Genomic DNA, 71911 nt, shown 5'->3' with positions numbered 1-71911 from the left:
CGAGGAGGGCTGTGCAACACAGAGAAGACAAGTAGTGATTCTACAGCATCTTACTATGTTGAAGGACAGTGACTGTGAACTTGGTGACAAGTAGTGATTTTACAGCATCTTACTATGTTGATGGACAGTGACTGTGAACGGGGATGTGGGGGGTCTTGGTGAAGGGGGGAGCCTAGTAAACATAATGTCCTTCATGTAATTGTAGATTAATGATACCAAAATTTTAAAAAAATGAACTTTTGGTAATCCATGAAAGAAAAATAAATAGCCAAATCATTTTAAATGTTCAGTTTTGCTAATAATTTTTAAATGTAAATTTTATAAGGATGTTATCTCTTAGGTGATGACCAAATGATATTAAATAAGTACCTATCGCAGTTATCTGCCATATAATTCTCAGTAACTGCTATTTTTGTTTCTTCTTTATAACAAGGAGATTTGTTTTATAGGTATTAACTCCCCTCCCTGCACTGAACTGTGAACAACTAAGGAAGAAACTGTGTTTCAGTCTCTGTAGGACTCATAATACCTACTACATGCCTACTACATGCCTAGCATATGCACTGGCCCAAACTAGGTACTAAGTAAATATGTGTGGAATGGGTCTTATTTACTTAACAAACATTTCCATGACACTCAACTATGACACTGGCACTATTCAATGTGCTTTACAAATGTAAATCTATCCAATCCTGGATTAACCCATGAGGCCCTGTCTTAAGATGAGAAGACAGGACAAGTAAGGTGAGTATCGTGTCAAGGATACAATGATAGTAAGTGGCAAAGCTGAGATTTGAACTTGGGCACACACTTGATAATTGCCCTGCTGTCTGTCACTCAGTCATGAATGTTGCCCTCATCCCAACCACCAACTCCTCCTGCAGGAGCCCCAGGTGGGCCACCTTGTGAATGACAGCAGTGATTCAGCTAAATGGAGTGGAGCCTTCAGGAAGAAACTTCTCTCCAAGATATTTGAAATGTCAAGTGCCAAAACAGCAGCCAGGTAGGAGACACCAGAGGCCCAAGTGCTGGGGAGAGGACATCACATATAACAAACCTGAAGGAACCAGATGGGAAAACTGAAGGCAGGGTGCAGAACAGGAGTTCAAACCAGGGACAAGGAAGAGAGAAGAAAGTAAATGTTGAAGTAAAGAAATCCACAGGGAAAAGAAGAGAGAAGAAGAAAAGGAAGGAAGAAAGAAAGGGAAGAAGGAATGAAAAGAAGATAAATCAGCAAGGGAGCAGCAATCTGGCTGTACAGCACAGGAAACTGGCTCCTGTGAAACATGAGGGCCATTGCACACACGTCTCCCCAGATCCACCTTCAGTGGCATCACGATGGTGTTGCAGTTAGCCACAGTAGGTGTATTTACACCAGGGAAAAAGGAAAACACTACAAATCAGAGCTTATTTTTTCAACAAGCTGAGTGTCAAGCGTTTCTCAGCACATCGCTGATGTGATCGCTGATCTTAAAAACCAAAATTTGTGAGTTGTCTTTTTTGGTAGGCAGGTTTATTGGTACATGGGTAGAACAGTCTTGCTCAAACAGCTGTGAGGAGAGAGAGATGAATGAAAGCGTGCATGAATGAATTTTCCTGAAGGGATTCCTAATAAGAACACCTAAAGGAGAGGCATTATAAGCAATTTTGGTAATTGCAGCTTTCAGGTGGCAAATGAGAGAGGCATCCCCTACAGACTACAGTCAAGAACTCGAGCATCATTATTCAATCACAGACATCTCTTCATGAAGCACAGTAAACAGACAGTTCCAGGAGATCTGGCAACAAGCCAGTTTTTGCAACATCTTCCCCTTTCAGCGGGAGAGTGGCAAAGTTCAGGATGCAAGTTTCTCTGCTGAAAGAAATTCATGAACAAGCATAGATTGAACTCCCCCAACAGTCAGAGGCTCTTCTGTTGCTCCAGAATCAAATATACAAGCAATAAACTGACATATCTCAGAATTTAGCAATCTCCCCATGCTAGGTCTCACCACCAAAACCATTTCAGCTGGCTTGATTACAGAATGTGCAGCTAATCTTTGACATCTGAACTGGAGGTGATAGTTTGGGATACAGCTAACTTAAGCCAAGGTTGCAAATTAGCTGTGAGGCCTAACAACATACTTTTTGCCTCTTTACCTGATGCATCACCATGTCATCAGTCCAGACACACTGAAAAACCGTAAACTGAACAAGTTCTGGTATATGCTTTAAAAAAAATCAAAGCAACCTGTTCAACTTATTCTGAGTTTTCCAGACTCATGACTGGAGAAATCAATGTATAACCTAGCTAAATATTTTTAATACATAGAGAGACTGAGAAATGAGACTGTGTCCTTTAAGACTATCTCTTGTCTAATATGGGTGAATGTAGTAACCACAATGTTACTCATGTGAAACCTTCATAAGATTGTATATCAGTGATACTTTAATAAAAAAAAAAACTTTGAAAATTCTACTCAATGTACTCTTCTTATTCTTGGAAGAATGATAGACCTGTTACAGGGACTCCCACATCAGTATTCCATGCTGTTCTCTACAATAAATCTCCTATGTGCAGTTTTTTTTCTCTACTGAAGAATATAATTAAATAAACTGTATGCAAACTTAAAAAAAAAAGAATATCTATCATCAGAGGAGCAAGGTAATAAAGCAACTGCAGCTAGTGCCTGATTAAGTTGCAATTACTGGCACCAAATAGGTGCTCAATAAGTACTTGGCAGTGAGCAGATGTGGTGAAGTTATAAGAAAGGCATGGAGCTCACAGGAACGTGCCTCTAACCCTTTTCCAGCTTATGCCAAGCTGCTCAAGGAAACTTGATTAGTGAGGAATCAGATGTTCTCCTTAACAAGTCTCAGAGAAGGCAAAGTGAGCAGAATGCTATAGGCACTAATACTAATTAGGAAATTAGGAAGCAAAATAATCCCTTCTCACCAATAAATGAAAGCAGGTCATTAGAAGCTTCTTGTTATATATGAAGACAGTCTCCTGTAAGAACTACTGACTTTAGAAATGCTCTGAAGTTCAAACCACAGGAGTGAAGCCCCATTTGGGGATGATTTTAGATTTTGAAACATACCCTCCTCCTGAGTCCTGGCAGTACAATTAGGATTAAAATTAATTTGATCATGAACAGTTGAGCGGTATAAAGAAAAATGTTCAAATATATTTAGGCATTCGTGTTTCTTAAAATTCTGCTCTAATTTTTTGATATTTTTGTGTTTATATTCATAATCAGTTAATTATGGTCTGTTTTATTTAGAGATGTTTTTTTAAGTACATGGACTGGTTAGGGTTTGAGGCAGAGACCAAAGGGGATGTCTGTGAGCCCCTGACCCATCACCTTCTCTGAGAACTGCCTTCCCTGCTCTGGGCCTCCATCAGAGTGATTGACTTACATGGCCCTGCTTCACAGTATGGCTGACTGGGTCAGCGTAGACACAGGCTCAGGCTGAAACCAATCTCTCTCTCCTCAGGGGAATCTGGAGTTGGAATGCTATGGATAGATGCTTGGGAGTGTGGGAAACTATGAATTCTGGACATGTAACTTGCAAGTTCAGGGTAAGCCGAAGATTGTAAAAGCAGACAGAACAAGTCTCTTGAAAAAGTATGAAGCATATATGCTGACCAAACAATAGAGACAGAAATACGTGACCTGAGAACAAGAGAAGAAACAGCTTTCTGGGTTCCCCTGACATGACAGATTCTACATCCAGCCTTCCCAAGACTGGCCACGAGGGTGGGACAAAAGGGACAGAGTGGTGAGTGTCAAAAGTCATCACCTTTAGGACACAGAGAACTGCTTGACAATAGCAAATAACTCAGAGGGGCTGTGATGTCTTAAATGGCTCCTTGGTTTCCATCCTGAATAACCACGTCAATAACTACACCATCAAGTTAGGGGAAATGGGTGGCAGTTTGGGGAGGGAAGAACAAGTTCCAATTTGCCATATTGAGCTTTGCATGCCAATAAGGTGCCCATAAGTAACTAGACAAAAGATCTGATGTTCTGTGAAGATCTGGGTTGGGCCACTGAGTCTTGTCACATAAATGGTAGTTGTAGAGGACCCAGCTGAACTTGCAGGCCCTGGGATTCTAATGAAAGCCTTGCTGTGGCATTCTGCAGTCAGGAAGGAGAGATGGCACAGAGTAGTGCCCCTGAAAGGAATAGAGATGGACAACAGATTTACTCTGTCTCCAGGTACCCAATATAATCCCACATGGTAACTGATCCTGTAGAACAGTTAAGGATAACACTATTGTTCACCTACACTGTGTGGGAATTTGGTCTTGCAGGCTAGCCTAGGAACTTAACCCCCTTCTGCAAAATGTATATTCCATTCACAAGCTGAGGACTGCTGATATTATAAGAGAAACCTCCCTATCAGCTGACATTTTGCAGAATCCCAGTTTTACATTGTGAATTCTTCCACCCAAAAGACAACTGTGAAAAAGTCTATTTCAGAAATATATCAGAAAATGTGATAAAGTATATTTCTGACTCCCACATGGGTTGCTGATCCTGAGGAAACTGGGACATCTATATAGTATCATAGTTCAAGCTCTGAGATGGAAAGAATCTTGGGGGAAAGATTGTAGAGAAAAGAGAAGTGAGACCCCAAGACATCATAACAGAACTTCAGGGAAATAAATACCTGAGAATGCACTTAAAACACAGTAAATACTCTACACACAGAATCCAGAGAATTCAGAGTGCAGGATCTGGGTGAAACAACCAGCTGTACTAGTCAGGACTCTTTGGGTTACAGTTAACAGAAACTCAAACTGATTTAGGTAAAATAATAATAATAATTTAGCTAATTAATTAACTTTTAAAAACTTCAAGGGAGGGGAGTGCTTTTGGCTCAGTTAAGTATGACATCAGGGCGTAGATACCACATCTTCAGCACAACTGGATTTAGGGGCTCAAACGATGACTACTGGATTCAGTTTTGTCTTCTCCGATCTCTTGACTCTGCTTTCCTGTATGTTGGATGCATCGCAGGGACAAGAAGGCAGCCATCAGTTTTCAGGTTTGTGTTTTATCCTCCACAACCTTAACACAAAGAGAATGCTCTTTCCCAGTCACTCCAACAAAAGGAGTGATCACAACTGACTGGATGCGGTTGTGCCATGTGCCGTCCTTACACTAACACTACAGCCAGAGGGAATGGAATCCCTGTCACCCACACCTGGCTCACGTACTACCTAAAGTAGCATCAAATGTAAAGCAGGAGAAAGGAGCCATTCCCCAAGGAAAATAAGGATTCTGTTACCAAAAAGAGGCATAGATGCTGGCACTGAGAATAGCAGATGTCTCAGGAGAACCTGGCTGGGAAAGACCTTCCTCAGGGACTTCTCTTCCTCAGACGGGTTCGTCCCTCAGTAAACCTTCCTGAAGGCTGACCCAAGTATGTTTATGGCCCTAGTGAGCTGGGAGAGTCAAAAAAAGATTGTGTGTGAAGTGTAGAGCTGCTGAGTGTCGGCCGCAGACCCATTTCCCATCTACAAATGCGTTGGGCTCAGACCTCCTGTTCCATCTGCCCTCCTCGGCTACAGCACCCAGCAAGCTGGCACTAACACCCCGCCTTCCCCAGTGTCCAGTGCCCTGTCGATCTCTGCAGGAATTTGGCAGAACAACTGAGAAGGAGAAAAAGGGAACTGAGCTCCGCCATCCTCGAGCCTGAGGCGAGCATGGAGACAGAGGGCACCTCTGAAGCTTGGGTTGTGCTTCTGAAGCTTGGGTTGTGCTTCTGCATCAAGTCTCCACCCGCACCCCTCCCCATAGAGCTTCACAATGGGCATAGCCTTAGCCTGTGACCCTTAGGTGTGTCAGAGAAAGTGGGGAGGGGTTGGGGAAAAGGACCGAGGTGGACCCACCTCAGGCCCCAGTCAAGGAATCAGTGTCAGCAGCGGGTTTAGTAAAGCAGGAGCTGGAGCAGCAGTTCACACTCAAGGCTGCACAGGTCACAGGATGAGAGAAGTGAAGCACTAACCAATGCCTAGGGTACCAAGGGAAGGTGACCAGGAGCGTGAATCTGCTGCATGAAGCATCATGGGCTCCAGGGTCCAAACCCACTTGTTTTAACACTAGTGCTAAACCTAGGTGAGGAAAGCATGGGAGTCAGTAACAAGAGGCAATTCAAGCTCAAAGACAGCAGGAATTAATAAGGAGAGAATGCACAGTGAAAGCCAGTTTGGTACATGGTTGGTCCGAATGGATTCATTTAGATTATATATGGGTCTCTGGAGTAGGTCGAAGGTCATGACACTTGGCTGTTGCTGCTCTATAAGTCTCAAAGAAATAGGCTTCTAAGTTCATCATCTGGTTATCAGCCAGTATGTTCAAAAACCTGCTTAAGTCCCACTCTTCTGGGGCCAACTTTATAGCCTGGTGTTGAAGTAAAGTTTTGAACACATTCTTTATTAAACTTATTTTTGATGTATGACCTGTAGACAAAGTGGGCTGCTGACTCCTAAAATGTGGATGCAGTTTTTTTTAAGGCCCATACTTTGGTTGGGCACTCCTTTAGGAAAGGCATCTCTTCTGATGGATATTTTTCTGCTGAAATAGATCAGCAATTCTCTCAGGCTGTGTTCTTGTCATGCCTGAAGCATTTATGCCTTACTTAAACTTTTCATTATAATCAGCTGCCCTTAGCTTGCTATTCCCTGCAAAGGGCTTTGCTTCAATCATATATGCATTAGAACAATTGCCCTTTTAGCTGTGGATCAAGTTATCTTTGGGGTGCCCTATGTAAATGAGAACACTTCAAAAATGCTAATTTATAATGAGCCAGAAGTTGACTGACAGAGTAATAATACAACTTCTCTAAGTGGCCGGTTGAGAAGGCCACATGAATGGACCAAGGAAGAATGTGGCTCTGGGGAGAGAAAGCGAGCTGACCAAAAGCACGGACAGAAAAGGAAGAAAGAGCCACACAGGAAAACAGTGACGGCCGGTGGTGGGGGTGGTATTGAGGCTGCAAATGAAAGGGAGAAAGACGAATTTTTTTGTTACCATCATGACAGTTGTGTAACAGAAAACAATACAAGACTTAGAAGTCTCCAGGGGAAAAAGTGTATCTGATAGAGTCACTGGTAAGTGAAGCACTTGAGGAGAAAACCATATGTACAAGAAAGACAAGTACAGTATATATATAAAGAAAGAAAAAAAGAGGGGAAATGAAATTTTTCAAGAAAAAAATATAATTATAGTATACATTTTGGTTCTTTGATGAACAATATTTGCTAGTGATATGATTACAAACCATGATACCATAATAGAAGGAATGAGAGATGGAGAGTTTAAGAGCTAAATCCTCAACTATTATTTCAGGATGTGAATAGATAATGTCTAAAACTGATACATCAAGAAAAAGGTAAAGGAGCTTATTATTTAGAAAACAGCTCAAATAATTAAAAATGGTTGCAGTTTCCTTTCCTCCAGAGAACAGGAAAGGAGGGTGGAGCAAGAGGCTGTTGCTTTTCATTACAAGCCCTTCAGTGCTATTCAGTTATTTTTAGTTAGCATGAGACTTAGTGTCAGAAACAGTTTTAATGAGTATTTGCCCTGTGCTAAGGTAATTTACATACATCTAAACCTCACAGCAACAAAAACAAGTATTTGTCTGGTACACACTGTGTGCCAGGACTAAACACTTTTCATTTAATTCGTATTCAGTCTTTGCAACAACTTTATGAAGGGGTTAATCCGATTCTGCCCATGTAACAGAAAAGGAAACTTAGTCACAGAGAATGAGAGACTTGCTTAACCAAAGTCACGCAGCTGGGAGTGGTGGTACTGGAATCTGACCCCAGGTAACATAGCTCATAACCTCTGCACTCTGTCTGCTCTCCAACAAAGCCAAGACATACATTATTATCTCAACTTTGGAGATGAGGAAACATGCTGAGAGAAAACACCACTTTTCTAAGATCACATACATAGTACGTTATGGGATCCAATTTGAACATGGGTTAGATTGATTTTAACACCCACGCTCAATCTCTCCATGGCCTCATGCAAACCTATGTTTATAAAGATGAGCTAGTCAAGAGCAAAACAAGGACAGCCATTCTCACTACTGCTATTAACATAGTGCTGGAAGTTCTAGCCAGTAAAAGAATATAAGAAAAGAAAAGGCATACTGATCAAAAAAGGAAGAAATAAAATGGTCCATATTTGCAGATGACATGATGTTCTACAGAGAAAATCCCAAGGAGTTCCACAATAAACAAACAGAATGAATAAATGAGTTCGGCAAGATCACAGGATACAAGATAAACACACAAAAATCAATTGTATTTCTACATACTAACAATGAACACATAGAAACCAAAATTTTAAATACACAATTACTCAAAAAAATGAAATGATTATCTATAAATCTAACAAATACATACAGGAATTATATGCTGAAAACTATGAAATCAAAGATCTAAATAAACAAAGAGACATACCATGTTCATGAATTAGAAGACTCAGTATAGTAAAGATGACAATTCTCCCCAGAGTGATATACAAATTTAACATAATTCCTGTTTGGCCTTTTGTGTTCCTGGTTTTGCTAAATGCAACACACCACAATAAATAATCCAGGAAAGAGAATGGTGGTGACTTTGGCCAAAGCAAGTACAGAAGGTACAGATAAGTTCTGGAAGTAATGTAGAGTCAGCAGGACCTACTGATGGATTAAAAAAAGAGGACAAGGGAAAGGAATGAATCAAAGACAACTCCCAGGCCACTGGCTTGACCAGTTGGAAGAGTACCAATGCTATTTGTTAAAATGACAATATCACGGGAGAAATGGATAAGACAGAAGACTGGAGTTAGGAAATCAAGCTTTCGGTGTTGGACATATTAAGACTGAAATTCATAATGGACAACCAAGTGAAAATGCCAAGCAAGCTCTCTGCCCAAAGGAGAGGACAGGCACAGGGGTTATCAAGGGTATCTTCAGTATGTAGAGCAGTGGCTCTTGACTCTGGCTGCCCAATAATTTATCTAAAGGGCTTTTTAAACTTGCTGCAGCTCAGACCCTACCACCAAATCAATTAAATCAGAATCTCTAGACATGAAACCCAGGCAAGGACCTTCTAAGAAATGATTTGTTTAGATATTGGGGAAAGGGGAGTCCAACAGAAGACAGGAGTGGCCAGTGTCGTAGGGAGAAAACAGAGATGTGGCTCGTGAAACTGAGAGTGGACTGTTTCAAAAAGGAGGTACAGCACTACTACACAGGGATATCATGAGAAGTCAACAAATACATAGATGCAAAAGCACTATATAAACTGTTAGTTAATGAACAAATACTAGATGAGGTATTAGCATCATCTGAGGGAAAAAAATCATTCTCTTCCTGGTACAGCATTCCTACCTGTGCCCACAGACATTCCCAACAAACCCAAGCCTTAGAGAAATGCTGGGGTAGGAGGTCCACCCCCAGCACTTCTTATGCTTACTAGAGTCAGGCAAAATCCTTACATTTATGAGGACTAAATAAATTAATGCCCATTATGCTTAGCTCAATACTAGCATATCATCATCAACATAGTAATAATAATAATAATAATATCTATCACTTACATTGTGCTTTCTATGTGCTAGGCAAAGTTCTAAGTGATTTGCATATATTTCTTCAGATAGTATTCAAAAAGGTTAGCTATTCCTTATTTGTTATTATTAATTCCAAATAATTTGGATTTCCTAGCAGGCATCAGGGGAAGGTGTAGAAACCAGGTTGGCATTCCAGAACCACAGTTCTGAAGTAGAGGTTAATCATGGCCCCAGGAGGCTTCTCTGGAAGTGGCAAAGATGGGGACCATTCCCAGAGCAGCCAATGGGCCTCCAGAGCCACATGTCAGCTCTACAACCACCTGGCAGACAGCAGGACTGTCCTATTGGAGGTCTGTGTCCCAAGGCAATATTCTATTTCCTCCATGAAATCCATGAATTCCTCCATGCCACAGGCGGGTTCTGAGCTACATTTGAAGGCATCTGGGCATAGAGACAACTTCATCCAGGTTCTTAGACTCAACTAACTATTGATCACTCATAGATATTAGTGTATTTAAGCCTCACGTTGCCTTTGTGAAGCAGTAATGGTTATCTCCCCTCTACAAGTAAGGAAAGCAAGGCTCAGAGAGGTTAACAAAACTTGGCCAGAGTCACACAGCCAATTAGCATCAGAGCCAGGACTCAAGCTGAATACCCTAAATCCAAGTACAGACTTTTCCTTCTGCCATGATAGTCCTTATTATTTTTTTTTTCACCAAATTTTGAGGAGGTAGGACTATAGCCAAATTTTAAAAACCAGAAACAAGACCTAGAAAGACTTCAGCTCTGATTCACCAAGGGAAAAATGAGCAAAGGATATATGAATAGGTAATTTGCAGAAGAGGCACACAAAAATGCAAGAAAAAAAAGATGCAAATAAAATACAAATTAAAATTGTATACGTATCGTACATATAGTTTTACACCCATCAAATTCATTTTTAAAATGTAAAAATCAGAAAATATTAAGTACTTGAAAAACCTGTGGGGGACACAACCCTCAGACATTGCCAGTGGGTGGTGTAAATTGGCACAATGGATCTGGACAGCAAGGCAACAATATCTAGAAATCTTTAAAATACCCATGTGCCATGATGCAAGAATATCACTTCTAGGTACAGTCCATAGAAAAGGACTCTTCAGCTGTGTACAAGGAGACAGATACTAGGATATTTCCTGTTGCTCACAGGAACAAAGGGGACTACTTAAATGTCTATTATCAAGGAATGGATAAACAAAATGTGGTATATTCATACTATAGAATACTGGCTAGCAGCTAATATGAATAAACTAGATCAATGCATACCATCACGAATAGATTTCATATATACAACATCTGATTGAAAAAGGCAAATCAAAAATGATATATAAAGTATAATATCATTGACCAAAAGAAGTGATTTTGAGAAGTATAGGGGGACTAGTGCAGAATGAAGAGTGGTTGTATTTGGGGCCACAGCGGTCTTCAGTCTTTGGTTCAAACCCCTCAACAGATCTGTCTCCAAACTCTCCCCATTTATTTCTGACACTGTTCTCAGCACTGTCCTCCTCCTCTCCTTTCCAATTTATCTGTCTCTGTCTCTTTCCCTCTCCTAGAATCCCCCTAATCTAGGTTCCATGAGTGGGTTTCAGAGAAACTATAAATCCCCTGATATTAAAAGTAAAATTTTGTATTCATGAGTATTTTTTTCTGGAGAGTGGGTCTATAGCTTTTGTCAAATTCTCAGAGAGGTTAGTGTCCCATAAAAAGATTAAAATTCTAGGGAAAAATTTTGTCAAAAATTACATGTAGCTCTGATACAGTTTCCTTGGTCTATCATGCTCTGGGAGTAGGAGTTGTTTCTCATCAGAATTAAAAAATAAAAGAGAAAAAATATAAAGTCATTTGTTCTGCCCCAATTTCCACTAGCCCTGCGCCCCTGGAGAAAGGGCCTTGCTTTTGGAAATATAGACATCTCCATCCTTCCCAGTGCGCCAGGCCTCCCATGCGTCATTTCAGGCAGGCTCTGGACAGCGGCATCCAGCTTCCTTTTCTGCCATTCATGACCCTTTCCATCAGATGTCGGAGGCTGGCTCTGGTCAGCTTGAAGATTTTTCCGACCCAGCCAAGCAACCTCTGCAACATCCAAGTTCTCTAGAGCCAGGAAACTACAAGAAGCCAGGGGGATAGCCAGTTCTGTAGAGAATGTAAAGCACCCCAAACTATAGGCTCAGGCACAGCTAAGGGAGCTCCCCAGGGCCTGGAGACCCTGGGATATAAGTGGGCTCTTCTGTAACCTAGGGTATAAGAGCCATAGTTTTCCGCTCTAAACTCAGTCACCTGGAGTCAGCTGAGGGTCAGCCAGGTGGCTCTGCTGATCTTGGCTGGGCCTTCTCGCATGGCTGGGTGTTGGCTGGCTGTCACCTGATCTGGACTGGCCTCTCCCAGGTCAATGGGTTGATTCAGCTCTGCTCCAAGTGCTTCATTACGCAGCACACCAGCCTGAGCATGTTCTAATGATGATGGGAAAGGTACAAGAGACAGTGGACACCAAGCCTATTTGGAACCTCTGCTTGCATCACACCTTCTAATACCCCACTGGCCAAAGCAAAGCATGAGGCCAAACCCAGAGTCAAGGACAGGACTTGTCACCCTGTCCACAGTGATCAGTCATTGCAAGCCAGGTGAGAGCCTGCATTTTGATCTCAGGCTCTGCATCTGACCAGGAATGTCTTTTAAATTCTCTGAGAAAATAAGACACTACTTTTCACCTGCCTAGTTAGTGAACTTTATTTTTAATGTGGTAATACACAGTCCAAATGGACTGAAGAAACAGGCACCTTAACATGTTATTGGTGGAATCTCATTATCTTTTTAAAGGGCAACTGAATTATATTTATTGTGGTAGATTGCAAAAATGACCCAAAATTCTCCTCTTCCCTGTGTGCATGCCCCTTTCCAATGGGACTTTTCATTTTCTCCACCATGAATATGGGTTAGTCATGTAACTTGCTTAAGCCAAAGGAATGTTAGCAAACATGACACACACAGAAGTTTTAACCATACTTTGTACAATGGTTACTGCCTCTCTTGCTGTGCTTAGAAGCCTGAGATCACTGCGAGCCCAAGCCAGCCTGCCATAGGATGAGAGGCCAAGTGGAGGAAAATTAGGTGCCTCAGTGGACCCAAGTGGACAGGCACAAGCCCAGTGGAGGTCAGCCACACCTGGCCAAGACCAGAAAAGCCACCCAGCTGAGCCAAACTGCCAAATCTCAAAATCCCAAAATAAGCTAATAGACGATGCCAATTCGTTCCATCACATTCTCGTTAGGGTCAGTGTCTTTCAGAAGTAGAGCTATGATTAAGCCCCTACTTTTACAAGATAGGGTTGTTCCAGGCACTGATGATGTTGCAATGAAAAAAATTCGATGACAAATGTTCCTGCCCTCATGAATCTTGCATTCTAAGAGACAGAGACAAAATTTTTTTAATTACTAAGTATAACACATTGTCTGAGCAAGAGTGGTTAAGTGCTCTGGAGAAAAACAATAATGATGTAGAACATTATGTTCCAGACCCCATTTAAATGCAGGTAGGGAGTGATGAGAAAGGATTTAGTACTAAATGAGAAAGCCAGACAAGACCTCTGTGAGAAGGTGATAGTTGAGTAGAGCTCTGAAGGTGAGGGAATATACCTCATTGATATCTGTTCTTCTTGGGAACAGCAAGGGCAGAGGTAGCTTTCCAAGGGAGGGCTGGAGCCAGGGGACAGCATAGGAGTCGAGGTCAGAGAGGTGAAAGGGGGCCAGGCTCTGTAGGGCCTAGGAGTCTTTTGTAAACTCATACGGAAGAGAATTGTGGTTCTAATTTTTTTCTTAACCAGGTGTGTATGTTTCTTCTAAAACAATAATTTTAAAGAAATATATAAAGCAAAAACAAATAGCAATCATTACCTGCACTCCCAGATTCCAGTATGAGTGGACTCTGCATGCATTTTATTATAATCCCTGGCCACTGCATTCTCAGATCTTCCGGGAGCGTGCAGGATAGAATTGTCATTGTTGAGCACAGGCTGCCCTCTGCTGTTAAGTCTTGGATTAGCACCCACGAGTATGGCCTGAAGAAGTAAGGGGGCTGTGCCAGCAGGAAGCAGATAACCAGTTACCAGAACACAGCTCTTCATTGCCAGTAAGCTTGGCTTTCACAGGAAGACCTTGAAGGACAGAGTAAGAGAAGACATCTCCTTAATGTTCATACATTCATCTTCCATCCACATACTACACTTTTTAAAGGACTCAAAGATTTACCCACTTGCCATCTGACCCTCTGCTAACTGCTGTAGGGCAAGGCGTGTGGGTGTTATTTGCCCATTTTGCAGGTAGGAGAACTGAGACTGAGAGGAGATGAAACCTGTACTCAGTCTCATTAGCCAGTGCCTGGTTAAACCAGGAGAAGGGTCAGGATCTCCCAAGCCCACCCTAGGAAAGCTGAAGGTGACAAAGAGTAGCTGACTTGCTCAGTGTCACAACTGCCAAGTGGCAAATAAAGGACAAAAAGCTGTGACATGGCATCATTTTCCCTCCTGCCCTGGTCTGAGTCTCCATCACAGGCCCTTAGATGCTTCTCTGGTTTGGGACAGGAAGGTGGACTGGAGAGGCAGGGGGAAAGCCAGGCTCCTAGGCCATGGGCCCACACTGTGTCCCTGTTGGCTGGTATTTCCTAATTCTGATCTATGATTCTTTCCTCAGTATCTCCTGCTCCTATCTGTCTTCCCCATTTGGGGAGCAGTGAAAGCTTCCTATACCCATGCCTCAGGGTGTAGTTTTTATAGCAGGGATGCAAAGAGAAAGAAGAGCTTGCATGCTCTGCTTTTCATTTTTAAAACCAGCTTTGGAAATTGACAGCAGAGGCAATCATCTGAGAGAGGTTTCTGAGTCTCCAAAGGCATTGGATCCTGTTGGGCTATCCACAGCCCAGGCCCTGAAGAACTTGGTGCATGGAATCTAAGCATAGACCACAGGGTTGGAGAGTGAGGGGTCGTGTTCTCCCGCCCCTGAGGAGATAAAACTCTTCTTAACTGAGAAGAGGGTGCAGAGTCTGAGGGAAAGCACAAAACAGTGGCTAAGTCTTGTCTGGAGGAAGGCGCCTACTACTGCCCCACCTGCCCCAGGCTGAGTGTTGAGAAGGAGATGGAAGACTGAGCCCCAAGATCAAGTGGGGAACCCAAAAGTAAGTAGAAGGGAACTATGTCCCTGCTTCCTGGGTGATGTCCAGGATGGCAGCATGCCCCCTCAGCAGCCACAGCCTCAGTCCCACCACCAGCACTGACCTCAGGCAGCCGCAGCTGAATAAAAATGGCAGGTGGTCAACCTGGACTGAAGAAGCCAGAGACTTTCAACCCCCAGCATGTTCAGGAGACCATCTGAAGTTTCCCACTCTCCCTGCCTCTACCTCCACCCAGGAAGGATCCATGGGAGCTGGTGGACCCAAGGAGCCCTCGCAGGTCAGCCAAGGATGACACAGAGGAAACAAGGGAACCGATAAGCGTGAGTCCTCTTGGTGTGCACTGGAGAGGACAGATGAGTGTCGGGACCACCAGCTCTGTGGAACTGTGTGTGAGACCCCTGGAACACAGACACAACGGGGAAAGAAAACAAGGAATTGCCAGAGACTAATATGAACTGACTGAGAAAACTTAAATTGAAAGGGCTCAGCAACAACTGATGAAGATTACATTCCCACCTTCTGTATGCTGGGACCCAAAATAGAAATTAAGCTGGGGTATAAAAATCAAAGGACTTGACATTTTTGCACATGGGAGTGTTGTCACTGAAAATGTGTGCCCACTAAAGAGAAGAGCAGCACTGAAGTTGAATGCAAAAGACCTGTGTTCTAGTCCTGCCTCTTTCCCACTGAGATGGAGGTGGTTTAAGACAAATGCTGTACCTTTGCAGTTTGGGTTTCTTTCAGGTTCATGATACCTTGAGGGGTTTTGCTGAGGATCCACAATCCAGGGAATGTTACTTTGCTTGAAAACACTGTACACTGTGACAAGCTATCAAAGGGACAAAGGTGACCCCTCTCAAAAAACAAAAAACCTTGTGAGTCACCCAACCCCCACTCTGAAGAAGATGGTAACTGAAGGACATTTTTGTTTGCTAAGAGTAAACAATTTTTATCCTTCTATACTGGCCTCTGGCAAACATGAAGGCAGTATTGATAAATGATGGTGGTTTGTAAGCTTGGATATAAAAGCCAGGAGAGATCTGATTTGTCTGATCACAGACAGGGAGAGGACAATCTTCAGGGCAGGTGAGGGAGGTGGGTGGCTGGAGCCTGACACCCTGGAAGCTTAAACCAAGGAGAACCAGGTCAGGAGACACCTGGAAGAAAGCTTTTTTTGAAGTTGTGTTCTGTATGGAGTGCCATGAAAAACTGCCGCTCCCTTGCACAATCTTCAGGAAGATCTGCATTGCTTACCAAGGCTTAGGGAAGTGCGATTTCGTTTTTCAGGAGATGTGAAGAAATACCAGGTCCTACTTTAAGTGTATCCCAAGGTGACGTGATCCATAGGGAGAAACCAATACACAGATTGCCATAATATTCTTGGCCTCAGTACGTTCAAACAGAGAATGAAACATCTTTATTAAGGAAATCATTAAAATATAACCTAGTACATATGCTAAAAGCCATTCTAGAAACATAAAGTATTGTATGTACACACTGGTGGGAGTCACTAGCTCTCCCTGAGAAACTGAGGAACACTTCACAGAGAGAAATGACGCTTTGACAGATGGAGAAGTACAGAGGAAATCGTTCTGTTAGAGCTAACAGAAAGTGTCTAGAAATAGTCACGTCTGCCTTGGCTGCTGCAGATAACAAAGTAAAAGGGCAGAATCTCAGGAAAACTTACTGACTGAAATTAGTGAATAGGCAATGAATTAAAGCACTAATTAAAAAAATACATATCAAAAAAGAAAGCATGAACTGCATTACAACTATGAGATCTGGTTAATTAAAAGAAGTATTAAACTAAACAGAGGTTTATGTTGATGATAAAGGTATGCCCCTCATGAAGGTCTGACCATCACAAATGTTTATATACCAAACAACATACCCTCAAAATGCTTACAGCAAAAACAGCAGAAGCTGTGGGAGAATTAGACAAAAATGCAATGGCAGTAAACATCCATTCCATTTTCTTAGCCCATGACGGATCAAGTAGATAAAATATAAGTAAGGGCACAGAGTTTACAAAATGATACAGTTAATAAAGTTGAGCTTATAAACATAAGCATCAACTTGAACAATCAGCCAACTATTTACTGAGCACCTGCTATGTGCCCAACATTATTTCAAGTACTCAAGGTACAGGAGTGAATAAAACAGAAACAAATCCCATGCTTGGGGGCTTACAGTAGTGAAGAAAGACACATGATCATAAGGCTAAGGTGATATCTGCCAGCTTTCTACACTGCAAAGTTACTATTTTTCCTTGTATAAATAATAAATTTCTTTGGGGGGTTACTCTGAGATCATGTGAATATCCTGTTTCTCTCTCTCTCTCTCTCTCTCTCTCTCTCTCTCTCTCTCTCATCTACTCACCTGTTTTAGCATCCATTGGTGATCCTTGTCTGAAACAATTGTTACTGTGGTGATTACCCAGTGGTGATTTACTTACTCCCTCATTGCTTCTGCATGTACTAGTTGGAATTCTATTGTAAACAAAAGGTTTCCCTCCTCCCCATTTATTCATTTATTCATATATTTACTTAAATCTATATGGACATATGGATTCTAATTTTATTCTATAGCTCATCAACCATTCCAATCATTATTAATTTTGTTGTTCAGACCAGGCCCCTTAAAACTGACTCCTGAGTCTTTTCAATATGGCCCCTTCATTTTAGTACTTCTTTGCTTTCTGGCACGAAAGATATTCTGGGTTCATATTGTGCTTTCTCTTCCCTTAACCTGGAATCAGCCATTTCTCTAAGAAGCCTTGATTCCTTTTATTGGAGAATGGTATTTAAATGCCACATATTGTTACCAGAGTATCATTGCTCCTAGGCCACCTGAGAGATAGATGGATAGGTAGACAGATAGATAGATAGATAGATAGATAGATAGATAGATAGATAGATAGACAGACAGGCATATACACACCTACATCTATTTCTGTATTCATCCACATATATCAAAACCATGAATGCACACTGATAAGTCCAGTTCCAATCTAACACCACCCTTATTCTAGCCCTTCCTTTTTCCATGTTTTCCCCTTTTCTGGCAGTGAGAAGCTTGTCTCATGATCCACAACATATTTCTTTATTAGCATACACATAAAGTTTCAGAATTGTTCATTTTTTAAAAGCCAGACATTTCGAGTTCTCTTCCTGACATACAAGATGAGAAAGAGAAAGAAAAAGGAGAGAAAAGAGCCCAAAATATGCACTGAAGAAAGGTGTCACAGATATAAAAACAGTTCTTTCCAACAAACTAGCAAGAACCCCCAAATTCACAGCTGAGAACTCTCCTTCCTGCTGAAGCAAGAGTACCTCTCATTGGAATGCTGGTTTGCTAAACATAAAATTCTAAGTTCAAAATTACTTGGCCACACACATTTGAAAATACTGATAAATTATCTTCCAGGGGCCTTTTGGATTTATCCTCCATATTTCCTAACTTTCCTCATGTTTCTTTTCTTCCCTTTTTGTTGTCTTTTTATGATGCATGCTGGGAAAAACTATTACAGATTTTATTTTCAATCGTGTCTTCTGAATGATTTAATATATCTTGAGTCTTTTATATCAGTGTGCTCATTTTAAGATCTTTAATGGTTCCTTTTCATACCAGCCTGCACAATGTTTTATGAAAGTTCTTATCTAATAACTATCAAAATATGAGTTCTGCTTATTTTTAAAGTCTTTCTTTTCCATATTTCCTATTTTCCTGTTTCCTTGGGTGTTGCTTTTTAAATTTACTCAAATTGTCACCTACATTGTAATAATGCTCTTTGCCAAATATTTGGTGATTCCTGAAAGTGCACATAGTTTCAACTGACAAAAAAAATAACCTAGAAACTCCAAGATATAAAAAGTGTAAAACAAGTTATCCACAGAGGAAAAAGGAATCATAATATCATCTTAACAACACTGAATAGCAGAGGACAGATAAGCAATGCCTGTAAAGTTCTGCGGAAAAGTTATGTGGAATCTAGACTTCTGGCTCCAGTCCGACCTAGCAGGGACCCCAGTGCCAAGAAAGAAAAGCATCAAGTTCATGAAAGAGAAAAATAACCCCTAAAAGCTTATAGTTACCTGAGGAAGCAAAAGAAAGCGTTAAAACTGTAGGATTAATAGCTTCAGAAATATTCAGTGAGAAACCACATACATTAAAAAATCACGTTAAAAAGATAAATACTGTAATTACTTGGCAGTTTTAAAGACCATGTTCAGTATCATTGAAGGCGGCTGAATGCAGGGACAGCACAGCAGCACGGAGCTGAAGTCGGAATGTAGGATCTAAAAGGTCAAGCTAAGAGACTCCCAGAATGAATCACAAAAGGACAGAAAGACTGAAAAGTCTGAGGTAAACAAAGTTCAGGGAAAGAGAGAATGAATACGGAGGTCCTACTATTTGTCTGTCAGTAGCTCCAAAAGAAAGGAGCAGAGGATGGAGGAGACAAAATAAGAAAAGAAATAATGTGGGAAAGCTTTCACCAAGGGGAAGAAATATAAATCTATAAAGAGGCAAACTATAATGTAACAAAGTTATTTTTTCAGACAGTCAAGGAATCAGCAAATTGATCTCTCATGACCTCATTCTAAAAAATATGTATATATATCAGAAAAGAGGAAAACAAGGGATCTGAGATACTATGAACTACCTGAGGTACACACAAAAAGAGACCTTGGACACTCGTGCTGCAAGTCCAAAAAGCACACAGTTTATATCCAAGCTGGAAGCCACACGGCGCTGGGTCAGATGTCCTTAAATATACACAAGAGAGTGGAATTAGAAATCTCAGAAGTATGATTAATCTTAAGGAAATCATGAAGAAATGCTTCTTGGGTTATAGGCAGGGCTGGGGGTCGGGGGAGAGGGGGGATGCAATTAGAAATTCCAGGACTGAAAAAGAAAAACAGCTCTATCAGAAGGTGACCGTCCAACTACGAAGCCAATTGAAGTGTGAACTGATTTTAAGCAACTGATGGATTCTACAAAAAGTTAATCTATTTCATTTTGATACCTGAGAATACTTACCTTCAAGCATATGGATTAAGCAATATACAGTCATGTTTTCCTTTCTACAAGTCCTATCATACAGCTTGGCTCTGCCATGAAAAATATATTATCGTGATATTGTGAGTGCTATTTATTCATTTTCAATTTCTATACTAAATTTATTAGCTAAATGTCAAATTATCAACCTTGCAATGCACAGAAATGGGGAGGCAGAGGGAAGTAAAAATTGTAGGAATACTAGTTTCCACATTTTCAATAGTATCAAAAGATATCATCTAGAGATAACAGAATAAGAAATTAAAGTTTAAAGATCTACTTTGCAGGATAATTGCTACAAGAACTACATATAAAAAAGTAGCTGGTCCATGGACATACAATGGGGAAATGACAGCCTCTTTAACAGCTGGTGTTTGTTGTCAAAACTGGTCAGCTACATGCAAGAGAATGAAACTGGATTATTGTCTAACCCCATACACAAAAGTAAACTTGAAATGGATTAAAGACTTGAATGTAAGGCATGAAACCATGAAACTCTTAGAGGACAACATAGGCAAACATCTCCTGAATATAAGTATGAGCAACTTCTTCCTGAACCCATCTCCTTGAGAAAGGGAAACAAAAGCAAAAATGAACTCATGGGACTACATCAAACTAAAAAGGTTTTGTATGGCAAAGGACATCATCAACAAAATAAAAAGGCATCCTACAGTATGGGAGAATATATTTGTAAATGACATATCCGACAAGGGGTTAACATCCAAAATATATAAAGAACTTACACACCTCAACACCCAAAAAGCAAATAACCCAATTAACAAATGGGCAGAGGATATGAAGAGACAGTTCTCCAAAGAAGAAATTCATATGGCCAACAGACGCATGAAAAGATGCTCCACATCACTAATCATCAGGGAAATGCAAATTAAAACCATAATGAGATATCACCTCACAACAGTAAGGATAGCCAGCATCGAAAAGATTAAGAACAACAAATGTTGGTGAGGATGCGGAGAAAGCTAGTTCAACCATTGTGGAAAGCAATATGGAGGTTCCTCAAAAAACGAAAAATAGAAATACCATTTGACCCCAGAATCCCACTTCTTGGAATTTACCCAAAGAATACAACTTCTCAGATTCAAAAAGATATATGCACCCCTATGTTCATTGCAGCACTTTTTACAATAGCCAATATATGGAAGCAACCTAAGTGTCCATCTGTAGATGAATGGATAAAGAAGATGTGGTACATATATACAATGGAATACTATTCAGCCATAAGAAAGAAACAAATCCTGCTGTTTGCAACAACATGGATGAAGCTGGAGGACATTATGCTCAGTGAAATAAGCCAGGCAGAGAAAGACAAATGCCAAATGACTTCCTTCATTTGTGGAGTATTAGAATGAAGCAAAACTGAAGGAACAAAATGGCAGCAGACTCAGAGATTCCAAGAATGAACTTGTGGAAAGCAGTATGGAAATGAACTAGTGGAAACTAGTGGAAAGCAGCAATTCCTCAAAATGCTCAAAATAGACATACCATTTGACCCAGAATTCCACTTCTTCTAGGAATTTACCCTAAGAATGCAGCAGCCCAGTTTCAAAAAGACAGATGCACCCCTATGTTTATCGCAGCACTATTTACAATAGCCAAGAAATGGAAGGAACCTAAGTGTCCATTAGTAGATGAATGGATAAAGAAGACGTGGTACATATACACAATGGAATATTATTCAGCCATAAGAAGAAAACAAATCCTACCATTTGCAACAACATGGACAGAGCTAGAGGGTATTATGCTCAATGAAATAAGCCAAGTGGAGAAAGACAAATACCAAATGATTTCACTCATATGTGGAGTATAAGAACAAAGAAAAACTGAAGGAACAAAACAGCAGCAGAATCACAGAACCCAAGAATGGACTAACAGTTACCAAAGGGAAAGGGACTGGGGAGAATGGGAGGGAAGGGAGGGATAAGGGTGGGGAAGAAGAAAGGGGGTATTACGATTAGCATGGTGGGGAGGAATGGGGAGGGCTGTGCAACACAGAGAAGACAAGTAGTGATTCTACAACATCTTACTACGCTGATGGACAGTGACTGTAATGGGGTTTGTGGGGGGTACTTGGTGAAGGGGGACCCTAGTAAACATAATGTTCTTCATGCAATTGTAGATTAATGATAACAAAACAAAAAAATTAAAAAAAGAATGAACTAGTGGTTACCAAAGGGGAGGAGTGTGGGAGGGCGTGTGGGGAGGGAGGGAGAAGGGGACTGAGGGGTACTATGTTTAGTACACATGGTGTGGGGGATCACGGGGAGAACAGTGTAGCACAGAGAAGGCACATAGTGGATCTCTGGCATCTTGCTGCACTGATGGACAGTGACTGCATTGGGGTATGGGTGGGCACTTGATAATATGGGTAAATGTAGTAACCACATTGTTTTTTCATGTGAAACCTTCATAAGAGTGTAAAGCAATCATACCTTAATAAAATTAAAAAGTAGCTGGTTAAATCTGTAGGTGGGATTTTAAATAAGACTATTCCTTAACGTTCAAAATAGAGCATCCATAAATACTGCCTACATATGATAAATTAAAAAGTAAAAGTATATCATTTAAGTTAAGGAAGCAACAGCCAGAATAACTGAAAAGAAAAATGGTTAAAAAGTAGATGATTCTGGGGAGTGGAATGAGAGGTGGGAAGTCTGCAATTGAAAGACTTTTGCTTTTCATGCTATGCCTTCCTGTATTGCTCAGCTTTTTTTTTTATATTCACACTCTAATTTAATAATGATTTTTTAATGTGTTAAAATATTAGGGCAACCACTGAAGAAATGAATAGGATCTATAACTTCCAAAACCCAATATGGAAAAAATGAACCAAAGAAACTCAGTCAATGTGACAAGATGCAGGAGAATGTGGGAGGAGGGCAAAGAACAGGAACAGTAAACAGAAAATATAATGGAGAACAACAGATACAAAACTCTTAAAAGGCAAATTGATCAGAAGATAAATCCATTGTACTAAAGGAGAGAAACATACTAATTTAAGAAATAAATTTACAAAGGGCTTAGATAAATTATGTATGTCATGTTAATAGCAATAAATTAAGTTGTACATTCAGGGAGGACCTTTGGAGAAAAAGATCTGAAGAAGAGAGAACAGAAGGTTGCATATTCTTGGGGCCACAGGAGTACGAAGAGCCAAAACCACAGCTGAGCCGGGCCAGGAGCAGCAGGGAGTCCAGCTGTGGTTTAAGGAGGCCAAGGCTGTGTCTGACCATCCATAAGACAGTGTTAGGGGCTGAATTTTAGTGGACATCCCTCCAAATTCCATACACTCAAATTCTCCAAATGTAACTGTACTTGGAGATAATGTCTTTAAAGGGGTGATTAAGTTAAAATGAGGTCATTTGGGTGGCCCTAATCCAATCTGACTGCTGTCCTAAGAAATGGGAAGACCGTGTGAAGCCACAGGGAGAAGACAGCCATTTGCAAATCAAGGCAGAAAAAACCAACCCTGACACCCTGATCTTGGACGTCCAGTCTCCAAAGGTGTGAAAAAATCCATGTCTGTTATTTAAGACCGTGGGTATGTGGCCGTTTGTGATGGCAACCCGAGCAGACAAACAGAGAGGGTTCTCCTCTTCTTGATAATGATATTATAATTAGTAAAGTCAAAATGCAAATGAAGGGGACAGATTAAACAGTAATTACAGGCAGAATAGCATATGGTCTAGCCAGCTCCACTTTGGCAGAAGGTCTGGGGAGTAGTTTGGGAGGTTTTTGAGCAGTTAGAAAAGGATAAAAATGAGATGGGCTTGAGATATAAATTCAAGGAAGTGGGCTGAAGCCGGGGGCTCAGGAAATTCTTAGCTACTGCAGCCCTATTTTATCTTTCACTGACATGGCCATAACTTATGTAGAAAATGTTGGTAAATCCATGTTGCTTATTTCTTTTACCTGACGACCATTGATCAGTGGAAGGAAACACCAGTACAAATAAAAACAGAGCTTGTTCTCCTTGTTTATAAATCTGCTTCCTAGCAGTTGGTCAGCTCTCTGCCTTCTTTGCTTTTCTTATCCCTTGCTATTACCAAGAAAGATTAGGCCTGATCAAAGAAATTAGGATATATAGAGGGGATACACTGGTATCTCTAGGATTATATATAGAAGGATTACATCAGTAATCTCTAATTCAAAGACACAGACTCAAATTAAGCATAAACAAACAGATAAATGGAGAAAAGAGTCCAGGAAGACTTATACTTATTAAACCCACTTATTTTCAACAGAAGTGCCAAGTCAATGAAATGAAGAAAGGGGAGTATGTTTAGCAAACGATTCTGGAATATCAAATATTCATATAGGAAAAAATAAATAAAAGAACCTCCACCCATGCCTCACTCCATGCACAAATATGAATTTGAAAGGAACCATAGACTGAAATGCAAATGGCACAAAGCTTCATTTCTTTTAAAGGAATAAACCCTTGAACAGGACCTTCATATGCCAATAAGCACATGAAAAGGTGCTCACCATCAGTCATCAAGGAAATGCAAGACAGAGAGACTGGTTGTTTTTAAGTTCTGCTAGCCAGCAATGGGCTGTGCATACTTAAAACAAAGATACCTCCCTTAAAAAAGTGTGGGAAATGAATAGAAAATAAGCACTCACACATCATCAAGAATGCTAACTGGCACAGCTTTTTTTGGAAAGCAAACAGGCAGAATTTAACATCATGTCCCACACAATGACCTGTGCACAAAGATGCATGTACAAAAACATTCACTGTCGACTTGTTGGGAAAAGTGAAGATTTGCAAACTCTCTAAACTGCCCAGTTTGGGGAATGGTTAAATAAGTTACGGTGCATCCATTTTTCATATGATAGATGTAACTGATAAAATAACACAGTAGACATGTATTTACTAACATGCAGAGATTTCTAAGATATACAGACCTACTGCTAAGAGAAAGAAGTCACTGAACAATGTAGGTGATTGTGTTTATATTATTAAAGATTTACATGAAAATACACCTTTTTGTAAATAAAGGCAAAGGTAAATATCTGGAAGGATACATATGGGACCGTAATAGTGTTCACCTCTGTGCACACAGGGGATAAGGATAACTTTCATCACTTTCTACTCTATTTCTATTTTGGTTGAATGGTTTATCTAACTAGGATAAATTTACTGGTTACCTATGCAATCAAAATAATAAAAGCTGTTTTTTAAAGTACTGAATACTAATTATTAATGGAACTAACATTTACAGGGTTATGTCCCACACTCCTTGCTAAAGCCTTATATAGAGTATCTCATTTAATCCCATAAAATGAGCATTGGTACTCATTATATGAGGAAGTTGAAGCTTACAATGTTTAAGTTAATGGCACTCAATGGCATCTTAAAATCATCTGAGGAGCAATTTTTTTTTAATCTGATGCTTGGATCTCATCTCAGAATTAGAATCGCTGTGGGTCAGGTCCAAGTATCTGTATTTATAAAAGCTCCTGGAGGTGATTCTAATGTGTAGCCAGGGTTGAGAACTAACAGTTGACTTGGATCCTCATTGCTAGGTTACAATGCTAGCAAATTGGAGAGCAGAGGCTGGAATTTCCTACCCTGACACTTCATACACAGAAGATGATAGATAGAGTGGTAGCATAGATATCTGATATTGATGTAGGCACAAATATACATATTGAATATATCTACTTTTTTCAATTACTGATGAAGAGTATCTCACATAAAAAATGGGCCATGCAGTTTTCTCTTTTTGCTCCTTCTAGTATGCCCATCCTGTTTCTGCCTTCTGCAGTGGTTACTGAAGCTCCTGTGGGATGATACTCTAAATATTTTAACAGTCAGACAGTACAGGCACTGACCAATTAGAATGGACCCCCAACTTAGTGCTGAAGCATGATTTAGGTGTAACCTTTTGCTCACTGGATCCTAAGAGGTGAAAGGGTCCCAGGGAAAGCAGCACTGGGGTGCCACTCAGTGGGCTCAAAATAGCAGCTGTTCCTCCTACACTCTTGGGGGGAATGTTAACTGGTGCAGCCGCTATGGAAAGCAGTATGCAGGTTCCTCAAAAAACTAAAAATGGAAATACCATACAAACCAGTCACTGTACTTCTGGGAATTTACCCAAAGAAAATACAATCTCTGATTCAAAAAAATATATACACCCTATGTTTACTGCAACATTATTTGCAATAGTCAACATATGGATATAAGGTAAAATCAAGCTGAAATGACCAGGGAAGGGGGCAATAAAGGAGCCAAAAGTTTAATAGGGTGCAGTCCTGGGCAATGTTCACAGGTCTAGTTAGTCACAGGCCGGGGAAGTCCTGCCCAGCAGGGCAGGCAGTAAGTTTATAAATAAGTTAGGGGGAGGGAGAGCATGGGTCTACAGTGGCGCGAGGATTGGCTAGCCTAAGGCACGTGTCATTGGCCCTTACAGTAGACAAAGGACTAGAAGGTTACCACTCCCTTTCCAGGTTGGGAGGGGGCAGCAGCCAGGGATTTTGGCACATCATCAGGCCAGAATCTGTTGGTCTCTTTCCCTTACTAGGCCAGGGTTGGGGGCTTTGCTGCCCCCTTTATTTGGTGAGGGCTGAGCTCATCTGACATGCTCACCCCTCCCTCCAGTGCGTCCAGCCTTACAATGGAAGCAACCAAAGTGTCCATCAATGGATGAGTGGATAAAGAAGATGTGGTATGTATAAACACAACAGAATATTATTCAGCCGTAAAAAAAGAAACCCTGCCATATGGAACAACATGGATGGACCTAGAGGGTATTCTGCTAAGTGAAATAAGCCAGGCAGAGAAAGACATATACTGTATGATTTCACTTACAGGTGAAATCTAAAAACAAAATGAACAAAACAACAGTAGACTCATAGACACTGAGATGTGACTGGTGGTTACTCTGGGGGAGGGACTGAGCTGGGGGCAGGGGATAAAGAGGCACAAAAATCTCAATCATAATGTAAGTTGGTTGTGGGGATGGAACTGCAGTATGGAGAATATAGTCAATGGTTCTGTAACATCTTTCTATGTTAACAGATAGTAACTGCACTAGTTAGGGATGAGGACTGAATAATGTGTGTAACTGTTGAACCACTGTGTTGTATACTTGAAACCAATATAATATAGTATATCAACTATATTTCAATAAAATAAAATATGTAGACTTTTTTTTAAAGACAGCAGCTGTTTACAAACTGGTATGGAAATAGTTCAGCATTTTAACAACTAGTACAGTGGTGCCAGTGTCTCTGTGCCTAGACTGAGACCCGAGTATCTTATTTTTTAGTATTTTTTAAAGGCTGCTGTGAGACAGTCTGCCTATCAGGCAACCGCTCATGTCTCTATCCAAAGACTACTTCTTGAGTGTTGGGAGGAAAAGGAAGAGGCTGGCAAGCAGTCTCTGTGTCACACACACACCAGGCTGCCCCCACAAGCTGTTGTGTGCCTAGCAGTCCCTCAATCCCAGCTCCACTCATTCTCAGCTCGGAGGAGGTTTGTCACTTTGCTTGTTATTGCCACATTTCCATCCTGAAGTGGTAGCTCCAGGTGTGTTTCCCAGATAATTCCAAGATGCTAATTGCCACCTGCTGATTTCCTGTAAACACTGTACTTTACACATGTGATTAATCAGAGAGCTGTGGACTGTTCTGAGGAAGCCTGTGTGTGTTCATGTGCACTCCCGTTTCATTACTGTGGCGGATTTAAGTAACAGGCAATGTTTGCTCACAAAGTTGCATTAGCAAAATGGCAGGGAAAACAAAATTACAAAATATCATAAACTGCAAGTTCACAGACTGTATAAACAACAACTTGAGTCAGTTTGACAATTAATTGACTAAATTCTGGAACTGAGCAGCAGGAAGGTAGTATCTCTAAAAAAGACTTTGAATTATATAGATGCTTGTGTTTCCTGGAGAAAACGAACCTGAAAACATTTTCAAGGGTTTTTGGCAAAGTACATTCTCTTTAGGTTCAAGATCTAGCTTGTGCCAAACCCCAGCTCTCTCACTGACTACCTGGAAGAACCATGCAAATTATCTGGGTCTTCAAGCCTCTATTTCTTCATCTATAAAATGAAGGGATAATTTCTAAGCCACCTGAGATAACATTTAAAATACTTATTTTGTATATTGTTTGTCAGAATTGTTTGGGTTGTAAGAAACAGAAATTTAATTCAAAGTAGCTTAAGCAAAATAAGCAATTTATTGGCTCAAAATATTACAGAGGCTGGGGCTCTGGCTTCAGATGCTGTTGGACCAGGGAGTTCAAATAATGACCTCAGAACTCTATGGTAACCTTTCCACTTTTTGGACTGCTTTCCTGTGTATGGACCTCTTTCTCAGGCCAACTTTATATACAGAAAGCTAGTAAACTAGCAGCTCCTCACATGTCTTTTTTCTTTTTTTTTTTATTTTTTAATTTTGATATCATTAATGTACAATTACTTGAACAACATTATAGTTACTAGACTCCTCCCATTATCAAGTCCCCCCGACATATCCCATGACAGTCACTGTCCATCAGTGTAGTAAGATGCTATAGAATTATTACTTGTCTTCTCTGTGCTATACTGCTTTCCTCATGAACCCCCCACCCACTACATTATGTGTGCTAATCATAATGCCCATTTTCCCTCTTATCCCTCCCTTCCCACCCACCCTCCCCAATTCCTTTCCCCTTGGTAACTGTTAGTCTTCTTGGTTTCTGTGAGTCTGCTACTGTTTTGTTCCTTCAGTTTTTTCTTTGTTCTTATACTCCACAGTTAAATGAAATCATTTGATACTTGTCTCTGTCTGCCTGGCTTATTTCACTGAGCATAATACCCTCTAGCTCCATCCATGTTGTTGCAAATGGTAGGATTTGTTTTCTTCTTATGGCTGAAGAATATTCCACTGTGTATATGTACCACATCTTCTTTATCCATTCATCTACTGATGGACACTTACGTTGCTTCCATGTCTTGGCTATTGTAAATAGTGCTGCAGTAAACATAGGGGTGCATATGTCTTTTTCAAACTGGGCTGCTGCATTCTTAGGGTAAATTCCTAGGAGTGGAATTCCTGGGTCAAATGGTATTTCTATTTTGAGCTTTCTGAGGAACCTCCACTCTGCTTTCCACAATGGTTGAACTAATTTAAATTCCCACCAGCAGTGAAGGAGGGTTCTCCTTTGTCCACATCCTGGCCAACATTTGTTGTTGTTTGTCTTTTGGATAGTGGCCATCCTAACTGGTGTGAGGTGATATCTTATTGTGGTTTTAATTTGCATTTCCCTGATGATTAGCAATGTGGAGCATCTTTTCATGTGCCTGCTGGCCATCTGAATTTCATCTTTGGAGAAGTGTCTGTTCAGTTCCTCTGCCCATTTTTTAATTGGCTTATTTGCTTTTGGTTTGTTGAGGTGCATGAGCTCTTTATATAAATTGGATGTCAACCCCTTATCAGATATGTCACTTATGAATATATTCTCCCATACTATAGGATGTCTTTTTGTTCTGTTGATGGTGTCCTTTGCTGTACAGAAGCTTTTTAGTTTGATATAGTCCCATTTATTCATTTTTGCTTTTGTTTCCCTTGCCTGGGGAGATATGTTCATAAAGAAGTTGTTCATGTTTATGTCCAAGAGATTTTTGCCTATATTTTTTTCTAAGAGTTTTATGGTTTCATGACTTACATTCAGGTCTTTGATCCATTTTGAGTATACTTTTGTGTACAGGGTTAGACAATGATCCAGTTTCATTCTCTTACATGTAGCTGTCCAGTTCTGCCAGCACCAGCTGTTGAAAAGGCTGTCATTTCCCCATTGTATATCCATGGCTCCTTTATTGTATATTAATTGACCATATAAGCTTGAGTTTATATCTGGACTCTCTATTCTGTTCCACTGGTCTATGGGTCTGTTCTTGTGCTAGTACCAAATTGTCTTAATTACTATGGCTTTGTAGTAGAGCTTGAAGTCAGGGAGCCTAATTCCACCTGCTTTATTCTCCCTTCTCAGGATTGCTTTGGCTATTTGGGGTCTTTGTGGTTCCATATGAATTTTAGAACTATTTGCTCTAGTTCATTGAAGAATGCTGTAGGTATTTTGATTGATAGGGATTGCATGGGATCTGTAGATTGCTTTAGGCAGTATGGCCATTTTGACAATATTAATTCCTCCTAGCCAAGAGAATGGGATTACTTTCCATTTATTCATGTCCTGTTTAATTTCTCTTAAGAGTGTCCCATAGTTTTCAGGGTATAGGTCTTTCACTTCCTTGGTTATGTTTATTCCTATGTGTTTTATTCTTTTTGATGCAACTGTGAACGGAATTGTTTTCCTGATTTCTCCTTCTGCTAGTTCATCGTTAGTGTATAGGAATGCAACAGATTTCTGTGTATTAATTCTGTAATCTGCAACTTTGCTGAATTCAGATATTAGATCTAGTCATTTTGGAGTGGATTCTTAGGGTTTTTATGTACAATATCATGTCATCTGAAGACAGGGACAGTTTGACTTCTTCCTTGCCTATCTGGATGCCTTTTATTTATTTGTGTTGTCTGATTGCTGTGGCTAGGACCTCCAGAACTATGTTGAATAAAAGTGGGGAGAGTGGGCCTCCTTGTCTTGTTCCCAATCTTAAAGGAATAGCTTTCAGCTTCTTGCTGTTAAGTATAATGTTGGCTGTGGGTTTGTCATATATGGCCTTTATTATGTTGAGGTACTTGCCCTCTATACCCATTTTGTTGAGAGTTTTTACCATGAATGGATGTTGAATTTTGTCAAATGCCTTTTCAGCATTTTGTCAAATGTCAAAAGTCTGTCTTTATCCTTGATATTTGCCATTTTAATTATTAACCAGATGATCATGTGGTTTTTGCCCTTCTTTTCGTTGATGTAGTAGATGATGTTGATGGATTTTCAAATGTTGTACCATCCTTGCATCCCTGGGATGAATCCCACTTGATCATGATGAATGATCTTTTTTATGTATTTTTGAATTTGGTTTGCTAATATTTTGTTGAGTATTTCTGCATCTATGTTCATCAGGGATATTGGTCTGTAATTTTCTTTTTTTGTGGTGTCTTTGCCTGATTTTGGTATTAGAGTGATGTTAGCCTCATAGAATGAGTTTGGGAGTATTCCCTCCTCTTCTATTTTTTGGAAAACTCTAAGGAGGATGGGTATTAGGTCTTCATTAAATGTTTGATAAAATTCAGCAGTAAAATCATCTGGTCCAGGGATTTTGTTCTTAGGTAGTTTTCTGATTACCAATTCAATTTATTTGCTGGTAATTGGTCTATTCAGATTTTCTGTTTCTTTCTGGGTCAGTCTTGGAAGTTGTATTTTTCTAAAAAGTTGTCCATTTCTTCTAGGTTATCCAGTTTGTTACCATATAATTTTTCATAGTATTCTCTCATAATTCTTTGTATTTCTGTGGTGTCTGTAGTGATTTTTCCTTTCTAATTTCTGATTCTGTTTATGTGTATAGACTCTCCTTTTTTCTTGATAAATCTGGCTAGCAGTTTATCTATTTTGTTTATTTTCTCAAAGAACCAGCTTCTGCATTCATTAATTCTTTCTATTGTTTTATTCTTCTCAATTTTATTTATTTCTGCTCTAATCTTTATTATGTCCCTCCTTCTACTGACTTTGGGCCTCATTTGTTCTTCCTTTTTTCGTTCGATTTATTATGAGTTTAGACTGTTCATTTGGGATTGTTCTTATTTCCTGAGGTAGGCCCGTATGGCAATATATTTCCCTCTTAGCATGGCCTTCACTGCGTCCCACAGATTTTGTGTTATGGAATCATTGTTGTCATTTGTCTCCATGTATTGTTTGATCTCTGTTTTTATTTGGTCATTGATCCATTGATTATTTAGGAGCATGTTATTAAGCCCCCATGTGTTTGTGGGCTTTTTCATTTTCTTTGTGTAATTTATCTCTAGTTTCATACCTTTGTGGCCTGAGAAGCTGGTTGGTACAATTTCAATCTTTTTTAATTTACTGAGGTTCTTTTTGTGGCCTAGTATATGATCTGTTCTTGAAAATGTTCCATATGCACTTGAGAACAATGTATATCCTGTTGCTTTTGGATGGAGTGTTCTGTAGATGTCTGTTAGGTCCATCTGTTCTAATACATTGTTCAGTGCCTCTGTCTCTTTACTTATTTTTCTGTCTGGTTGATCTGTCCTTTGGAGTGAGAGGTATGTTGAAGTCTCCTAAAATGAATGCATTGCATTCTATTTCCCCCTTTAATTCTGTTAGTATTTGTTTCACATATGTAGGTGATCCTGTGTTGGGTACATAGATATTTATAACAGTTATATCCTCTAGTTGGACTGACCCCTTTATCATTATGTAATGTCCTTCTTTGCTATTACTTTCTTTGTTTTGAGGTCTATTTTGTCTGATACACGTACTGTAACACCTGCTTTTTTGTCTCTGTTAGTTACATGAAATATCTTTTCCATCCCTTTACTTTCAGTCTATGTATGTCTTTGGGTTTGAAGTGAGTCTTTTGTAGGCAGCATATAGACAGGTCTTGTTTTTTAATCCATTCAGTGACTCTATGTCTTTTGATTGGTGCATTCAGACCATTTACATGTAGTGTGATTATCAATAGATATGTACTTATTGCCATTGCAGGCTTTAGATTCGTGGTTACCAAAGGTTCAAGGGTAATTCCCTTACTATCTAACAGTCTAATTTAACTCACTTTGCTTGCTATTACAAACACAACCTAAAGGTTCTCTCTTTTTTTTCCTCCTTTTTCTTCCTCCTCCTCCTTTATATGTTATGAATCATATTCTGTACTCTTTTTCTATCACTTGGGTGACATCTATTTAGCCTTAGGAACACTTCCATCTGTAGGAGTCCCTCCAAAATGCACTGTAGAGGTAGTTTGTGGGAGGTAAATTCTCTCAACTTTTTCTTACCTGAAAATTGTTTAATCCCTCCTTCAAATTTAAATAATAACCATACCGGGTATAGTATTCTTGGTTCAAGGTCCTTCTGCTTCATTGCCTTAAATATATCTTGCCACTCCCTTCTGGCCTGTAAGGTTTCTGTTGAGAAGTATGATGATAGCCTGATGGGTTTTCCTTTATATGTGATCTTTTTTCTCTCTAGCTGCTTTTAAAAGTCTGTCTTTATCCTTGATATTTGCCATTTTAATTATTATATGTCTTGATGTTGTCCTCCTTGGGTCCTTTGTGTTGAGAGATCTGTGCACCTCCATGGCTTGAGAGACTATCTCCTTCCCCAGATTGGGGAAGTTTTCAGCAATTACCTCCTCAATGACACTTTCTATCTATTTTTCTCTCTCTTCTTCTTCTGGTACCCCTATAACACGAATATTGTGCCGTTTGGATTCATCACACAATTCTCTCACTATTCTTTCATTCTTAGAGATTGTTTTTTCTCTTTGTGCCTCAGCTACTTTGTATTCCTCTTCTCTAATTTCTATTCCACTTACCATCTCTTCTACTATGTCTAATCTGCTTTTAAATCCCTCCATTGTATGTTTTATTTCAGATATGAAATTTCTTAATGATTGAATCTCTGACTTAAATTCGTTCCTGAGTTCTTGAATATTTTTCTGTACCTCCATCAGCATGTTTATGATTTTTGTTTGGAACTCTCTTTCAGGCAGATTGGTGAGTTCAGTTTCATTTGACCCTTTTTCTGGGGTTTGTGAGATTTTGGTCTGAACCATGTTCTTTTGATGTTTCATATTTCTGTGTGGTGCCCACAAGAGCCCAGAAGCTCCAGTCTCTGGAGCTGCTCAGCCCCTAGAGTGAGGTTGGGGGTTGTAGGGAAGCAGAGCTGGTGCCTGGGGGGAGGAAAGATCTGTTTCCTGATTCCCGTCTGTGGTGCCTGTATCTGGTGTCAGAGCCAGTGGGCCAAGCACAGAGGTGTAAGCCTCTGTGCTTTGCATCTCTATAACTGTTGTAGGCGGGGCCTCCCTCTGGCTGGCCTGATGCCAGCACAGTAATTGTCAGTTTATGAACCAGTACCAGCAGGCTAGGAGGACGGTGCAGCAAAGCTGCGTGTCACAGTGGGGGGCCTCGGAGCTGAGTAGGCAGCCAGGGGGATGGGGTGCCTGAAGCTCCTCAAAGTTCCCAAGCAGCTGGGCAGAGTGCACCCAGACAACCTTGTCCAGCTCTCCCCTCCCCCACACAGCAAACTCCATGCAAACCCGGCTCCTTCAGCAGCCCTCTCGCTGCTAGGAAGCCTCTCAGTCCGTCTGCCTTTCCCTTCCTCCAGAGCAGCTGGATGTGGATCCCCTCCTCCACAAATGGCCGGAATCTGTCTCTCAAGCATTCCACCTGTTTGAGCTCCCCAACGTCCAGAGCACCACACAGTGTACGTTTCTGCTCCCAAAGCAGACCTCCAGGGCAGGGTGTTCAGCAGTCCCAGGCTTCCACCCCCTCCCCCGCTCTGTTTCTCTTCCTCCTGCTGGTGAGCTGGGGTGGGGGAAGCGCTTGGCCTGATTAAGGCTTTCGTAGGTTACCCTGTTTCGTGAGGTCTGTTGTGTTCATGAGGTCATTTCCCCTTCATTTCCATTGTTCCTCCTCCTCAACTGTGCAGTCTGGTTCAGCCTTCTTTCTTGTTGTTGTTTTAGGGTTAGTTGTATCAATTAACTACATTTTCATACTATCTGTGGTTTTGGAAGGAATTCTCCACCTCACCTCTCACGCAGCCATCTTGAATCAGAATCCCCCCCAGCTCCTCACATATCTTATATTCCCAGCAAACACAGAGAATTGGTATGGATAGCACCTCACTTGGGAAATGGCCCTGGCCCATTTCAGATCACATAGCTGGGTGAGGTTCAGTGCCTACTCACTCAGACTTACTCAGACTCCAGAGATATGCACATAACCAGCCACATACAATGAAGACATGGCTGGACCTCTAACCTTAATCAAACAAGACAGCTTGAAGGGCAGATGGCCCTACCTGGCTGTGTTCATGAAGGGAAAAATGGGGGTTCTAACTTCAGGATCTGAATCCCAGGACTGATACTCAACCTTCCGTATAAGCAGATATACTGAGTGACAAGAGAGAAAGTTTACTCAACTCAGAGTTGGTCAGCCCTTCCTACACATGCTCACAAAGGAGGAGTTCACTTTAGTCCTAGGCCAACAGTGGAAAATGGGTAGTTCACAGACTCAAACCCAGCCACACCTGACCTAAGAAATCATTTGCCATTTTCTGTTTTCAAGCCTCTCTGAAGGTTAATGGCATTTCCTATGAGAAACTCTGCATATTCCAGCCAGCATTTCTGGTCTTGAAGATATAGAAGCCATCATTCTATCTAATCAGTTAGCTCCTTGTTCCTATCCTATCCCCACTAGAGGGGCAAGAGGGATCTTCTGCCCCTTCATTTCCATTGTTCCTCCTCCTCAACTTTTCTCCTGACATGAAGAGCTTCTCTTAGTGTGATAATGCATCTAAGTTACCCTATGAGAGTTGACCAATATTTGCCATAGTGGTTTGATGATCTTTATGTATCCTACTCTAAAAAAAAAAGTCAGAATTCAGGGCAAATGAGGCCTTATCAGGACAGATCAAAGAAGCAGATGCACAAGAAAGCTTGTGCTCTTGTTAGAAAAGGATGGAGAGAGGGAGATGAAGATAAAGGGGACTTCCTGGCATCCATAAAAGGCTAACTGAGCCTGCCTCAAAGATAACACACACAAAATAGAAAGGAAATGTTGGCAGTAGCCTCTGGACCCTGAATCTCTTCCTGACCAGTTATGAGGAGGACTGAAGACCTTTCTATAATGAACTGAGCTTACTCACCTTTCCAGTCACTGTGGGTTAAAGGAACAGGGTTAGATACAGCATAAAGGGACGGTGAAGAGCAGACTCTGGATTCATACCACGTGGATTTTGAATCCAGGATCCTCTACTTTGTAGAACAACTTGGCATGTTACTTCACTTCTCTGAGCCTCAGTTTCCTCATTGGTAAGTGAGGATAACAATGGCATCTACCTCCCAGGGCTAGCATGAGAAGGAAATTAGTGTTTATATATGTGTGCATGTGTGTGTGAGCTTTGGTATATATAAACTAATTAAAACCAAACCTAGCTCATAATAAACACTGAATATATATTTGCTATTATACAAGCAGCAACCTGGACTCCCTTCCTTTAAAGGAACTCCCACGTCTGCATGGACTTGGCTGAATGGGTGAGTACCCAAGGACAAGTTGTCCAAGGACCCACAGAGGCAAAGTGGGGGTACTCAACAGGGATGTGGCTTGCACCCAAGGAACTCTGATTTCCTTAAAAACAGCTACTTGCTTTTGCTGCATTTGATTTTCTAACTGGGTGGGAATTTTCTTCTGTTTAGCCATGTTGGAGCACACTCTTGCACTGACTCACTCTGCAGATGGGGAAAGGCGTACAGCAGACTTTTCTTGCCTGAAGCTGAAAAGGCTTGGCAAAGTTAATTACAAGGGGTGAGCCAGGTTGGTCACAGGAGGGCACAACTGGGCAACAGACTTCACTAACAACTAGGAAGCAGTGTCACAAAGTAGGCATTAGGGTCAGTAACAGGTGTTCCAAGAACCCCAGAGGCAAAGGCTAGTTAAAACCCAGAAGGCCTATTATCCAGGCATCAGAGAGCAGGGTGGAGATTACCACACAGGCTGGCTCAAGCAAATTCTGCCTAAAGGTTTGCTTGCAGCTGTCAAGTTCATCTTTACAATTCTGGCATTTCCAACCTCCCTCTCTTTCACCAATTATCCACTCAGTCACTCTCGCCCACTGCATGTACTCTGTATTTCCACTCACCTCTAAAATTCTTTTTATCAAGTTAATTCCTGCTCATTCCTCAAGCTTAACAAAATTCAGTCTCCTCCATAAGGCTTGCTGTGACTATATCCAAACCCTCTGAATCAATAGCTCTCATTATCTGACCCAATTACGTGGAATTATATACTTCTTTATGACACCTCTTATACCAAGGCCTACTAGGACAGCAAACATTCATTGGTTTTACCTAAGATCCTTTATTCCTTTTCTGGTAGTAACAACTACCTGATTTTTCTTTCCCTTCTAAACTTTCCCTCCAGGTGGCTCAGAAGGGCTCAGCTGCAGGGATAGACATGGGACTCAGGCCTAACTAAACAGGCATTCCATCCCCCCGGTCACAGTGATTGGTTAAGGGATGGGAATGTGACCCAAGCTAACCCTATGAGTGACAGCCCCCGGATTTGTGCTAAAACTATGGGAAAAAAAGGGGAGGAAAGACTCCCTTTCAAAAGACCAGCAGCCACCATATGATAGACAAAGCCTTCCTGAGAATAAGGCCAACTCAGAAGCAAGCAGAGCCAAGAAAAGAGGGACTCAGATGCCTGAAGACAGGATCTGGATCTCTCAGTACAGTTATGCCTGGGCATTTCAGTTATATAAGACAATGAATTCCTTCCATTCATTCACTCCTTCATTCATTCAACAAATATTTATTAAAGGCCTACTGTGTACCAAGCACTGTTCTAGATACTAGTTTACATCAAAATTTTTTTTAACTTAATATGAGCTAAGCTAGATTTCTTCACTTGAAACTGAAATAGCCCTGGACAGTAATGTCTTCTTGCTTTATTATTTAATGCCCTTCATGCAGATGCCTCTTTTTCCCAGGCAGATCCTACATTTATTGAGAACAGAAATCCAATATAATGTTTCTATGTATCACTGACTGTGCTATGTACATAGTAAATAATTAACAAATTATTTGTTAAGTCAATAACTAAAGGCTACATTTGTTGGGAATTACCACTGATGGTGTTGATTCAAACAGCATAGTTCAGAAGAAATGTCCATGGAGACTTGACAGTAAGTCCTGATTAGACCCTGGCAATGAGGAGATATCTGTGCTCCATGAGCACAAACATGGCATGATGGTGCAATCAGCTTTAATCCACAAAAAAAGGAATCTATCAGAGGTTAGAGGATTAAGATGTCAGACATATGCAAGTGCCTACCTCTGCTCCCAGTCCAAATTCCTAGAAATGACCCAAGAAAAGACATGTTAAATAATAAATGCATAACATTGATGAAAATCAATAAAATGTGCAACAACGGATCATAAATTCTGAACAGAAGAAAAACATGCAGGAGCAGGTTGGCTATGAAGATGAGAGTGTTTCTGGGGTGGCACAAATTCGGAATAGGAAGCAGGGGGTAGTGAATGGTGAATGGAGTCACTGGAGATATGAGTTCAAAGCAACTGAATGGTCAACTCATTCACTGAGTTTTAGACACTGGGGAGTAGGCAGCAACTACCTTTTCCTGTAGAACAAAGTAGTGAATATGAACACAAAGGAGAAAGGTGCAGGACACTGCCACAAGTATCTTGCAACTTCCAGATGAGAAACATTCAAACCAGAAGGAAAGCCACCTGACAGCACACCCATTCCTTCTAACAGCTGAAGATAAGCTGACATAATCAAAATGATCATCAATAGGTGAATACTGAATGTCAATCTCAAATATGAGAGGTGCAAGGGATAAGAATCCCCAAATACTCTGCAAAATCTAATCTGAAGATCTTTTCTCTATCCTTCTCTTGCTGAATCTGTAACTGCTTTTAATAAAAATGGCCACTCCCTTCTTCTTGCCACACTTGTTTTCCTTGGCTGCCAAGACACCACCTTCTAATTGTTTTCCTTTTACTTTTTTTGGTGATTTCTACTTAGTCTTCTATTCATTTGCTAGGGCTTTTTCTTATACTCCCTAACCAAGCTATTACAAGTTCTAACGGTTCTGCATTCAGAATATATAGGATATATCCATTTCTCTCCACCTCTATTGTCACACCCAAGTCCAAGCCATCACCTTTTGCCAGAAATAAATCCATAGGCCCTTGTCTGGCCACTCTTTCTTCATTCTTGTCTCCCACCAATCCGCTTTCAATCTCATCCAGTGTGATTTTGTTCACTTATACATCAGATCATATAACCCAGTAGCTTAAAATCCTTCAGTGCCAGTTTTTAGAATCAATTATATACCCATTGCCATGGCCCAGAGGCTCTCTCAACATGGTCTGGCCCTGCTGGCCTCTATGCACTCTGGACCCATCCCTTCTCTAGCTTATTATGCTCCAGCCACACCGGTCTTTTCAGCTGGTAGAACACTTTACACTATTTCCACCTCAAGACCTTTACTTATTATTTCACCTTACCAGGAATGCTCCTCAATAAAATGTGCACATGTGTGGCTCTTTCTCATCTTTCAGATTCCAGCTCAAGTATCAAACCTTAGAGAAACTTTTCCCTGACCAAACTTTCTAAAGTAACTCCTGCCCAGTTACTGTCTGTTCCATCATCCTATTTATTTCCCTCTTAGTGTTTACAACAACCTAAAATTATCCTGTTTATTTATATGTTTGCTTGTATATTATTGGTCTCCCTCTCCAATCTCCCCTAGAATGTAAGCTCCTTAAGGGCAGGAATCAAGTCTGTCTTTCACCACTGTCTTTGGTATTCAATATTTTACATGAAATATAATTAACTTCTAACTTCTATATATGTGTGCAATGAATAGGTAGATGAATAACAAGTTAATTGATCCTAGAAATCATCTTACTCAAATCCCTGTATGCTGAGGACTCTCTCAGCATACTGTTTCCATAGTGTCTCTAGCCCAGGAGTCTATATGGGAGAGAACTCTTTCTGCCAAAGACAGTTGCCTTCACCTTCTTACAGCAATGGGTACACTTCCCATTGCCTGCATCATAAAGTCCATATTTCCTCCAACCTGTGTGCACAATATCCACCTTCCACCACTTCCTTCCCACAGCAAGTTCATGGCACTCTCAACTTCATGCCATTACATGAAAACACCACTCATGATTATGATGTTACCTCTCTTTGGAATGCCCTTCTTTCCCCCCTGCTAAACAGCCTTCAAGATTCCCTCTGTGAAGTTTTCCTGGTAGCCAGAGAGGCTATTACTCTGTACTGTCACAAGCCTTCAAACATACCTCTACCACATTTATTCTAATACGTGACAACTCTATGACTAATTTTCTCCATTTTACTGTTAACACTTTGAGTCAAAGGGTTATGTCTTACACTTATCCCACTACTGCCTAGCATGGTGCTTCAGAGGTATGCAGCAAAAGACTGCTTGCTATTATACATGCATATCAAGAAAGAGTTGAGAATTTTTCATTATTGTATTGCTCAGTGGAGGGAAAAGCACTGGAACATTTGACAGCTGTTATTCTGTCAGCTATGTGACCATCATTAGTGAGCCAGTGGAAGAGGTGATTTTTAATTTGTGAAATAGGAAATTATCTCAAAGTTATAGCTTGGCTAATAAATCATACTTGAAACTAATACTATTTCCAAAATAGAAACACAAATATACATACTAAAACTTTTCACTTCCACTTTTCAATTTTTAAGGAAATGTATTGGATTTTCAAGGCTTAAAAGAAATGAGAGGTAACTGGCATTACTGGAAATTGCTTGGATTTTTTTAAAACTTATCATAGACTTCTTGGAACTATTTAATGTATATTTAATGTTCACTGTTATAGTAAACCTACATTAAATCCTATTGGCCAAAAGCAAGTTACAGCTCTCCTCTGGTTGCTGGCCAAAGGGCTGGTAGATCAGCACCATGGACAGAGGAATGCTATGAAAAAGGTCTCTCTTAGGCAGTTCGTAAAATGAGGTCTGGTATCAGATGTACTACCAAAGCCACTTGTATGAAGGTACCTCTGGGAAGCATGCAAAGAAAGTGCCTCTGGGTTTGGGTCAACTCAGCGGATGGCATCTATAAAATAACCACACCTCCAAAATGTCTCTGAGTAGCATGAACTGCTTCGTTTATTGACCTATATTGATTCACTTCTTCAACCATCTGCTCTTTTGTTCTCAAGACATCAAAAATTTAATGCTTAAGTCAATGTAAACACCAAATTAGGAAATGTGGAAGACATTTGTTTTTACCCGTCCAGTAGCTATGATATTTTTTTCTTTGCAAACCATCTTTCAGACAAATAAGCTGTATAAAAAAGATGGTATTAAGGAATCCTGGATACTGTTGGTAAGGTTTTTTAATGGTATTAAAGAGTTGCTGTTTATTAGTAATACATTTTGATAGTTACAAATGAATTAGTATGATGTCTGGGATTTGCTTCAAAACAATCCAGGATCAGGGAAGTGGGTAGAGGTTTAGGGAAGACTAAATTGGCCATGAGTGGCTAATTGGTAAAGCTGGAGAATGAGAACATGAGAATTAATTCTCTCTGCTTTTTTATATGTTTGAAATTACCCATTAAAAATATTCAGCCATGTGTGTTATAGATGAAGCCATAAAAAAAAAAAAAAAGATTCCTGAGGCTCCTATGATTTTACCTAAGAAACAGTGAGGGGCAAGCCCTAGTATCCTCTGAGCTCTAAGGAAGCTAGGCTTTAACTGTCTCATGAAGACTTGAGAGTCTGTCTTGCTGAAGTCCACATGATGGAATAGGAAACTCAGATGTGCAAAAAAATCACTTTTTTCTGGAAGATGTCACAGGACAGCAGTTTCTAAAAAATGAAAACTTTTGTGTACCTTCCCTACAAGCAGCAGCTGGAGGCAGCCTGGAGTTGCAGGGATTGAGGCTGGGTGTAGCGAAGGGGTGCCTGGTTGGAACAGTGGATCCAAGGTCAATATACTAAAGTGAGAACAGAAACAGAACAAGACAAAAACATTATTTAAATATAAAGTGGATAAGATGCCAAGCACCTCAGGTGAGAGGAGCTAAAAAAATGCAGAGGGTGGAGAGATACAAAACAAAAACACACCTCAATATTTATCAGTGGAATAGGGGGACTATTAGGGGCTTTTCATACAGGAACCATGTCAGAAGCAAATAAGGAGCCAACAGGGAGGCTAGTGAATAAAGTAAGAAAAATGAATGTAAAAATGCTTCAAAATCTATGAACTGCACACGTGGGAAGATTGCTCAGAGGCTATGGACAGCACATGAGGTTGAAAGCATACCACGTGTGAGGCGCTGCTCTAAACACTTGGCGCAGATGGTTTTTTTAAAAACAGTCCTTCATTGAGCTAACATTCTAGTGGGGGAGCAAGATAAATGTATATGCCAATTATTTAAAAGTGTGGTCCTTTCACCGGGCTGTTTTGTTTAAACAGAAGAGTGTGTACGCCAATTCACTAGTCTCTACCATTCCCTATTGTCTTATACTCTGCCTAAGTTCAGTCACCTATGTTATCTGCCTGAGCCCCACAGACTTTTGAGTGTGTGACCCCTGCTTTCCAGTGTCCCTGAGCTGCTTGTGACACTTGCCTCTCCTAAAAGCACCAAATGGTCCAAGCAGCATATAAAAGACCCTATTCTCAGTTGAATCTGAATGTTAGGTTGCCTCTTTATATGAAGTAACCTTGGGCAGTCACATCACCTCCCTGAGATCTCAGTGTTCTCAGCTCTAAAGTGGAGGTTATCATATCTGCTTTCTGGATGTCTGTGAGGACTGCCTAACCAGCTTTTACTCTTTTGGATCTCATCCCTAGCATCACTTCTTCAAAGAAACCTTTCCAAACCCCCTGACTAGGTCAAAGCCCTCTAATATAAATATATTCTCAGCACCATGTTCCTCTTCTTGGTAGTACCTGCAGCAGTTAAAACTTTACCTTAGCTTGTGGCATTATCTGATTGTCTGCCCCTCCCACCAGCGTGAAAGCTCACCAGTGGCAGGGATTGTTTTTGCTCACCACCTATCACATGTCTGGCACAAAATAGGTGCTCTATAAATATTATTTTTTTAAAAATTAAAGAAAACTAAGCTGTGTAAAAACAACCCATGGCATATACTAGGCGCCCAACCGATTCTCTCTGACCCGCCCTCCCCTAATACCAGTTTCGTAAATGGTAACATTAGCCTCTGGGATGCAGGAATTTGCAGCGCAAGTTTTAACTAAAATTTTCTACGAGAAAGAAAAGTCTCCAAGCTTTGTTTCCTAACAGGCTATCTACCCTTTAGAACGGGGAGTTTTGTTTTGTCCGCTGATGTATACAGGTGCCTAAAACACTGCCTGGCACCTGATCAATTACAGGATGGACGGATGGGCGGGCTTAGCTCCGAATTTCTCAGAAGTTGGGAGACGTAGACGGCTCCTCCTGGCAGCAGAGAGGAAGCACGGGCTCTAGTCCCCGGCTGGCCACGCCGACCCTCACAGAGCCCGGCGCCTAAGAGGCCAGCAAGAGGCCACTCGCGCCGGCCCTGGGGAGTGGTCCGGACCGTTCACGGGAGCTCCGCACGGACAACCGGGGGCTGCGCCCGGGCCTCGGCGACGCTCCTGCCGAGGGTCGCCGTCTGCAGAACACACGCCAGCACGCGACCGACCCTGTGCAACAGACCGTCCGCCTTGTCCTTCCACCAAGCTAACGACTTTCCGCATCTTGTTCACGGCAGAAAGGACTTCGCACCGCCTGCCCAAAAACTCTGCTCCACCTCGGAGACGCCTCCCCGCCTCCCAGACTCATCGGCATAAGGTGCTCACTCCCGTTTTCCAAGCTGTTCCGCTCTCTGCAGCACCCGCAAAATGCCGCAGATGATCGACGTGTCCCTCCGCCCCGGGGAAGATCCTCCGCGCCCCTCCTCTTTCCTGAAGTCCCTCAGCGGCGAGTCCCTGCACTGCGCGCTCTCGCGAGAGTCCACCACGCAGCCCCCTCCCACCAGCCCCTCGCCAGCAAGGAAGCCTCCCCGGGACCCCGCGGCGCGCGGTCGCGGGCGGCGCATGCGTGGCCGCGGCTCCCAGCGCCCCCCGCGCAGCCGCGGGCGGAGCGGACTGGGCGGCGCGCACCGAACTAGCTGTACCCCCCGCGAGGCCTTGTTTTGTCCCCGCGGCTTCTCTCCGCTCAAAGGCTTCGCGGCCTTTCCTCGGATTGTGGAAGTTGCCGAAGGACTGCCGGGGCCGCCCTGGGCCGGGAAGAGCGCAGCGCTGGCCTGGGACACCGCCAGTCCCCAGCGGCCACCCGCAGCGGCCTGGGCGCGCGGCGGTGCCCAAGCCTCGAACCCGTGACCGGGTAGGGCCTGCGCAACCGGCCCCACCCACTCGGGGCCTCGCCTCCCAGGATCCCGATCCGGATATAGCTGACACACCCCCTCCCGGCTGTTCGCCTCCGCGCATCCTCCCTCAGCCGGCTTCGCTTGGTTTTCTCCCGGTCCTCTAGTCTCGCTGGTTCCGACATTGCACTAAAAGAGATGCACCCTGGAAAACCACATCGCGGGGACACATCTTGGAAAAGAGGCCTAGTTTTTGGACCTTTTGGTACATATTCACCTTTTCAAGGGCCTCGGATAGATTTGATTAATCAACCTGGAGTACCCTGCTCCTGCTGACACAACCGGTTTTTACCCGCCCCCTACCGTCCCACATTTACAAAAGCATTAAGAAGGGAGCCCTCAGGGTTTGGTTTATTGGAGTCTACTTTGAGCTAGACGTGAGGTTGACCCCCGGGTTGCAGCATGGCTGCATCCCTGGACCTTCAGATTGACGCGCCCCTGGAGGTTGAAGGATGCTTAATAATGAAAGTGGAAAAGGACCCCGAGTGGGCATCGGAGTCCATTCTGGAAGGATCGGATAGCTCTGAGTCTGAGACCCTTCGCAAATGCTTTAGGCAATTTTGTTACGAGGATGTAGCCGGACCCCATGAAGCTTTCAGTAAACTCTGGGAACTTTGCTGCCGTTGGCTGAAGCCAGAAATGCGTTCCAAAGAGCAGATCCTTGAGCTGCTGGTGATTGAGCAGTTTCTCACCATTTTACCCGAGAAGATTCAGCCGTGGGCACAGAAGCAATGTCCGGAAAGTGGAGAGGAGGCGGTGGCCCTGGTAATACATTTGGAAAAAGAGACTGGAAAACTAAAACAACAGGTGAGAGAGAATTTTCCAAATGTTTGTATTTAGAAAGAAGGGGCGGGTTAAGCAGATGGGCAGGGAAGCCGTGCAGGAAAAGTGCTTATTATGGAAGGATAAATGGTACCAATGAAAGCCCTTGAAAGTGAATCTACTTAAAAGGGGATCAGAATTTCATATTGAATGGAAAAAAAAAACTTTAGTTGAAATATTATCTTGCAGGTGAAACTAAACATTATGCACTTAAATATTTGTTTCAGATATTTGGCATGATGTTTCCCAAATTACGTGAGACAACAATACATTATGCTTCACAGGATTAGACTTTTGCAGTTGGATCCTAAAGAGGGCTGTTTTTGCAGAAATAAATAAAAGCAAGGATTTCATCAGTTATCCCAGCGTGCTCTCTGATCCTTTAATATTCTGATCCATATATGTCTTTTGCAGTGCCCTTAATGCCATCATCCTGTCACTCTTCTTTGGTTGAACTGCCAAATAGATCTTCATTTGTCAGTGGCTTTTAATGCTCTTCTGGTTGTTTTCAACTGCTCTTTCATTAACCTTGTAAAGTCCTGCAATATCTGCACTTTCACCTTGCACAGGATTTGCATTTGTGTAAAGATCTATCTGCAGGTTGCTGTCTTGGTCAAGGATAAACACTGGATGTGGAGATTCATTCTGTTTTCCGTTCACTAGTGAGCTTATTTGTGTTCTGATAACTTTTGATTCTCCATGAACCTAATAGATGTGAGGACTCAAATATCTGTTCTAGTAACAATGAGGCTCTGTATTTCACTTCTGCCAGATTTTCCCCCTCTGTATATTAATAGCACTCTCCTGTGCTGTTCCCTTGTGCCTAGACTTCTAGACAGTAATATTAACTCAGAGTCCTTAGAAACTCTCTTGGGAATGGAGTGAAATTTTCATTCCTGCTCACATCTTCTATCCCTCTTTGATATCTTTCTTGGGAAAATTTGGCCTTCATCTGGCCGTCTCTTCCTCCCTCTTCCCCTTACGGCCTTGGCTTTGTTTCCCAGGTTAGCAGTCCTGTGCACTTGGAGAAGCAAGTGCCCCTGGGAGCAGCATGGGAGGTGGCAGACTTCCAGCCAGAGCAGGAGGAGACCCAACCCAGAGCGCTGTCTCGCGAGGAAGCTGCAAGCCTCCACTCCAGACACCAGGAGCAGCTGAACCGGAAGAGAGAGCATCGACCTTTACCCAAGAATGGTGAGAACTCAGAGCATGCCCACTGCAGAGACCATGGCAGATTTATTTTGTGGCCCTAACATGGTGACTTGCTCCCCTCAATACATTTGGAAATAAATGGAATACTTGGGGAGAAAGACTTAGTTAACTTCAGGAGTTGGAAATATGTGCATTAAAGCAAAAGGGATCTTAGAGATGGAGTCTGGGAAAACTTGGATTGACCAGGCTGGCCTTGAGATCTGATAGTATCATTGAATAATCTCCCTTCTATAATCAGCTTGTGTTTTAGTCCTGTCATGTGTGTATGTGTATGTGTTCTCAGCTGGCCATAAACAACTTGAAAAACTGTTTGGAAAGGGAAGCAAGACACCTCTTTTCAAAAATTGACTCACATGTAAGGTGTCACAGAAAGTGGCTTATGAGAGGACTAAACCACAGAAAAGGGATCACTGATGTTCATAGCTGCCCTAGAACCAAGTCAAATACAAGTAAATGAATACCCTTTCCATCCTAGTCCACAGTGATCTCTCCATCCCTTGCAGTGTGGTGTCAGGCTTAAGGAGAGGAATGGAAAGATCACTGACCCTGCAATGAAAAGACTTGGGTTTATATCTTGTCTCTGACCCTGTCTCTATTTGATCATGGACAAGTAATACGAAAGGAGTATTAATGTTTAGAGGTTAAGCTGCTGGCGTTTAGAGACTAGTGACCTGGTTTTGAAACCTAGCTCTGCCATTCTTCTGAATGGCCTTGATCAGGTTACTTAACTTCCCAAACCCTCCATTCTGTCATCTGTAAAAGGAAAATAATAAGGTTGTTAGTGTAGATTAAATGAGGCCAATACATAGTAGTGTTCAATAAATGTTAGTTTCATCTGTTCCATAATGGCAAAATTATTTTCACACTTCAAATCTGTCTGATTTACACAATCCCTCACCAAGAAGCAAGATACACTATGTATCCCACCTCCTTATCCGTCCTGAAATTCATATTATGATAGAATGCATTCCAAATATAAATATTTCTAAATTTTGCAGTCTGTGGCGTTCATCAGCATTAAAGCTCCCTTTTCACATAGATTAGATGCTCTCAGTTATTTTAGTTAATAAGCTTAGTCCAACAAATGCATGGTGTTTCTGGATTTTGCCATCCCAGGGTGATAAGGAATTCCTAAAGTGGAGAAGTTTGTTTTCTTAAGGTACTTACAGGGGATATGGAGGACAGAAACCAGGTATCTCAGAAAGGTAAATTCATTCTAAAAGAAGACCTGTGATTTCAGCCATGTGTGTTTAAGGGAATAATGTGTTTCTGAGGAAATGATTCAGTTTGCTTCTGTAGAAAGAAGTGGAGCAAGCTTTTTTGCATTATTGGTCACAGTAATATTTAGTCTGGAAGTTTTCCCTAGATAGGGAGTACTTGAGTGAAAGTTAGACCATAGATTGAGCTATAAAAAAGTTTTTATCTATTCATTACACCTTTCAAGGGGCATATTTGCCTGTACTATCCAGGACTATATATCTGTATATGCTGACTTTTTAAGCATACTAAAAGGATTAATTTTTACTAGAGATTTCAAACTGATAATTCACATGTCAAGTCAAATTTGTTTTCTTTCACCCACAAAGAGTTTTGGTTTGGGGGTTTTTGTTTGTTTTTAGTTCCAAGGTTTAAGACTTTGGGTATTTTATGTAAAAGTCCAGATTTCTGGCTTCTCTTAAAAAAATGAGAAGCGCTGGCTATTCCATGGCCACAGTGAAGCAACTGGAGCTGAGCATTGGCTGTACCTTCCAATGGGACGTGTGCTCTCCAGTTCCCCACAATCCTTACCCGGAGCCTCTCATCATATGCTCTGCCTGCTCACTCCCTGAAAGCATCTGCGTTTGTGAGCCCTGGTCTAGGAGGTCATGGTTTGAAGCATTGTTCTGAACTCACTGAGAAAATGGTCAATATTTATTAGTTAGTTTTCTTATACATGCTCATTTCTTAAAAGTAGAAGCAGCATGGAAGACAAGTAGTGATTTTACAGCATCTTACTATGCTGATGGACAGTGACTAATGGGGTATGTGGGGGGACTTGGTGAAGGGGGGAGTCTAGTAAACATAATGTTCATCATGTAATTGTAGATTAATGATAGCAAAATAAAAAAAATTTTTTTTAAAGTAGAAGCAGCATGAATTAAAGGGCCAAAGCCCAGAACAGTAATCGTTTCTTTCCCTTCTTACAGTACGCCCTTCTCCCTGGGCCTCTGCTGACGAATGGAACATCATGGGTCCGGAAGTAACAGCCATACGACCTCCTGTTGGTTCTCAGGTAAATTGTAACTGTCCTCTCTGGCCTTCCTAGGGTATTCAGCACAATGATTTCCTGTGCCTTTGCTATGCTCAAACTTTTATATTCCCTCCAAGAGACTTTTTCTCCATTGTTCCTTTTCCAGAAAAGACTGGACCCAGCTTCTGATTAATGGGACTCCTTGTGGGATCATCTGTCTTATGATTCTAATGTCTCATTTGCCACATAATATACACTTGGTTCCTTGATTTTTAATTCCTCTTTAGGGCCCTTCTATGCTTCACCCATGATCATTCATACTTCACAGACCCATGTGGTTATCTTGGTAGTCATTGCTGTTAGTGTTGTTGCAGGGACCAGGGAAAGATGTCCACGTGGCAAGAGGTTCTTCCTACAAAAAAAGTGTGCATCCTGCTCACAGAGACCTCTACCAAGATGTTAGGAAAGAGACTGTGGGAAACATGGTCTCCCTGGGTAAGGATTCTTTCCCCTTTCAAGTAAAAAATTGGGAGATTTCTAATAAACTCATTTCTAGTGATCATAAAACAGTAATAAATATTAATACTTAAAGGACCTCCATGGGTTGTCTAATCATTTCTGTGATCTAGCTTACCAGACCTAAAAACCATTTATCTGTGTTTTCTTATCTCATTCATTCCTTTTTTCCAGTTTAAAAAATAATATGTATTCTTATAATTTAGTGATTAAAACACTGGAGAGGTGCTATAAATGACTGTCATATTTATATTATTTAAATATAAACTTATATCCATGAGATCAAAAGCTCCATAAAGTCACAGGGTCATTTTAGGATTTTTGTTCACCTGTAGTAACCCCAACACTGCACAGAGCCTCACACATCAGTGAGTGCCCAGCAGATAATTCCTGGAGAAATGGAAATCTTATAAATGGAAGGAAAAAAGTAATTTCAGTGTGATCACTTTGATAGCATGTTGTAAATTACTTAAATAGCACAAGTTTACCTGCACACATAACCACTGAAGTGTCCTTTCTGAAGGATATGTCATTTGCATTAACAGTAGGGATAAGTGATTCATTCATATGTAAGCTGCAAGTCAAAGACTACTTATAAATAAAAGTATAGGCCTAAAATTGCACTAACACACACTATAGATACTGTAGACGTGTCCAAATAGGGTAGCCACTTGCCATACATGGCTATTTAAGTTTAAATTTATTAAAATTGAAGTTAGAAATTGAGTTCCTCAATGGCAATACCCACATTTAAGGTAACTTAGTAGCTGTGTTGCACAGCACAATTATAGACCATTTCCATCATCACAGAAAGTTCTGTGGGACAACACTGCATAGAGACACTAAAGTATAGAGATTATAATATGGGCCTTGTCATATTGAATGAATAAAGATAAACCAACAATTATTTATAATTAGAAAACAATTAAAGCAGTTGGAAAAAATGACCAACTTAAGGGGACACTGATGACATACCAGTAACAAAGCACTCTTCCCAAAACAGCAGGCATCCCAGCCCTCTGCCTCCTTGTGCTCATGATTGATGATTCCTAACATTGCTTGGACATACAGCATCCAGACCTAGTATAATGCTGAGTTAGAGTCCTTAGTAAAATCGGACATGAGTGGGATAGGGGCTGTACTGTGAGAATTCAGCTCCAGTCCAGCACCTTCGCATGTAATTACATACAGAAAGACCCAGGCCCAGAGACACTGCCCTAATCTCTTATCATAGGTTGTAAACCAGTGGCTCATGGACTGAACCTGGCTTTTACACACATTTGGTCTTACACAGAATTTTAATTTAAAGTCCGTCTGTAAATCTGGATTCCCCATATCTCTTGAGCACCATGGGCCCACCGTCTCACACAATGACAGCTGACCAGAGCTGAATCAAGGAGGTCTTGCTGAACTGCCCTAGTTCACTCCAGCCGCCCCCTTGCTTATATTGTCTGCCTAGTCCTTTTAGGTAATTGAGCTTTCAATTATCCCTAAACTCCTCTCATGTAAAAATAGCAAATCTCCATCCCCCAGGTTCTCTCAGAAAGGATTTGATTTGATGTCCTACTGGAGAAGAATTCCTTGACACTTCTGTGTGTGTTTTCTAGAGAAGAAAACTAATTTTTTACATACCTGTTAGACATTAGACACTTTACAGATAATCATTTATTTAATATTCCCAGTATGTCTTTGAATATATTATTTCCTAGGAAACTGAGGCTGAAAGAGATTAAGAAACTTCCCCGGTCATAAGGTAAAGTAAGTGATAGAGCTAGGATTCAAATTTAAGACATGTTGATCTCTACAGTATCATAAGGTAACAAACCCTCGAAGTGTTTCACTATTCTTACATCTCTTTCCTATGATGAACCTTGTCAGATATATCTAAAAATTCTTCATTTCTCATCTCTCATGGCCCCAGTATGTGTGTGTGTCGGGGTGGGGAGTATAAGTAACAAATACTGGTTAGGAGCATACTGTGACCCTGACACAATGTTAGATGCTGAGATGGGATTGAAGGTGATAAAATACATGTTTCTTCCCTTAAGAACTGGGGAAAGAAGTACATATACGAGAAGTAAAATGATGACATAAGTTAGTAGATGACTGTGCTAAAGAACTCATGTACGAATAACTATAGTGTGCACTGTCATGGCTGAGGAAGGCTCTAGAAGAGAGGAGACTGGGACAAGACCTTTAGGGGATAGGTGTGAACAAGTGGTCCAGGAGAGCACATGACAGAAGATTGGGACATGCAGTAATGTCCTCTGTTTAACATGAAATATGTTTATTCTTTCTGTAGGAAGTATAGTGTCTGTATCTAACAAGATAGCCCCGTTAGAGCAAAGGAAGGAGACATGGACCACAGGTCTACAGCCCTCTAATAAAAAGAATATTCTGCGAAGCAGCTACATCAAGGGAAAGTCAGTTCATGCTATTCAGATCCCTGCAAGGAACGCAGCAAAAATGTGGAGAGAGCAGCAGCAGTGGGGCTTAGAAGATGAAAAAATAGCAGGTGTGCACTGGAGCTATGAGGAAACTAAGACTTTTCTTGCAATTCTCAGAGAGTCTCGCTTTTATGAAACACTTCAGGCTTGTCCCCGAAACAGCCAGGTGTATGGTGCTGTAGCTGAATGGTTGCGAGAATGTGGCTTCCTCCGAACACCAGAACAGTGTCGGACCAAGTTCAAAAGTCTCCAGAAGAGCTATCGGAAAGTAAGGAATGGCCACCTGCTAGAACCCTGTGCCTTCTTTGAGGACATGGATGCTCTGTTGAACCCGGCAGCACATGCTTCAACCACTGTTAAGGCAAAGAAGACTCTCTCTCCCCCCAGACTAAAAAGAATTGGTATCAGTGCTAAAGAACAGGTCAGTTTGGCAGAGGAAGAAGCCACAGAAGAATCTGATGGGGATGAAATGGGCGTTGAACTTATCCAGAAGTCTGAGATTCGTGGTGCCCCTGTCTTGTTCCAGAACCTGAGTGGTAAGAGCTGTGCTTGCTTTTTCTGGTATGAGAATGGATGATTTCTTGGAAGGAAGCATAGACCAGAAGTGGCCACACCTCGGGAGTGCTGTCGCACGTGCCTGGCCACTGACCACTGTGATCAACCACATGGTCAAGTACTCTTAGGTGTTCATCGCTGCCCCCATGCAGTCTGAGTGACAGCACTGAGTGGCTATGGAAGGTTCTTTCTCACATCAAAGCACAGCAAGGATACTGAGTAATTGGGGCCCGTGGAAGGAAGAAAATTTGAGTCAAAGGATTCTAAGGATCTGACATTATCTGAGAATTGGTATAAAGCAATCAACTGTATTAGATTATAGTAAGTCAAAGATACATTACTATGACCTTTAGGATAACCAGCAAAAAAATGTGTAACTAACAAAAAAATGAGTGAAAAAAATGAACACAAAGTAGATGACTCAAATGGAGAGAAACAGTAAGATGGTAGATGTAAATCCAAATATATTGTTAATTACAAACTTAAAAGACTAAGATAATCAGACGTTTAACAACTGTATGTTGCTTCCAAGAGATACATCTTAAATACAGGAACACAGAGACATTGAAATTAAAAGGATAGAAAAAGATGTACCATATGCCACATAAAACTGGTATTGAAATTTGGGGACTGGAATGTTCAGAACTAAATCGCCAATTCATATCTGTGTGACTGAGACACATCATAGAAGTACTTTGAGCTTTGGTTTTCTTGTCAATAAAATATGACTGAGAATACCAGAGTCGTGGTTAGTGTTAAAGGAGAGAATATTGATGACAGCCTTCTGTAAATGTTTAAGTGCAATAAAACATTGTTTGGTATCACTGCTATTGTAACATTTCTCTGTTCCACCTTATGAAAAGGTAAGTTGTTAGATAGAATGGAAAAATAAATCAGGCTAAGAGAGCTGGGAGTGTACCCATGCATTTACTTATTCAAAAGAAGTAGACCTCGGGAAAAAGATGGGAAGGTGATCTTCAGAGCATTTCATCTCAAAGTGGAGGAATCAAAAACTATGCTGGACATAGTTCTAGTTGTCAAGGAAGACTGACTAAAAAAATTGGAGGGGAAAGTTCCTCTTGGGTGTCTAGACCATTATTCATAACCATTTTGAAAAGACAGCTAAATTCTTAGTCCCATAGCGATGGCTGATTTGAAGGACTGCATTGTTACTCAGCCAAGTAAACGTTGAAATTAGTCTGTCAATTTCAATTCAAAAATCTTATTGGGATTTTGACTATAGATTCATTTGAGAATTAATAACTGTTACAACATGAGTCTTCCTTCCAGAAATATAATGTCTCCCCATTTTCTTTAGTTCTTTTGTCTTTCCTTAGTATAGATATTTTTTATATACACTTTCTTATTTTTTGCAAAGCTTATTCCTAGACATATAGTTCTTGTTCTACTGTGAACAGGAATAGTTTTTTTCTATTCCTTATATTCTGTAATGTATAGAGGCTACTACAGATACTTCTCTTTTATCTTTTAACTTTATCCTTGCATGGCAGGTGTGCACTGGGGCTATGAGGAAACCAAGACTTTTCTTGACATCCTCCAGGAGACTCGGTTTTATGAAGCACTTCAAGCCTGCCATCGGAAGAGCAAGTTATATGGGGCTGTGGCTGAACAACTGCGCGAGCGCGGCTTCCTCCGGACACCAGAACAGTGTCGGACCAAGTTCAAAAGTCTCCAGAAGAGCTACCGCAAAGTGCAGAATGGCCATGTGCTCGAGCCCTGCGCATTCTACAAGGAGATGGACGCCCTGATCAACTCCCGGGCCTCTGTGCCTACCCCCGGTTCCCCAGAGGAAGTGCCGTCACCCTCAAGGCAGGAAAGAGAGGATCTTGAGATTGAACCCCAGGAACCTACAGGCTGGGAACCTGAGGAGACCTCACAAGGGGCAATAGTAGAAGATTCTGGGAGTGAGAGAATGAGTGAGGAGGAAATTGCACAAGACTCAGAATACCAGGGATCCCCAGGTCTGCTGCAAAGCCCAAATGGTAAGAATCAAGGGATTAAAGTCTAAGAGAAGAGAAAATATGATCTACTGAACAGTCATTACATCTGGCATAATGCTCATGAGTATTTATTCATTAAGCAAATACTCGTGTGTCCTGTGCTATCTGAGGAGCAGGAGATAAGCAGTCAGTGACACAAAACCCCTGTTCTCGCAGTGCTTCTATGAGTGGGAGGCGCATACATTCTAGTGAATTGGTCTTTGGAGTCACAGCCTCATTTGTCCAGAGGAAGTCAAATAATGTTTTATATCCCCTGAAAATGCTTGGGGAGTAAGAACTGAGAAAAAACTTAGATGAAGAAGTTTTGGCAGTAAACTCAAGAAATAACTGAGAAATGCCTCAGTTATGTGTGATGTGCATGAGGAAAGGGTAGACAGAGAGAGACTTTATTCTGGTTCTCAGCAGCCCAGACTTAAAAGTTTTAAAACTAAAACCACTGTCTTCCTTCCCATACCATCCCTCTTCCCTGTTTCTTCCCACAGGTCATCCAGACTTAAAACTTTACAGATATTTCTGATGCCTTCTCTATCACTATGGATATCCAGGCAGATAACACTATTTCCAACTGTTGTAGAACTTCTGTCTGTCCCCTTTAGTTATCACAACTGCTGCCCTAGTTCAGTCTTTGTTGGTCTCCTGCCCAGACTATTGTAAAAGTCTCCAACCCAATTTTCTCCACCAGTCTTGTATTAAGTTTCCGCAGCCATCTGTCATCTGAGTCCTCTTTCTATGCTTACCTGTTATTATTTTCCTCCCAACACTCTATGCTATTCAAAATAAACATCACAGAAGGAACTTCATACAGATTCTCTCAGGTTGTATTTATGTGGGGAATTGGAGTATGAAGCTGAAATTGTTAGGTTCTGCATGACCCTATTTTTGATAACTCTGGAAACAGAACAAAGTCCTTAGTACCATCTCTTGTGAATTTCATTTTTTAAGTTGAGCTCCAGACCTGTCACCAAATTATCAGGCTTTACATGAGCCAACTGCTAGGCTGTGACTTCCTCCAAATCCCAAACAGAATACTTCAGAAGGGGTACTGCTAAATAAAAGATGGCATCATTAGGGCTTTTTACTTAATGAAGTGATTGACAGCTGCTCTCCTCTCCCCAACCCATGCTACAGCCACCCCTCTTGGGACAGAGAGTACAGCAATTTCCACTCAATGTGTAGAAGGAAGGTAACATTAACACTGGCAAGTAGAAATAAGATAGTATAGCAAAATGCTTAGGAACAAGGGTTTGGGAATCATACCTGGACTGGACCTAAGTTACACAGCTTGTGAAATAGTAATGGATGAAATAAAGCAATTATGGAATTTGCTTCAAAACAATCTGGGCATAGGGAGCAGGAAGTGTGTGGGAGTAGAGATGAAACAAGATTGTCCACGAGTAGGTTATTGTTAAGGCTGGGTAAGTGGTTCATGGAAGTGCACCATACTGTCTCTATGTTTGAATTTTCCATCATGAAAGGTTAATACAGAACCGCACAGTTCATAAGTGCACAGGTGGAATCAGAATCAGCTGTCTGATTCCAAGCGTATGTCTCTTCACTGTATCATCTCTCTGTCCAGAAAACTTCTTGGAAAAGCTGGTGAATGTGAAATGTAGATAGATGAGTGAGGAGAAGAGAATTCCTGTTTGGGGAGCAGTGAGAATTGAGATTTGGATTCATGTGGTCTGTGAGACAGCCAGAAAAACAAAGTGATGGGAACTTTTGAGAGAAGAAGGAAATATGGTTGGGCGGGATATGATGATGCACTGATGAACTCAGAAGCCAGTAGGGGAATTTGGACCTGATCCCAGGACTCTGCTCTGACCACTAGTGTGGCACAGTGTCTTTAGTGTGCATGGGCACATTTGGAGGCAGGAGAAGCTAGGGTGGGACTGTGAGAAGGTAAGCGTAGGTGCTCCCATGCTCATCAGGATATGGATGGAATAATGGCTTGGCTCATAATTCAACTGAGGAAACATTTCCAAAGGCCTACTTTTTACTGGGTGTTACTGACTGAGGGACTGAATGAAAATAAGGCATGAAATAATAAATCAGGGAAGAGTAACAGACCTGAAGCCTGTGAAGTATGTGGGGATCCTCACAAACGAAGCCTTGTAAGCCATGTTATGTATGTTAATACAGGACTGGTCTGAAATGTTTGTCTTTTTTTTTCCAGATTTTGAAATTGGAGATAGTATCAAGGAGGATGCAATGCAGATAATATATAAGGACATGGAGCAGCATAGGGCATTAATAGAAAAGTCTAAAAGGGTTGTTTCCCAGAACACTGATCCAGGTAAATATCAGAAAAAAGAATGCATCTCAGGAAGACAGTGGGACAGCCTTCAAGGAATCAGACAGGGAAAGTTGAAGTCTCAGCCTAGAGATTCAGGGAAAGCAGTGGTGCCTCCGAGGCCTCTCCCGGGGAAGAGGTCCTACAGACTCCTCACATACGGGGAGAGCTTTGGGAGGAGTGCCCATCTCATGTGCCGGGTGACCCACCAGAAGGAAAATCCGTGCAAGTGCAGCATCTGCGGGAAGTGCTTTGGGAGAAGCAGGAGCCTCATCAGACACCAAAGAATCCACACCGGAGAAAAACCTTTCAAATGTCTTGACTGTGGCAAGAGCTTTAATGACTCCTCAAACTTTGGTGCTCACCAGAGAGTCCACACGGGGGAGAAACCCTACCAGTGTGGAGAATGTGGAAAGTGCTTCAGTCAGAGCTCAAGTCTCATCATACATCAGAGAACCCACACTGGAGAGAAGCCCTACCAGTGTGGAGAGTGTGGGAAAAGCTTCACCAACAGCTCCCACTTCAGCGCCCACCGCAGAGTCCACACTGGCGAGAATCCCTACAAATGTGTGGACTGTGAAAAAAGCTTCAATAACTGTACAAGATTTCGAGAACATCAGAGAATACACACTGGAGAGAAGCCCTATGGATGTGCCCAGTGTGGCAGACGTTTCAGTAAGAGTTCTGTTCTTAGCAAACACCAGGAAGTTCACGTGAGGGAAAAGCCCCTGCCGCTCCCCCAACCCGCGAGTCCCCCAGAGGTCCCCCCCAAGGGGAAGGTGGATGAACTCAGGAAAACCTTTTGATTACGAGCTCTTCTCTTCCTCCATGTCCCCTTAGACATTTTACCTTAATCTCACTCTCGAAAGCAATCTTTTCTTAGCTATGAAGTGTATAAATAAAGACTCGGATCCTGTTCTCACCTCTGCCTCTAACTTACCGATGTGTTCCTCTCCTGTGTGTCTCAACTTCTCCTCGAGCCAAGTGGAGGGGATGCCCTTTCCAAGTTTGGACTGAGATTTTCTTCAGGATGTCGAGGCCCTGCTAAGTCCAGCAACAGTCAGGATCCTTCAGTGGGGGTGAGTTGTTTTCAAGGGGAGAGAAAATGCTGAAAAGGTTTTTTTTTCTTTATCTACCACATGAGATCCTGGACGCAACTTGATCACAGAGCTTCATGTCTGAGTAGGACTTTAAGCAGTCTGATCAGAACTGCATCAAATCCATCTTGGTTTTGAGGATACTCAAAAAGGAGAGTGAAGATTTCACAGCTTCTACCAGAAGTCTGTTGCAGTGTACCTTTTTTGTGGCAAGCAGTTGATCCCCAAAGCTAGGATAGACTCCCCGTGTTGTCGCTGAAATCTTGTTACTAATGCCATGCCCACAGCGATGAGAAGCAGCCGACACCCGTCATCTGTACCCCGACCTCTCTGTACCTGAAGACCGACACCCACTTGGCTGCTGCTTCTCCAGCCTATAAATAGTCCACTTCCTTTTCCTGCTTCTCCTAGTCCTACACTTACCTCTTAATTGTTCTGGGTGCTCTTGTCTGACCCCTCTGAACTGCTGTGCCCTCCTCAGATTGAATAGGATGCATGCTCATGGTGTGCCTCATTAAAATAAAGTAGAATTTTAATTCAGACACATTCTGGTTCTATAACCTCTCTGGTTCCTACCCAGAACATGACTGGTATGTTGGTGTATTGTATGCCTCCCAAACCACACTTTAATGTAATGTTATATAATAGTATTCTAAAATGCAAGAGGGAAGTGAGGTTGAAACCTGAAACATTTGGTATTTCTAAGACCAGTCGGACCCCTGAGGTGTGCTTTAAATCACATGCCACTGAGTTCAGAACACTTCCAGGACTGTTTGCTAAATGTCCAGTTCTCTTCTCTGAGGCTTCTAGTCCCTCTTCCTCAGACCACAAACCTAACGAGCCCTGAGTAATTTATACGACTCCATCACTTACTGAGTGAAAGTGAAAATACTTACAAAAACTTCCCATCCAGAACACTGTTTTTGTTTTCCTCGTTTACCTTTTTGTCTGAAAAATATCTTTGATACCCACCTAGTACTAGGCCAGCAAACACAGAAGGAAGAGTTCAGGTGGGGGAGGTAGTCAGCTCAGTTCTGGAAGTTACGGGGGAGACCAGGGAATTCATCATGCAGCTGTTTGCTCTGGGATGAGGCCGGTGGCATTCACACCCTTCACACACATGTGACCGGCAGTGGCTTCGCACGGGGGAGGGGAAGCCGTAACTTCAGTGGGAAAGAACCAGAGGCAGGGCTGTGTGTGTGACCTGACCTCTCCTTCCCACTGTTAGATGCTCTATTTATTTGAAGACACCTGGATATAATACTTCTCCTTTGCATATGCTTGAATCTTTTGAAACTCGTTTGGCAGTATACCAAGAAGCATAGGCAGCATAGAAAGAAATCGAGTCCAGCATGTGGTGCCAGAATAGGGTGTTGGCCTATCAGAAGGCAGGTGACTCAGGTAAACATTGATAAATGTTTCTGATTTACATTTGTTGGAAATGTCATGATTGTTCCCGTCTCAGTAGGTCGGTTTCCTCTGCATTGTCTGAATTGTAGACTCATACTGGTAAGTGCAGTTAGCGTGCCCAGCGCAGTAAGGTATATGGTGTCAGTGGGTGTGTGCTTATATTGTGTAGATGTTCTGGAGTCCAATGCTAGAGAAGATGCACATAAATAGAAATCACTCCATAGTAATATTGGTAATACTGATATTGATTGATAATTATGTTGAAGCATGATTCAGGAAAGTAGATGAGTTATTCATAAGTATTTATTAAGAGCTGATTGTGTAAGGCTGTGTTCTAGGCACAGTGGGGGATACAAAAGTGAACAAAGGCATGGTGCCTGTACTCAAAGTAACTTACATGCTAGAGGAAGTACTGCAGCAAAAGTGAGGCCAGTCACCTCATGTCATCTACCAGGGTCAGTGATGCAGTCATGAGAAAATCGTGTCCCCTTGCAAAAGAGTCTTTCTCATTGCCTAAAATGCTGTGCCTCTGTCTCTCAGACATCCCAATGGCAAGATACGCTCCATCTCCATATGAGACTGACTCTGTTTCCGTCTCCTATGTCTGGGAACGAGCTAAAGTGGAACTTCAGTTCCCCTACCACATTCCTAATTAGAAAAGGGCTGTTTGGACATGTATGTACCTCACTTAATGAACTTTGTCTCTGTTCTGAGGAAGTAGAAGGTCATACCCATCATCTTAGGCCAAGACTACTTACATTTTATCTTTTTCAGCTGGAGCATGAAAGTCAAAATGAATAATGTGTCATTTATATCACATAACGTTGTTTTTATGAAGGTGCATAGGAAAAGGTTTTGTTCTAGGCCTCAGAACCAGGGAAAGCTCTCATCCTAAGCAAAAAAAAAGTTACCTAACAAACACTGTGATTTTTATAACTTAAAGCTTTTCTCTCTTTGTTCTGCCTGCTGGAGAACTCAACAGAACCTACAGCCCACCTCAACCCACTACCTAAAACCTGTATTTATTTAATCCTATCTTATTTCTTTGAAAATTGTCCCAAATCCTATATTTAAAAAGTAACTATTTTTTTTAAATGTCTACAAATAGACATTTTATTCTCTGATACCTTACCCAAGGCACTTTGGGAACTGGCTTACATTCCCTGCCTACGCATGCTTTATTGTTCCCACAAATACCTCCAGTTCCTACTGGTGGCTCTATTAAACATACAACCTAATTTATTCATAAATCTTCTTTAAAAAGGAAAACTTCATACATATTCTTAAACAGCTCAGGGCAGCCTGCCATGGTGGAATGAGCATTAGACCAGAAGCCAAAAGAGACACATTTTAGTCTTGTTACTGCCACTTACTGAGTGTTGTTTGACAAACCATATCCTCTCTCTGGGCCTGAATGCCTTACATTTAAGAGAAGTTACTTGACTGCCAAGATTGCTCCAGCTCCGGTGTTTGTGAGACTGTGGGGCATGGTGCAGATGAAGAGGTTATAAGACCGGGCTGCGCGGCCTGGCTCCCTGCTGCGTGCAGCCCCTGGGCCACCCTGGATCCATTTCCTGCTTTGGGAAGAGGGACACTGCTTAGGAAGCAGTCCAGCAGCTTGCTCACTAAGGAGGAAGGACAAATGGTGTGTGTCCAATACAGGTCCTTGTGCTCAACAGCAGGCAGCCCCTGAGACACCTCGCGGCCAACAGCGGGTGGCTGCAGTGAAGGAAGCTGTTTTGAGGTCTGGTGCCCGGTGACAGACACGACTGAACCATGAGGGAGCTGGGGAAGCCCCAGATGCAAGGAGTGGCTGAGTGACATGTAGCTGTAAGCTTTGTCTCTGTCTGAATGCATTCCAAGTGTAAATGTGTATCCATTCATTGTTTTATATTAATGTTCACTTAGATGTCTCCTTGAAAACTTGTATGTGAAATAAATGTCTAAAAGAAATGACTCCCATTGGTTTTGCCATAATTTGAAGGATGTTGTCTCTTAAGGGAAAAGATAACTTACTTAAGAGGTAATAAAAGCTCACCCTATTAGTAGCTAAGGAGAAATCCATCTCCTGCCGGTTCACTACTCCCCCCACAATCGGCAGGGAGTCCTCAGCTTTCCTGTGCAGCGCCGCCTGTTTACCAAAAACATCACCTCTAGCATAACTAGTATTAGAGGCACTGTCTGCCCAGTGACTCACGTTAAACGGCCGCGGTGTCCTAACCGTGCAAAGGTAGCATAATCACTTGTTCTCTAAATAAGGACTAGTATGAACGGCTAAACGAGGGCTTTACTGTCTCTCATCTGTAGCCAGTGAAATTGACCTCCCCGTGAACAGGCGGGGAGCTGTCCCGATAATGGTTGGCTTTAATTCTAGGGTGGAATTAGCACATATTTCATGTATTCCGGGTGAGGCACTCACCCACAGCCTTTCATGGTGTAACAAATATTGGCAATTTCCACAGAGAACTGGTGTTGCCTTTGATTTACTGTTTTGGTTTAAAGAGTTCCAGTGGCTTCCATTTAGCCCCTCTTCCCATAGTAATTCCAGCTCCACGGGTCCCAGAGGCAGTGTAAAGATTTCACCACTTGATAAGGCTACATCTCCAACTATCCTGGCAGGAACTGTAGGAAGAACCACAGGATGGGTTTAGAGAGCCAGTTCACCTACACATGAAGTCGATCCCAGGCAAAGTGCATCTCACCTGGACTTCACAAGCCTCAGCTCTGTGCAGCCGACTGCAGTAGCAGCCAAGGTCCTCAAGAATTACAACTGCTCAGAATATCTAGGAGTCCCTGTGAGTCTTCTGTATATTCCTTTAGTAAATGGTCACAATCTTTGGAGGAAGTGAAGATAAAGGCTCATAAATTAATGTGGTATCAGAGTTCTTCACAAGACTACCTGACCCCCACCTACCCACCATTCCTTCACAGAGATTAAGGTTTGTGAACTGACTCAGGTCTGACAATTAGATAAGAGACTTTGTGAGGGGGAAAAAGAATCTCTAAGGGCTACAAATTTTCAATTCCTATGAACCAGTGAGGCAATTAGACTCTATGGGAGGAGAACAAATGCTTTGTGTTTCAAGCACCAAAAAGAATACAGCCAGTCACAACCCCAAACTCCACAATGGATCTGGGGACTTGGAGGGAAATAGTGTCACCAGCTTCCGAGAAAGGTGAATACCTAACCCCAGAGGAGGCAGGACTCACGGCCTTGAGGACAATGGTGTGGGCAGGAGAACCAAGACCTGCTAGGCCTCAGCCCTGGGGCGTAGAACCCAAGAAGCACACATGTATGCCTGGCGTGGAAGCTGTGGGATTGTCGGGGCAGGACCCCGCCTTCAAGTCACGGCCAGGGCCTAGACACGCGTGACTTAGCTGTAGCACTTACCACCCCTAGGGACCACTTTCAACAGCAGCAGCAAGTGGCAGAGCCATGAACGGCCTCAGCAGCAGGCTCAAAGTACAAAGCTGCAACCTGGGAGTAGATCGGCCTACTTCCCTCTTGAATTGCTTAAGCTCTCAGTTTTGGACAATCTGGTGAGGGAGAGGTACAAGACTGTAATCCTAGGCTTCCCAATATGGGAGGATCAAGCTAATTCTGACAAAAACAAACAAATCAGTGCTTGTATCCCAGGGTCTGGAGCAGCGCATGCCTAGGGCAGTGGAAAGGACACTATTGACTGTGTGTCCAGAATCCTGGATTCTAATTGAGCTCTGCCACTAAATCACTGTGTGACTTAGTCAAATTATTTAGCCTCTCGGTGTTGGAGTCACAAAGCCTGAGTGGTTCCCACCCTTTTTCCTTTGAGATAATACATGTAAAGCATTCTGCACAGGGCCGAGCACATAATACTCAATAAATGCCAGCTATACACCTGTATGCGTATGTGTATGTGTAGGGATGTATGTATATGCACATACATGGGTGTGCGTATATATAGTTATTAGATTTACCAAAGGTTTGCTTCATTATTTCACCGAAGGAAATAGTAACTTTTAACATTTTTCACTCTTTTTGAATGTTCAAATTTGCTTGTTTCTGATTTTATCACATTATTTCCTACTTTTCTTTAGGTTTGTTATTTGTTATCCTCTTTTTCTCCAAAAATGTTTTGGATGTTTGGGTATATAGTGTGTCCGTTTTCTCCACAGACAGTCTCTTGTATTGGTGATTTTCTCTAGTGAGCATTTTCTTCATTTTTTGGCCCATCTTGTAGAAGTGTGTGAGTGTTTTGTTTATATATTGTTGTGGACAGTTGTTTTTCCCTAGCACCTCCTTACGGTTACATGATCCTCTTCCAAAAACGACCCTTAGAATCTTACAGAGAAGATAACACACTCTAAGATGTAAAGCTCAGAATGTGCCTTTTTGTCCTTTTTTATCCTTTCTTATGCAGTACACTTATATCTTCCATCCAAATACCGCTGGTTCCCCAAACCTGTATTATGGCATGTCGTCGGTTTCCTCTGGAAATCCCCGCAGCTCTGGCTCACCCTCGTGGCCCTTCTCGCCCCCTGCTGGGGAGGGGCGGGGGTGCGGATCGTGTCCTGGATAGCACTGTGCTCTGAACCGGCCCCTGGATCTGTGCTGGGCTTTTCAGTAGGGTCCCGGGTCTGTGATCTGGAATTGACTAGCCAAAGTCCAATCCAGACTCTAGAAAGGACTCTGAGCTCCCCTCCAGAGAGGGTCCGGCTGAGTGGGAGACAGGCTCTGCGTTGGCCTGCGCGCTGAGTGCTTAGCCCTGAACTCTACCCTGAGCTCGAGCTAACCGGATTCTGAACAGCTAAAGCCCAACCCGGACTTTGCTTCCTCCCCAGAAACGCCCATTTCTGAAAGGCACGACCAGCCAATAGACACTACCAGGAAATACTGGGCTATTTATTGAAAAGGTAGATTGGCAGCTCAGGAAGCAAGGAAAGAGACCACAGAAGGTGCTTCCATCACAGAGGCATCAGGGAACAGGAGACAGAGAAAGAAAGGGAGCAGGGCAAATGAGCTGGCGGACACAAACAGCCGCCTCTTCAGACTGCTTTTCTGATCATGGGACCTTTCCTGTCAAGAAAAACCTGTTCTGTTTGGTGCTGTTTCTACCTCCGTCTGGGCAGTGCTGACAACGCGTTCCCCAGGCTAAGGTCTCCGGTGAGCACAAAGGAATTAGAAGAACCTAGAACATCTCAGAACTTAGTGGTCTATCAGATCCAAACCAGCAGAGCAAAGCCGCAGCCCCCTGGGCCCCCGTCCCATCTGCAGCCCAGGACGGGTCCGCTGAGGGTTCTGCCCTCAGCTTCACCGTCCCGTTAGGATGAGGCGGGTTTTCCCATCTCCAATGAGGAACCTACAAAAAAAAGATGGCCCAGTAAGGTCTCTGAGCCTCAGGGGGAAAGACCCAACCCTCCATCAAATGTCTCTAGGCCCAGAATTCTCCAGAGAGATGCCTTCCTGAGTTTCTCCAGCCTGGAGAGTCAGTCCCTTAGGAAGGGGCAACACCCTAGCCCAGGCAGCTTTCAGCCCTTTTCCCAAAGACGCTCATCTCTGCGGCTCTGACGGCAACAGTTATTAGTGACGCCTTTCACTCAGCCACATGCTCATCCAGAACTACAGATGGGCCCTGGGGCAAGCAGCCTAGGTCAGCCCAGGACAGTCCCGGCTCATACCAAGTCCAGACCCCAATCCCTACACAGCCTGGAGCAGAAAGAGCAGGACCCTCTGGGTCCAGGAGGCTCACCAAGAGAGAATCCAAGGAGAAGAGCCAAACAGACACTAACCATCCTTCTGATCACCTCAACCCTAGTATCCGCTGCACAACTCCAGGGCACACTGTTCACACTGCATTTTATGGGAATGGCATCACCTGATCACCTGACATGCATGCTCCTGGGGCCTCATTTACATGGTTTCCTATGTGGCTAAGACCCTTGGAGTGGTACAGCACCCCTGTGGGATTAGGCTCATGCTCCAGACAAGCAGATAGAAGTGCCTCACCCACAAGACCACAGCAGTTGATTCAGAGGTGGACATACCCAAGCTGGGCCAGTCTTAACTGGTGAGCATCAGACCCAGGACTTTTGCTACAACTGTTGTTCTCCTCCCTCTAGAGTTAAGCTGCTAGGATGTAAGCCCAGAGGGCCTGGTGGGCATCTTTGCCTCCCTAGGCGTGAAGCCTACACAGAGGATAGCATTGCCTCTGAGAAAGACCAAGTCCTGAAGACGCTGTGAGCACCCACCTGAAGCCAGTGCTCCCTGTGAACTCTTCAGTGACGTGAGCCAATGAATCCTCCTTTATGACATAAGTTGTACTGAGATGGATTTCTATCGCTTACAACCAAAGTGCCTAGAGCCATAATCTTTGCCTCTCAAGAAGGCTTCCCTCATCCCTTCTCCAAACCCAAGTGAGAGCCTAGCCCTCTAGCCCTGGGTGCTCTGGGAACTATCACCAGATGCCCGTCAGATGGGCCACTGACCCTGTGCCATCCTACCTGACAAGCAGTCCTACAAGCAGGCTGGCCAGGAATGGGCCGAGCCAGTAGATCCAGTGGAAGTCCCAGTGGTTGGCCACCACGGCAGGTCCAAAGGCACGGGCAGGATTCATGCAGGCTCCAGACACAGCACCCCTGCAGACACCCCACACTGGTCAGCAGGGCCCCCGCCAGGCTCCAGCTCACCTCAAGTTCATTTCCCCAACTAGGCCTTGGTCACACACCACCCAGGGACCCTCTCATATCGTGGGAGCTCGGGAGTCGCAAAGGAAATGCAGGTGAAGAGGCTATGAGCACTAGGAAGTGAAAGGCTTCACTCATCCCTGGGCATATGGTCTAGAAGGGCCACCAGAGAGTGCCTGCTCAGTGTTGGCAGTGGAAAAGGTGGTCCCAGGCCCCCTGTAAAGCTGAAAAAGCTAAGTCAAGCAGCTGTCAACTACGTGAACTCTGGAGTCAAGCTGACCTAGATTCAAAACCCAGACCAGCTATTTCTAGCTGTGTGACCTTTGCTTAACCTCTGTGGTTAAGCTGAGGTGAAAGCACCTATCTCATAGGCTGTTGTCAGGAATGAATAAGAAAATGCTTTTAAGAGCCCATGTTGTGCACATAATAATTCATGTACAAGTGTTAACTCTAGCTGCCCTGGTTGAGGCCCTTATTGTGCCACAAGCTTGGGTCCCAACATCTCCCAGAGGAGGACTATTCCCCGAGGGCACTGCTCTAGTTCTGGTGTCTGTATCGGTGCCCCATTCACTCAAGCTGGGTCCTACAGACCTTGATGGACTAAGGTCCCATAGCCAAAGCCCACGCAACAGGCTTGTAAGTGAACTAAAAGCCACTAGGGGGCAGCAAAGCATCGCCACAGCTTAATACACATATTCCCACCTCCCGGGCTCCACCTCCCGAAGGACGGAACAGGGTTGGAGGGCAGAGCACGGAAAGCCACACGTAACTCTGTGTCCAAGAGAAAGGAAGGACTCGACATTAGGAAGGGGTCCCTCATCCCCTTTAGCAGGAGATTTGGGATCTTGTCCCAGATCTGTCACTTAATTTGCCATTGTCCAAAGACCTTAAATAAGTTACTTGTGTCCTCTCTCTGAGCCTGTTCCCTCATATACAAAATGGGAGAAAATCCCTAACTCCTCAATCCCTTCCCATGCCTACTGAGAGGCTCTGCATACGTGAGGCAGTGGGTATGGAAGCTCTTGGTAAATCTGGGGCTAAACCCTGGCTGCCTGCTGGCTGAATGAGCACAGCCTACAGAAATGTTTTATTGACTCTACAAAAATTGGAAAATTTCACAGAGAAAGCCGGTTTTTCTGACTTCCTTGGAATAAAATTAGAAGAAGGGTCAAACCAGGCCCACATTCCCTCACAGCTGGGAGTTAAGGGATATGAACAGTGGTTCCTCCTTAGACAACACAGTCCCCACCACTTCCTGCTGTGCACCCAATGCCAGCCCATGACCCCCCACTTGCATTACCTTTGTGGCCCCTATCAGCAACTGAGTCTGTGACTCTCACGTGAGCTCTGCAGGCCTCCCACAGAGCCAACCAAGCCTTGGCCCAGGGCTGGGCACTGTAATCCCACCGCTCACCCGGCCAGGATATCCACAGTGACAGAGAAGCCAATGGAGAAGGGGGCCAGAGGGCCCCGCGTCCTCTCGTTGACGGCGCCCATGCAGACAGCCAGTGCCAGCAGTGCTGTCAGGATGATCTCTGCCACCACTGCCCCCGCCACCTGCTCTGGCTCCTGAATTGTCACAAAGGCTGCCCCAGACGCGTTCCAGAACCTCTCTTCCGCACTCACTGCCTGCAGAGGGAAACCACACAGCCTCACAGTGGGAGCAGAGACACGCTGGGAGTTAAGGGAAGGAACCTAAAGATGCATGCCCCTCATCTTTAGAGCCAATGAGGGGTTCTGCTCAACCATACAGTCAGCATAACTGGGTCCACATCCTAGCTCCACCAATTTTTACCTCGTGGCTCAGTGACGGTTATTAGACTTCTCTGAGCTTCCTTTTGCTCATCTGTAAAATGGACATAACCCAGTGGTCACTCCAGATTTTGTGAGCCTGAAGCTAATAGATGACCCTCTCTGAGAAAAATAATACAAAGATTCCTTATTTTACAAACACATGTGACCAGGTGAGCCCACTGCCAGCCCTCATAGGACTGCTTCACAGGGGCACAGGGAGACCTGAAGCCTAAGCTCCACCAGCTTCACAGGAAATCAGCCTGAGGGGCCATCAGGGCACCTGGAGAGGGAAGACAGTGGAGCAGACAAGCTTCTGGGCCCTGAACCTAGATCTGGGCTCTGCTGCTTACCAGCTAGTGGGAAATCGGGCAAGTAACTGGCTTCCCTGTGCCCCTTTCCTCCTCTCTAAAGTGGGGGTGATAATAGCTCCTAGCTTGGGTGGTGAGTGCCCTTTGAGAACTGACTGTGGCTTCTCTGGTGAAATGAGAGAAGGTGGGCAAGGAGCTTCTCAAGGAGGGTGTGCCCGGTGGGCAGCAGCTGTGGCTCTGCCCTGGTCACCATCCTGTCCGACAAGTTTGCACATGGCCCCGCCAGAGCGAGAGCCTGAGCACTCCTTTCCATTAAGACTCAGAGAGGGAGGGACAGGCCTCTTTCTATGGGAACCGGGCTTCAAATGCGAGTGTGGGGAGACCAGGGCAGGAAGACAGCAAACGGGATTCAGGACCAAAAGCTGCAGTGGGTCAGTGCTTATTGTGGTAGACCAAACCCCAGCCAGACTAACGCCCTGGTCTCACCCCCCAGGCCTCCCGACACATATGCCAAGCTAGGTCTTCATCTTGAAGGGCCCCTGGTTGGACTGACACTTAAGGGCAACAGAGAAAGAGAGAAGGGAAGAGGGAGGGAGTCCATGGGAGAAAGAGCTAGCCTTCCTGTTGGGATGGGAGGATTCCAAAGTTAAACTGAGTATTAACTCCCATCACAGGTAGAGCAGACCCACCAGAGAACACATGAGAAGTTAATTCAACAGTTTCTCAAGGAGAATGATCAGATTCATCCCGGGCCCTCAGTGCTGAGGGAGATGTCCGTAGAATGTTCGTAGAACCAGTGAATGCGTGAATGAATGAATGAAAAAACACTCGTACTGTCCAGATGCCCTCAAAGCCAGACATGGACTCAGGAAGGGAAACCTCAAGTCCTGAATTCTGCTTCCTGGTTTGCCAGGGAAAGTTGAGTCTAGACACGGACAGAACAGGGTGGGTTTGGAGAGAACAAGAAGCCCTCCCCTGCAGAAAAGAGCCCAGCCCTGCCAGAGGAAACAAGAGGAGTTGGGCAGTTTCCCCGTCCCCACCCCAACCCAGCAGCCCCCTCCGAGCCCAGTCCCCTCGGGGATCACCCACCTTGGCCAAGGCAGCCCCGATCAGCCCCCCGCACAGCTGGGAGATCCAGTAGGGAAGGAGCATCATCAGGTTCAGGCCTCCGATCAGCATGACCGCCAGGGATACCGCAGGGTTGAAGTGCCCACCACTGTCACCCACAGAAGCAGAAGGAAGTCATGAGGCCAAGGTCTGGGATGTCACCAAGGAATGTGTCCCAACCAGCCTCCCAGGCTGGCTTTGCCACACCAGAGTTAAGTAGAAAGAGTCAAGGCCCGGCCCAAGTGGGAAACAGGCACCAAATTGTGCACATTTCTCCTGAGGTGTCAGGTGGTGGGACAAGAGATGCAGGGGAGAGCTGGGGAAGGGATGAGAGCCCCCTTCCCACCCTGCACCCAGAGCCCGGGTGCCCAGAGGAAGAGCACGGTGGGTGACCATCCCGTCACACCTTCCAGACTCTGGAAGAGCCCCCTCCATCCCTTCAGAGATGTGGCCACCAGTTAGAATGAGACCCCAGGCTCCAAATCAAGGGGTAACTGCACTTCCCCTTGTAAGTTAACCAGGCCCTGAACAACAACTGATTGGTTGAATTGTTCAATAAAAGCCCTATTTTTGGTCTAAAAGTGTGATAGCATTGAGTGTAAAGTTGAAATTAGGGGTTCAGGTTGGAAATGGCCTTGGGAATTGGGAGCAAGGTTAGAGGTTCATGAGTGGGTTGGAGATTGGGATGAGAGGTTGGGGATGTGAGGGGGGGTAGACAAAAAGTTGAACCTAGGGTCAAAAGGCAGGTTCAAGTTGGCCAGCCCCTCTCCTGGTCATGGGCACAGTGTTTCCTTTCACCAACATGCCCCACCAGCTCGGGTCCCGGAGCCAGGAGGCCCCAGTGCCCCCTAGCAGCCCTCACCGCCATCTCACCCAGCCCCACAAGAGCGGGGCACCTCTCCTCAGAGCTAGGCCCGTTAAAGCCCTCTGTACACAGAACTGATGCCCCCTAAGAACAGGGAAAGTAGCCATAAGACCCCCCATGTCACATACAAGTCAAAGCCCCCAGTGCCGAGAGCCCACCCACGAGCCTGCTGCCCCAGGGGACACAGGCACCAAGCCGAGACTGGACAGGGGTCCTCGGCTCTGGACAAAAGGACCTTATCCGACACACTGATGTGTCAGGACAGGCTGCCCGAACTCTTCCATCCCAGCTGCTCGCACAGGCCCTCCGGGGAGGCTCATGCAGGGTTTGGATGCACCATCTGGTGCTCAAGCCAGCAGGCAGGAGAGGGGCAGGCAGGCTGACTTGGGCTCCATGACCGAGCTCAGCTTGAGCTCTGCCAATGCACAGGGGTGCAGGGAGGGAGTGGGGATAAAGCCCCCCAGGAGACGGCACAGGTCGGGCCCTCAGGCCATCGGCCTCTCCACCACAGCCCCCAGCCCAAACAGGGAGAGCGGCTGGTATCCCCGCACAGCTCGGCCGGAGAGGGCTGGATTGTCTAGAATGCCGCACATGTTCCTGAGACTAACCTCACACTCATTAGCAATAAAACAATCAAAACACTTTCTTGGTTTATTCATTCATCATTCGCTCAACAAATGACTGAACTATGCGCCAGATGCTGTGCTGGCTGCTTCCTGTGCCTTATCTTGGATCCAGTCAACAAGCCCCTAGTCAATTCCTGGCGCAAGTAAGTGCCAAGTAAGTATTTATTAAAAAAACAAATGATTGAATAAAAGGTTGGTATTATAGAGAAGTATTCTCCCGCCGTGCATAATAGATGGTCTCTCCAGCCGACTGACCTGGGTTCAAAACCCATCTCTGCCACTGAATAGCTGTGTGACCTTGGGCAAGTTGTATAACCTCTCTGTGCCTCAATGATCCATGCCTCATAAAGCTGTTGCAAAGATGGAATGGCTTAATAAGAGTACTATACAGTATTATGTATATAGCTGGTATTGGCATACAGTTACTCCTCAATAAATATCACTGTTATTACCATCCCCACTTACACCACTGCACACAGAAGGGTTCAGCTACTTGCCCTGGTCACCTAGCTAGGAAGTGACAAGTCTGCATTCAACTCCAGACCCATGGGAAGACACCACCTCCCTGAGACATTTAAAGAGGGAAGTTAACGTTCTCTTACCATTCTGCTTTTCTAGGGAACAGCACTTCAATTTCCCTATTGAGATCTATTTTCTGAGTGAGATTCAATACAGAACGGGTATGTCTTAGATCACCTGGCCAGGCGCCTCTTCTGAGAGAGTCAGCCTTAGGGCTGGTCACTGATCACATAACCTGGGCAAGCCTCATGGCCTTTCTCCAGCACAGCTGGGAAGTGGACATAATAGCATGATCCACTGGGGGTTGTTGTGGGGATTAAATTAGTTAATATCTGTAAATTGCTTAGAATGGTGCTGGTACATGGGTTGCAAGATACATGTATTCAGAAAAAATAGTTACAGAAGTACTCCACCATTTCCATTTTACAGGTGGGAGGTTTGCATTTGGAGAGTAACCTACGTGCAGAGACAGGATTTGAACCAGGTGGTCCAACACCCCAGGTGAACTATCCACAGGGCTCTGGGAATCCTGAGTATGCTCCCCACACTCACTGCGGACAGCTCTGTGCCCCGACCCCGTGGCTGCTCACCTGCATGCTCACCTGATACTCCCCAGCGAGGCGATGATGAGGCCCAGGGCCAGCCCGTGGGCCAGGGCTGGCTGCAGCTGCCCTGTGTCCTGCCCGTTCTCGATGACTGACAGGCATCCAATGAAGATGAAGAGGGCAGAGCCCAGCAGTTCAACAAGACACGGCTGCACAAACCGCTCATACCAGGAACCGCACCACCTGCCCCCCATGCTTGGCTCCTTCACCTTGTTGCTGCCAAATTCAGGGTCACACACGGGCACATCCACCTGCAGTAGGAGAAAGGGAGAGTGGATGCAGGTGGAACAGAAGCCCAGAAGGAAGCCCCCATGACACCGTCTTGAATCACTCCAGGCTGCAGGGGACAAGACCAGCACAAACTCACCTCTGCAGACATCAGGGCTGAGGTGGCCCAGGACCTGGGCTCTTGCCTGAACTGGCTGGGAAACCTGCACCTGCTCTCCTGGACCCTGTCTCCTACCTGGGGCTGCTGATCCCCCAGTCTCTGCTCCTTTTAAAGGGCTGAGGAGGCTTGAGAACAGAGCAATAAAGCGGGGTGGGAGGTGGCCCAGAGGCTCACAAGAGGAAAGATTTTTTTTTACCTCAGCCGGGCAGGGCAGGGGATAGTCAGGCATTGCAAGCTTTCTGCCAACAAGGGGAGAAGTTCAGCTGTTGACTGGGAGTGCCCGGGAGAGCCCAGTCCCCAGTGACCCGTGACCCCCACAAGGGCCCATAGGAGACCCTCACGGTAGGCAGACGTGAGAAGGAGCCCGCTGGGTTGGGACACACATGGTCATAACAGCAGTCTCATCTTCAGTGATTTCTCCACTGATGCCCACGGACGTGTCCTTGTATCTGAGGCCTCAACACCCCCCACTCACTCCCCTTTAGCCTGATCCAAGACAGTGTGTAGACAGAAGACCATGGGCAGA

The 71911-nt window shown here is 43.2% G+C and overlaps 2 protein-coding genes across 3 annotated transcripts; one reads left to right on the top strand and one right to left on the bottom strand.

Moving 5' to 3' along the window:
- The first annotated feature begins 44312 nt into the window (after window positions 1-44312).
- Window positions 44313-60477, top strand: ZKSCAN2 (zinc finger with KRAB and SCAN domains 2). The gene is made up of 7 exons (XM_036916901.2): window positions 44313-44720; window positions 45740-45926; window positions 48131-48216; window positions 48549-48669; window positions 50993-51673; window positions 53204-53695; window positions 55887-60477. Exons 1-7 carry the CDS (start codon window positions 44316-44318, stop codon window positions 56807-56809), a joined length of 2895 nt encoding a protein of 964 aa, XP_036772796.2. The 5' UTR covers window positions 44313-44315; the 3' UTR covers window positions 56810-60477.
- A 2889-nt stretch (window positions 60478-63366) lies between these two features.
- AQP8 (aquaporin 8) lies at window positions 63367-71481 on the bottom strand. 2 transcript variants are annotated; one of them, XM_036916902.2, is made up of 6 exons: window positions 71365-71481; window positions 70995-71248; window positions 68365-68491; window positions 66588-66802; window positions 64991-65125; window positions 63367-63849 (listed from the first exon to the last, which is right to left on the bottom strand). In XM_036916902.2, exons 1-6 carry the CDS (start codon window positions 71374-71376, stop codon window positions 63801-63803), a joined length of 792 nt encoding a protein of 263 aa, XP_036772797.2. In that variant the 5' UTR covers window positions 71377-71481; the 3' UTR covers window positions 63367-63800. The 2 variants fall into 2 exon arrangements, with proteins under 2 accessions (XP_036772797.2, XP_036772798.2); XM_036916903.2 differs by having other exon boundaries at window positions 63367-63566.
- Between the last annotated feature and the right edge of the window lie 430 nt (window positions 71482-71911).

The sequence above is a fragment of the Manis pentadactyla genome, chromosome 10 (genome assembly GCF_030020395.1).
Source record: "Manis pentadactyla isolate mManPen7 chromosome 10, mManPen7.hap1, whole genome shotgun sequence".
NCBI lineage: Eukaryota > Metazoa > Chordata > Mammalia > Pholidota > Manidae > Manis > Manis pentadactyla.
The sequence above is the reverse complement of the archived record's forward strand: the minus strand, read 5'-3'. Positions and strand labels throughout refer to the sequence as shown.

Excerpts from the sequence above, each read along its gene's own strand:
- ZKSCAN2 (XM_036916901.2), top strand. The coding sequence starts at position 44,316 with ATGGCTGCATCCCTGGACCTTCAGATTGACGCGCCCCTGGAGGTTGAA. Across the intron at positions 51,674-53,203 it reads CTTGTTCCAGAACCTGAGTG|GTGTGCACTGGGGCTATGAG; the intron begins GTAAGAGCTGTG and ends CTTGCATGGCAG. Across the intron at positions 53,696-55,886 it reads TCTGCTGCAAAGCCCAAATG|ATTTTGAAATTGGAGATAGT; the intron begins GTAAGAATCAAG and ends TTTTTTTTCCAG.
- AQP8 (XM_036916902.2), bottom strand. Across the intron at positions 66,803-68,364 it reads TCGGGGCTGCCTTGGCCAAG|GCAGTGAGTGCGGAAGAGAG; the intron begins GTGGGTGATCCC and ends TTCCCTCTGCAG. Across the intron at positions 63,850-64,990 it reads CTTGTAGGACTGCTTGTCAG|GTTCCTCATTGGAGATGGGA; the intron begins GTAGGATGGCAC and ends TTTTTTTTGTAG.